We start from the raw sequence: 51,462 nt of genomic DNA, 5'->3' as shown, positions 1-51,462 counted from the left end.
CCTTGGGAGGAGGTGCTTTGTAAACCTTAGGAGCTTGCATTCCATCTTGAGGAGGTTTTCCTCCTTCTTGTTTTGAGATTTCTTCGGGGATTGATCCATTGTTAACTTGACTTATTTTAGGAGGCAAGACATCAACCAAGGGTAAAAGACCGGTGGAGAGTTAACACCAGAGTAGGGTGGCTCGCCAAGTTTGTGAGTGGGTTAACCGAACCCTTATCGATCTTCTTTTGATTTCTATATGATTTATTGGTTTTGTTTACTGTTGATTTGGCATGATATTGTTGGAATTCTTGTTTTGTTTTATTGGAGTATCATACCATGTTTAATGGGGAGATCTCCATGAATTTATGTTTGATTTCATTTGATATTCAAGGTTTAGTTTATATATTTATTTTGACACCTTATTATTCTGTTTGCCAAGATTTATTATGTGTTGTATTATAAACTCCTTACTTGATGTTAATTTGGTTTATGACAATTGAAGACATTTAGGAGCTAGGCTTATTGTGATCTTTGTGGGAGAATTAAATGGATCTCATGTATTAGATAGGGTGATTGTAATGTGCGGAGATTTTGTTAATACATATTAGATGTTTGATGAAATGCTCGAGTATTTAATCTAAACAATAACCAAAGGATTGTGAGAAATGATGTTAAAATAAGAATGATGTTAATGGAGTGGAGGTGTGTTAGGGTGGATGTGAATGCAAAGTGTTGTCATCGGATGTTTGAGGTTTGGCACATTGTATATGTTGACAAACTTGGAAGGTATGGGAGTTGTATAAAATGGTGTTCTTTGAAAGGAGATTTGGAAGGAAATGCATGGATGTATTTGTGATTTTGTGAATGAGCTAAAAAGAGTAGAGGAAGAAAATGTGTATATGCTATAGCAATGGAGATGTTATGTTTTAGAGTAATTGATGGGTCTTTGAGAGTTATAGATGTAAAAAAATTTATGGTTGAATTTAGTAAATTGAGTAAAGGAAGTTAGTTAAGTTATAAGTATTGAGGAAATTAAAGATGTTGGGATGTACATCTCCATGGATTCGATGATTCTAAAGGAGTTTTACAAAATTTTATGCTCATAATACTTCAAGAAGGGTTTTGAGGTCGCTTAGAGGTGAGGTTGGTGAAGTTTGAAATCTCCCAGTGCCATGTGGGTAGCATGCGGGTGCATGCAGCTTGCATGGAGTGTCCTGGGGACCATACGAGCCCGCATGAGGGCACCATACAACCTGTATGATACTGTAGCACTGGATAAACTCCTTCAATTCTTGTGTTGGGAATTGAATTTTGGATTGATTTAACTTGGTAGAATACCCATGTTAGTCTCTGTACTTATTTAATTTTGACCTTTTAGTCCTCCTACTTCAATTTAAACTCTTTCAATCCCTCTACTCTTTGAATGAGTGAAATCAAGTCCTCTAATACTGTTCTAATCATAAAAATAATTAATATACTACATAATTCATCCATAATAATCATTGTAATATACACAATTCAGGAAAATAATACAAATTATATTCTTTATTTTTTATATGATTCATAGAATATATGAGCAATAAAAATTAGTAATTGGTATATTCAAAGTGTATATGAGGGACTTGATTGCACTCATTCAAAGAGTTGAGGGATTAAAAGGGCTTAAATTGAAATAGGAGGACTAAAAGGGCAAAGTGAAAAGAGTATAGGGACTAATATGGGCATTCTACCATTTAACTTCTATAATGTTAGGGCAAGTTAATATTCATATTTGTTATGTGAATCTATGGCTTTAAGCCTAGAGAAAGCTAGATTATGGATTTTTGAAGAGTCGATGGATTATTTATACTTGAAGGTTTCCAGGAATAGTTAAGTTCAAGTTTGTTTATGTCACTCTGGCTATAATCTATTCAAGTATGACAATATTTCAGTATTAATTCGAGTAAGAAGTCGTTGAATGACCGGATGACCCCTAAAGAGAGACAGTGTGATTGGGTTATGAGATTTAAATCCTAATTTGTGTGTTTGTGGTTATGATCATAATGTTGATGTTAAATGTGGGTTATTTATTATGATTGGAGTTTGATAGAAGGACTTTGACGTTTTTGCTTGACTAGACTTATATTATTATGGTAGGATGAATCTACTCCCATTGGTCATTTTATTTTGTATAATGTACGTGTTTTGTTGTAAAAACTATTTAGACATTATTTTGTTGATCTCTATATTAAATGATTTATGGCATGTTTACTCTGTTTAACCTCTTGAACTGTTATTATATAAGAGTTGATGATTTCATGCTATTCATTTTATTTGGTTTGTTTCTAGTATTGGTCTGAAAGTTTTATTGAGCTTGTTGAAAGGATTATTTCTGATTCTTGAAATTGTTATTTTGATCTTAAATAATTTCATTGAAAGCTTGCGAGTGTGCATTTACTTGTGCTTACAAAAGCCTTGTTCTTGAAATGTGTATTTAAATGTTGAATACAAGTGGCTCTGATCTTTGAGAGAAAGAATATTGTTTCATGTTGAAACTTATATTTACATTGTGGGCATGTCTATGTGGAAATTTATGCAATCTTGTTGAAATTTTGGCATATTTTGATGATACATATATTGGCCATGTGAGCAGTATAATGGATTTATGGTTTTGATGGTGACATGGAGCCAAGCTCCGATACTTACTACAGTAAAAGAGTATCCATGGGCAGACCTAGTTGGGGTGGTGTGGAAAACTCCGTTGAATTCGCTCTTTCAGGAGACTTGTAGAGAACCTAAATGATATGCGGTACTGGGTGCCCAAAGTCACCACACAAGTACCCCAGCGGGCAACGCCAAGGTGAGCAAATATTTTATTAAAGTAAAAGAAATAACCTTTGCCGTTCCTAACTTAGTCGCGACCACGGCTAAGTTTGGAAATGATTTTGTTAGCTAGCCCAAAGTTTAAATTTTCTACACGTCTTGAACTCTATTTGCTATATATGTATACAAATTTGAGCTTTATATTATGTATTTGTTGGTATTTATGAGTTTTCCAACTGCTTTCACCCCACTCACCGAGTAACCATGTTACTCATACTCTCCTCTTCTTATTTTTTTTGTTTCAAGTGCTGGTCCTTAGGGTTACTAGGCTTAAGACTTATGGTGTTTGGCCAGTTCTAGGATGGATCCACTAGGGTTGTAGTGTTCTTGTTATTATTTTCTTGAAAAATATTTATTCTCTATATTGTTATACAGTATTAAGATTTTATAATACTGTTATATCTTTCATATTATAATTTTGTTTAGCATTGGTTTTCAGTGATTTGAGAATTGTTTTGAGAACAGGAAACATGTTAGCCTTATGATAATTCAAGGTTGAGAAGGGGCTTGTCCTCCCTTCGGTTGTTGTAGCCGTATGTCATGTGTTGGGTCTGCGGGTCGGGGCGTGACATTCTCTCTCTTAAAGTATATAGATGTTAAGAGTTATTTGTTAGGAGCCTAATCTCTTTTGTTTAGTGGGAGTTTACTATTCTTTAGAATGTTTGTGAGGATTGTTCAGATTTTGAGTGATACATGCATATTATTGATATTTTTCGTTGTTTGTGATATTAATTATCTCTGTGTTTCTACTAAGTTACAAAATGATGAAATTCATTTTGAATCCATATTGATGTTTTTTTATCATGCTTTCAGAAAATTAGAGCCTAATTATATATGGCATTTGCATCCTATCAATATATTTGGTTATATATGATTAATTTGGATATGCATATTATTAAGAAAGGATTTATGTTTCAATTATGTTAGCCTAAGTGATAGAATGTTGAATTATTTCATGGACTATGCAAGTGACATGTTAGATTCTTCATGAGATGAATATTTTTATAGTTAACTGTAATAGGGCTTTGGCGTCACACCCTTGGCATGGGAGTGACAAGGTCAGGAGAAGCCGGGAGTGGTTATTCCATTCCCTTAGACCGTTTTTCAGCATCTCTGTACGGTCGGATATTTTTACTCGGACATGATCTAGTTTCATGACCGAGAGCGGCGTAGCGACCCGCTCAACTGGCAAGACTTAGGAGATATCGTTCATCATCCGTATGAGCAGACGCGTACGGGCGGAGACTGTCTCTCGATTAGTAGGGACGTCTATCGAGATATCCGGGGCGGATGCGCAGCGATTATCTGGCGTTGTGGACAGATGAGAAACAAGAGTGGGAAGCACATAGTGTTGACGGACTCCGGTTATTCGGCCTATAGCCATTGGATGGGGAACACACTTCGTCTCCTTTCCTTCGGCCATGGAATTCATGGGAATTCGGCCTTCTCTTTCTCCTTGGCCAAGATGCCATTCTTATGGCTATATAAGGAGCCCCATTTCTCCTTTGATGAGCATCTCTCACTTCTCATTTCTCACTTCTCTTTTCTCCTCTCTTCTCTTAAGAGAGAATTCTCTTAGTGGGAATAGGGGCCGGCGGGCTCTTAGAAGAGAGGCTTGCCTAAGTTGTTGCGACTTAGCCTTCCTTGGGTTTATTTTCTTGGCAACAAGCCATTCGTGTAGGGCGAGTGCCGCACGGGTTATACTCTGATTGATAACCCCGTGTCATTAACCATGTTATGGGTCATTGGAACCACTCTTCAAACTTGCGCAAGTCAACCCATTGGGCTTGGGCCCACAAAAAATGTGGCATATTAATATATGCTTATGATGTGTTTGTGGTGTGTGTGTAAAATGTTGGAAAGAAAGGATTCAATGAACTATAACGTTTCCTTTACTGTTTTATCACAAGAGACCTTTGATGTCAAATATAAGAACTCCAAAAAAAAAAAAACTCTAAGTATAATTTAAAAAAAAAAAATCAAAGTTATCACCAAAGAAATTTTGTATTATGATCGATGGAATTGGATACTATTATCAACAGAATTTTTATTATCACCAACGGAATTTGATATTATCACCAAATTTTGCATTATCACCAACGGAATTCAATGCTATCACCAAGGAAATTTTGTATTATCACAAATATTATCACAATGGAATTTTCTATTATTATCAACGGAATTTTGTATTATCACTGACGGAATTTGATACTATCACTAATGGAAATTTTTCATTATTACCAACGAAATTCGATATCATCACCAACTAAATTTTGTATTATCACTAAAAGAATTTTGTATTATCACCAACAAAATTCAATACTAACAACAACAGAATTTTGTATTATCACCAACGTAATTTGATATATATTTCAATATGAATATAATATTAATGTATATTATTTTGAAATCATCTATATTTGGTTTTTTAATATTAATAAAAAAGTAGATAACAATAAGGTTTAAAAGATAAAAAAAGAATCCTTCAATCCTTTAATATTTATATTAGAAAAAAAATGGCCCTTCACAATTGTTGTATTTAAAATTTTTGTAACTCATTATAGAGGGGATTTGTTTTCAATTGACTTTCAAACAAATTGGCTCTAAAAATATTTGTAGTTTTTGTTTTATGAGGTGAGGTGAGGTTTAGGCCAAGTTTTTTTGTTTTCTTTTGGGTGTGTGCGCGATGTTATTCTATTGGTTTGCTGAGAAGAGGTACCTAATTTTTACCATTTGTACCAAATCATTGTTGGTAAAGTTGTAAATATTATCATAGAAATAGGAAAGCAATTACACATATAATCTTATAAAATTTTTCTTTAATATAAATTGAACAATGGGAATTTTCTTCAAATATATATATTTGTATGTAGCAGTTAATACTGAGTTGTTGCATTAGTTCACAACAAAAACACATTTTTGCCTTGTAAATTAAATCCAGGGAGATTTATATCAGTGATGATCCATATACACGGTTCTATGATAACTAATTATATACTAAAACAAATATCATAATTTATCCATGGCTCTAAATGAGTTTCGTCTCGGTTCCATATTAACTAGCATGGAAACATATTCATAGGATTTACATCAAGTATATTATTACAGGTCAGAAATAAATTATCTAACCTATACACCCTCACCTAGTGATATGAGATTTAGATAGCAAGCCTGTATTCACAATTGAGGATCTATAATTATTACTGTGTCAAACAAGAGTTAAATTCAGAATTAATACCATTTGGCTAAATACATTTTAAATATAAATTATTTTATAAAAAGCTATAAATATAATTTCTAAAAATAAAAAATAATAATAATAATAATAGTAAATTTTATAAAGGTATATAGATATATATATAAATACAAAAAAGTTACCAAGATTTGAAACTATTCAAAGCCTTTACTTTACATGCGCATGCTCTGTATAATATGTATTAATGGCGAAGTTTAATCCTTTCTCTTCTTCTTCTTTCGAACCAGATATCCATCACTCTCTTTCAATCTAGGGTTTCCACTTGAACCTTCGATCCCTTTGCTTCTCTCTTGATTCTTCGATCTCTCTCATTCTTTCTCATGCTGGATTTGAAGCCTTTCTTGGCTTGCCGGCAAACTAGGGTTCGCTTTCTTCTTTGAATCCGAGTTTTTTTTTTTTTCTTCTTTTTCTCGATGAAGGAAGTGAGCAATGGCGATGGTGATAGTGGGAGGACGACGACCCATCTCTATTTGAATGTCTATGATCTCACTACCATTAACAACTATCTTTATTGGTTCGGCCTTGGGATCTTTCATTCAGGGATTGAAGGTGAATTCCTCATTTGCATTGTTATTTTATACAATTATTGTTTGAGTTGCTTCTTGACGTGATTTGAATGTTGGAATTTTTGATGTTGGTGCTACATTGTTGTTGTCTGAGAAATTCCAGCAATCTGTTCAATTTTGTCCCTTTGAACGCTAAATTGGAGTAATTCTTGGGATTCACGGTCGTTGATTTGATAATTGTATCTGTTTTATATTAATATACCAAGATTTTATTGGAAAATTTGAGTTCTTTGTCTCATGGTTGTTGTAGGTTAAGATAGATGCATTTCAAGATCTTAGACTTCTTTGGTGTGATTGATCGCTCATTAGTGGTTTAGATAATATTTCTCAAGAGAAGAAATGTGAAAGAAAACAATTTATCGACAAAGGGATACTATTAAGCAGAAAAAATCATGCCTAAGCTAACACTCTAACAAGAACAAGATTTAAGGTCTGGAGATTATGTGTAGATGACCATTTACCTATTTTTTTCCTGGATCAAGGAAGGAAAAGATTTTGATAAAGTTTATTTGTTACAGTTCTAAATTCATAGGATAACAATTAGGAGTTTTGTGGGGAAGGATGATTCATATGCGATGTGTGACTTTCTAATGAATTGGGTTTATAAAGCGAAGATGATATTTGGTGTAAGCAATGTCCTTTAGATAATTGAATGCAGGAATGTATCTCCATTGAAATTTAGAGTGGTGTAAGATTGGCATGTCTCATTACGAGGTGAGCATTTTACTCATAGCCACAATAGAATGAATATGTCTAGAATGTTAGGTTTTTTTCACAGAAATTTTGGTTCAGTTTTGTAGTTTAACAGACATGCTAAGACCTTTTCCTTCTTTTTTCTGTTTTTTTAATGAGATCTTATGACACGTTTGGTCTTTGTTGAGGAAAAAGCTGCTTAGATCCTTTTTTTGTGTGTGTGTGCGCGCGTGCGCACGCACACGCACGTGCGCCTAGGCTTTAAGGTTTTGTTGTCTGTTATTCTGCACCTATAATTGCATTATTTAATAAATTCTACTCTAACCTTGACATGGCAGATGGTACTAATTATGCATCCTTTTTATATATTTATGTTTATCTTTATATTTGCATATATAAAATATGTTTCTTCATTTATCTTGAGCTGCATGGAAAAGAATAATGATGCTATTCAAGCATTTAGTTAATTTCCTTTTAAATACCTGCTACCATCTTAATGTGACAAATATAACTCTTGAGTCTCAAATGTCTGGAAAACTTGGCCTCGACCTCACCTTCAACTGTCATTTCCATGTTAAAATAATGCGATTTTCAACTGAACTTCTTTTAATGTTTGCTTGGTGGTGTGTCATAATGAAATAAGAACAAAATTGTCTTACCCGAGCACTCCATCTATCAAAATTGAGTATAATTTTGGAAACTTGCTAATGTTTTGTTAATGAAACAGCATTTGGCATGGAGTATGCCTTTGGAGCGCATGATTATCCAACCAGTGGTGTGTTTGAGGTGGAACCGAAAAGCTGCCCTGGCTTTATTTACAGACGCACTGTGTGGTTGGGCAGCACCAACATGTCCCGGTCTGAGTTCCGTTTGTTCGTAGAGGACCTTGCTGTAAATTACCATGGGGATACTTATCACTTAATTTCCAAGAACTGCAACCATTTTACTGATGATGTTTGCAGGCGCTTGCTTGGGAAACCTATCCCCGGATGGGTAAATCGCCTTGCCAGACTAGGTATCTACTTTTTTCAACTCAAATCTCTAGCCCTTACAAGTGTTACTACATCTCAGTTTAATTGATACTTTTCAAAATTTCAGGTTCTTTCTGCAACTGCCTGTTTCCTGAAACCATTCCTGTCACATCACTTGATCACTTCTCAAACCATCCAGAAAACTCAGGTAAGTATTAAGTTCTTGTTCATAATGCAATGATTCTCGGAAATTAACTAATATTTGATCAATCACTACCATAAAAAGCAAATGGTTTAGAACATAACACTACAATTGAATCCATTGGAAAATGTTGCTATTTTTCAGATGATGGGTCACAATCAGTTGTTTCATTAGCAATGGAGGATAGTGACGAGGAAGGGTCAGAACATCACTTGCTCAAGCTGCCAAGTATCGATCAGGGATACTCGGAAGACAAACCTTTGAGGCTTGCTAGAGATATGCTGTGACTACTTCCCTTCATGATGAGGTGACAATTAGCAACAAGGTACTATGCTGTATAATTCACTAGCTTACTGAAGTCTATTGGGTGAAGAAGTCCTTGTTTTCGCCCTTTTCGAAAGTGTCGTTTTTGTACCTCCTTTGCAATGGAGAGTTGGTATTCGACTCTTGTTCTTCGTCAGAGGTAGAGGTCGAGGGTTCAAGTCTCCTCCCTCTCAAAGTTGCTTGTCCATGTTTCTTTAAAAAAAAATTTGACGATTTCTTTACCCAATCACCTCAGATTCACCAATTCTTTATTATTATTACTACTTGTTATTAGTCAATCTTAAATTTTTCTGTCCATCCATGAACTTATATGAGATTATGTGTATGATTTTGAAGTTTATGTGTGTCTTCATTGATGAATTTTACAATGAAATTTGGTTGTTTAATTATTAATACCTTAAAAATCAATGTCAAGGAAGTGATAGTAAAGTTTCTCCACTTCTAAGCCTACATGTTTCTCTTGATTTTTTTCTTCATTCATCCTTGCTACATGATGGTTACTAATAAGTTGGTATGAAATATGAATAATGGTACCATGGTCTCATCCAATCTTCACCTAAACTTAACATAATATATTTATTTCCATTTGATATGTTATTAATTAATTATGTTACATAATTTTATATATTTACATGAAAGAAGTCCATATGGAATATGTGATAAAATTGTGAAATAATGATAAGGACTGAATGATAAAGATAATATAAATTGATTAAAATCAAACTATAAATAGATAAATGTTAATATTGTGTATATTTTAATCAATAAACCATTGGACTAAAAGAACATTTTCTAGAATATTTATTATAATACTTAATGCGTCTAACTATAAAATTCTATAAACAACAACATGCCCATACTGACACGCCAGGGGTAAAAGTGGTAAAACAATCTAAAATCATATCCGATCTCGAGATCTAACGAACGGTCAGGATCACGAATGATTGATAAGCTTTCAATTTCCAACTTCCACCAACCGACAAAATTTGAAAACTTTCAGAGTTTTGGTGAGATCACGACCCGGTATGCTTACCCTCGCATCTATTTCGAACGCTTACATCGTGAACTGATAAGAGCTTAATCATGTGAATCTCATCACTGGCGGTGACGGGATCCAAGTCATCGCCTCCTATATAACTCTCTATGTTTCATTGAAGAGCTTTTCCCTCATTCGAAAGCGAGAGGGAGAGAAACCCTAATCGCTGGAGGGGATGGCTCCTCAGCCTCCGCTGCTGATCATGGTTGCCCTCTTTGCCGTCGCTGTTCCAATCTCGTATTCCATTCCCTTCATCGTCTTGCACGGTACGTTGTTGCTTTGCTCCTTCTCTCGTTTTCTTGGAGTTCTTGGGAGTAATCGGATGTATGGATGAATCTCGATGCTCTTCTTTGAAACAGGGATTGGAGACCAGTGTAAGAATCGAGGGGTGAAGCAGTTCACTGAGCTTTTGAGCGAGTGGTCGGGATCGCCGGGGTATTGCATGTATGGGTTCTTTGTTTTGTTTTTTTAATTTTGTGAATATTAAGGTTTGAATGATGGTTCTTGATTTTGTTTCTTAGATATTTCATGTGGTTTCAATCTTTATTCTCATATCAACATCTCTTTTATGTTGTATCTTGAACTCTTTCTTGTTGATGTGGCAAATCATGTAGGGAACCGATAGGAGAGAGATCGTTTCAATCCTTTTTAAACATTAAGAACAGGAATCTTCTTCTTTAGTCATTATTCACGTATCAGCATCTCTGGTATGCTGTATATTGAGCTCTTTCTTGTTGATGTGGCAAATCATGTAGAGAATCAACAGGAGAGAGACCCTTCCAATCCTTATTTTAGTATCAAAAACAGGAATCATGAATTGAGATAAGCTTTCTTGGTTTTCTATAGAAAGTAATTGTCTATAATATTTATGGAATTCTAAATCGTCTATATTATCTATGCACTACATGCTAAGTCTTTTCTTCATTTGTGGAAACCATAGGAGTAGAAGTAGTAGCATTGATTCTCATACCACCCAAAGCAATTTAATTCTGACTGAATTTCCAAGTTCAACCAGGACTTTTTTTAATATTAAAAACAGTGATCATGAGTTAAGTGTGTTTCCTTATGCTATCATTACAGCTTTGCTAATTGACTTGGTCGTCATCCGATTGCCAAATAGATTTTCTATGCCTTATAAATGTGTGACCAGTTCTCATTGCCAAATAGTTTGATGGACATCAGAATAGTTGCCTCGCATCTGGTCTTACAGATATATATGCGTTGCTTTTCATCAGTGTATGTTCTAACTAATAGTTTTCAATACAACGTTACTCTTGTAGTGCCCATCATTTAGCAACATTTAAGTACTCACTCTGGAGGTTGCATGATCCATTAGACATTTATTATGGCATGTTTGTTAGCAAAAATTTCTTTGGACAAGCTAAAAGGAATCATGATATGTGCTTTGCAATAGAAATGTCGGTGTCATTACGAAATATCATAGTACTTCACCTGATTGCTTTGATGTTCTATGCCACATATTTAATTTTCTCATGTTTGCTAATTATTTATATTTTCTTTCGGTAGAGAAGTTGGTGATGGTACGTGGGACTCATGGATTATGCCCCTTGATGAACAGGTTAAATTTCCCTATTACGGGCTGACCTCTCGATCTTTTTATATTTTATTAAATACATATCTAACATGTCTTCTTTTTATTTTACTTTCAGACAAATATTGTTTGTCAGAAGGTGCTATAGCAGGCTGGGTAACATCCATTAATTCTTTCATAATTCATTCTCCGTTTGAGATGCCACTGTTGGAGTTCATTTTTGGCCTAACAGGTAAAGGAAATGGAAGAACTTAAGGAGGGGTATAATATCGTTGGACTTTCTCAGGTAGCATTTAGTTTTTTAGTGTATACCCATGGGCTTGTGTTTCTTGAGTTAATTTCTCTAATGTATGTATTGAATCCTTAAGTTAATCTTAGATTCTGGACTTATTTAGGCTTTTCCTAAAAGAGACTGAGGACTAACAGAGTAAAATTTGATTATTTGAAGTTCCTGTTCAAGTCTTGAACTAAGATGCATAGATGGGGGCAATGCTTAAATATCATTTCTTTAGTATCTGGATTTCTTTGATTGCGTGAAATACCATGTAATGAAATTTGATGTGGTAAAAGGGAATTGTAGTGTGGGAAAACAAGGAATATCTACGTTCTATGGTTGGAGGAAAATGACTATAGTTTAGAAGGTACTGATCAACCAAAATTTAAAAAGAAAAAACTTTATTAGAACAAAATTTTAGTAATTGGTAATTGTTCTTGAATCAAGTAGTTTATTCTTATTATTTTGATCTGAGTTTGAGTAAGAACTATTTGAATTCTGTAACCTCCAATTATTGACATCGGTAACCATCCCAAAGCAATTTGATCAATTCAACTCTTGATGATTATAAGTGGGAACTTCATATTCTTCAATCATTTAAACAGTTTGTTGGGCAATTTCAAATAATTCTGAAAAGACTCCGCTTGAATATATTTTTTATTCAAGTTATTGGCAATGTTTGTGTCTTTGTATGCCATGAGGGTAGTTTTTAAGATGCAAATTTTTTCCAGGTTTTATTTTATGAAAACGTCTTCCTTTAAAGTTAAGTGATGCATATGTTAAATTCACATTGCTCATAAGCAGTTAATTCTTCAGTAAATTCTGTTGAGCTCTATGATGGTTGTCTCTGTACTTATTTATTCCATGTGCCTGGGAACAATTAATTAATCAAGGTGTCAGAGTTCTTATTAAGCCTAACAAACAAATTCTTAAAGTTACTCTAAAAATTTATATCTTGTGAATTGTAATGGCAATCAGTAAATCTTTCAGATTCTTAGATGCTTTGACATGGTTATGTACTCTCCTTCTGACATGTGTGTTCCACTTAAATTCAATGTTTTTCAGCACTTTTCCTGTAATTTGGTCTAGACTAATCCCTTCAGTTAACTCTTGTTTCCAGGGAAACTTGATAGGTCGAGGGGTTATTGAGTTTTGTGATGATGCGCCTCCGGTATGCAATTTTACCTTGGCTCTTGATTAATTATTTATATATTCATCTACTAGTCTGTGTCGTATTACTAATAAATATTATCTTATGACTACTAATTTGTGTAGTTTTTGTAATATCACATCCCTTATGAAAGAAATTTTTAATTTCATCAGTCTAATTGTTTTGAAAACTAAAAATTAATTATCTTTGGTTTCATTTCTCACTGTCCTCACAATAATTCCATTGTTTGAGCAATTGTGTGTGGTCTTCTTGTTCACTTATTCAGGTTTGGGTAAATATTATCCCAGGTGATTAAAGTGGTGCTTATGCATGTAAATAATAGTTTTGTCTATTATAATGATCACAACCTGATGTTAGCTTGGATGTTGATGGAGAAATGCAATGGTGGCATGCTTAAATAGACATATGGGTATAGTGATACTATTCATAAATAAGAAACAATGCTATGCAAATGACTTATGAAAAGGATGAAATTACATCATATGTTCCTGCAAATACTGGTGATATCTGGGGAGATCTACATCTGTGCGCTTGTATAAACAAAGTCATTATGAACCTTGGTGACCATAACTATGTGCAGCTGAAAAAGTACATCAATGCATGTATTTGTGTTTCTATGTTTTCAATAAGCAAATTGTCTTGAATAAGTCGAAGTTAAGCTAGTTTGGTGACGTTGGGATCTCAAGTTTAAAAGATGCTACGAGGATCTTTAGTTTAGTCTTTTGTATGCCTTTCATGAGAATATACTAATTGTAGACAAACTTAGATGACTTGTTCCCTTATTTAGAAGAGTGTCGAAGTAAGAAGTTCTTGCATTTGTGTTATGCTATGAATCCTTGTCTAAGTGGTCTGACTAGCGTTGGATCTACTCTTGATACTTGAGACCACTCTTCTGTCAAGCTACTTAGGATTCTGATAATGGTACATATTTGGCTCAGCTTGAGAATTACTGTTCAGTGTTTCAAGCTACATACATAAACCTGTTTTCAGATCCAATGATGTGTGTGTATCTATTTCACTTTGCATGTACATATATCCACAATTAGTTTAATTATTCTATCTCATTTCATTTTTTTTAATGCGATTTTTCAAACAGGTCAGAAATTTCATCTCACTAGGTGGCCCTCATGCTGGCACTGCATCTGTGCCACTCTGTGGGGTAAGTTGATCATTATATTTTCCACTATACTTTGTTTGACATAAACTACAATTGTGATTTGTATAAAGGTATCAATTAAGATTCGATGTTGCAGAAAAGGTTAACCTATGTTGTTGTCACTGTTTTAACTTAGGTGATAGATTAGTTTGAATTTAAAGATAAGCATATTATTAGAATCTTGCTAAAAAACTTGATTAATATCAAAAGGAGTGGAACATTTGAACTCTTTCTTTCTATCACATAAGACTAGAGTGTTGAAGTGCATGACAACTTCTGTTGACTTTTTGACATGCAACTTTCTTTTTGTATTCTTTTCCTCTGTATAGTATTATTTTTAATGCATTATTCTCCCTAGCAGCTATTAGTTACGGCATTTCTTTATAAACTAACCAATGTTCTCCATAATAACTCTGTTTATTTGAACTGGTGATAAAGTTGGATATCCTTATTTAACTTAAGAAATTGCGTAGTCATTGAGAGGAAATCACTTTGGGAACTGTTGGTTTTTGAATGTTGGAAATTATTGTGAATGATAATATTTCCTTTACTGCCAAGCTTAGTATGATTGAATAGGTTTTGCCCTTAATTGTCACTTTGTTATCCATGAACTGCTGCTAACAACCTTGTTCTGTATTGCCCTCGAACCAGTCAGGGTTTATATGCATTCTTGTGGACGCTATCATCAAGACAGAGATCTACTCTGATTATATGCAGGTTAGCCATTACTTCCCCATTATTTCTTTCTAATCAGTGTGATTTTTTTTTTGTCAGCATTTCGAGAAATATCCAGATACCATCTTCATTAATAACCTCTGGTGATTTGGTTTGCAGGACCATCTAGCTCCAAGTGGCTATCTTAAGATTCCAACTGTAAGTAGGCTTCTTCTGCTGCACTTCACTGCATTATTTTATAATATTGACCAAATCTAACCTTGGATCATAATCAGCTCTCTATATATACTTCCTGCATTCCTCTCATATTTTTGAAGGTGCAAGTCTGAATATCATGGATTATGAAAATAATCATTTTTTAAACTGACTTAGTTCCCCTGTGATAGGTTATGTGGTGTTACTTGTTCTCAAACAAGAAGTGAACATGATTTTGTTGCATTTATTATTTATTTCATCGCAGGACATGCCAGACTACTTGGAAAAGTGCAGGTTTCTCCCAAGGCTTAACAATGAACGCCCCGGTGAGAGAAATTCAACATACAAAGAAAGGTTCAGTAGCTTGCAGACATTGGTTCTTATAATGGTCAGCCACAAGAAAACACAGATTTCTTTTTTATATTATTAAGACCTAGTATCTATCTAATACCGACTTATGGTATTTGATAATCTTTCTTGGCGTTCTACTGAATCATACTCAAGTCTGAGCATGACGCGGTGTTGATCCCTAAGGAAACATCGTGGTTTGGATATTATCCGGATGGTGCTTTCAGTCCAATTTTGCCGCCTCAGCAGGTGATATTCTGTCTCCTCTTTTTCAATCATGATAGTGTACTAATTAAATAAAAGTTTTTTTCCATAAACAAGAATTAAATAACCTGAAATCTGATTCCCTCCCTCCAAGGCAAAACTTATTTTTAGAAATTTAGGGAAACGATGATTTCGAGACTCCGTTCTGAAAGAGTTAATAATACCAAAAATAATATTTATTTTAGGCTTTTTTTTTTTTCTCTTCTGAAAGGTAAACATTACATTGATTGTAATGTTTTGCTTGCATGAACAACATATATATATATATATATTTTTGTTGCGTTGTATAGACTGCCCTATACCAAGAAGATTGGATTGGGTTAAAGAAGCTGGACGATGAAGGGCGTGTGAAGTTCATCAGTATTGAAGGGGGCCATCTAGGAATTTCCAAAAAGGATATGAAGAAGTACATGGTGCCTTACTTGGTTGATGATGAACCAGCAGGACCACCTCAATCAGCAGCAAACAAAGGCCGGGCTTCAGTGAAAAGAAGGCTGTTTTCATTTGCATCTTCTGATGTAGAAGATGATGATCATTTCAAGCCCCTCTTATCCTCCGGTTGAAATTATTATTACCTTTCTTGTTGATTATCAATCAATCACCCCAGAGGTGTGCTCAAGTTGCAATTGATATTTGATTGGTAAGTAAGACGCCACATTTTATTATTGTTGTGTAACAAAATAATATTTGTTATTATTATTGTAAAGAAAATTAATCTTACATAACATTATTATTTTAATGAATTAAATGAACAACATTATGAATGCAGACAAGTATTTGAATAGCTTGCTGGAAGGCTGAATGAGACTGAATCATAGAATGCATACACATCCAACCTAATTTGGTATCATTGAATCAAAATTTGGACGGCGGTCGGTGTCTAGGTAACAACAATTGCCATTTAATTAAGAAGATAGGCTAAGCAGGGACTAATTTAACCAATAATAGACAAATTAAAGGGTTCCATCACTATTCACTAGTAGAGGTGAATGGTACACAAAAAGACTGATTAATGGATACAAGTTTATTATTAAGCTGAGATGAGTAAGGGATATGACTTGTGAGAGAGAGAAAATCAGAGGAAAATTGCCTTAAAACTAAAAACTAAAAAATTGTAACAACCTCGATGCTGAACGAGGAAAATTGCTTAGTAATAATAATAATAATAATAATAATAATAATAATAATATTATATATTATTATTATTATCAATGGATTAACTCCATCTATTCGCTATTGGCAGCTTGACAACCTACAATTAATCAGTCATGGATGGAAAAATTGGTTTGACGAACTAATTTTTGGATCTTGATGGAATTTATAGCTTGCTTTTTGATGTTTAGGCGTTTGTGGCCAATTGAACGTAGAAGGTCCATCATATAAAGCCCAAGTAAAGATTACTTAAAATTGAAGGCTAATATCATGCAACTTATATATAACAAAAAAATAAAAGTGTACCCTATTTTTAAGCATAGCATTACTATGAAGAAATTATGGTACTGTTTCAATGGTGCGATTTGATCTCATGTATTTGTAACTGTGATTTAAAAAAAAATGTTAAAAATAAATAAATAAAAATTAGTTTTTTTTTTTTCAAAATCAACCTATAATTGACCTCTAATCATATCTTTTGAAGAAGGACTCCAACTTAACAACATTTTTTGTGTTTTTGATAAAATGTGATATGTATTTGTCAGGAATGCGCAAAAAGACGGAGAGCAAATTCAATAAACACCTGTGCCTTCACTTTGCATAGATTTTGGAATTCGATCTTGGATCTTCTCCAAAACAAACATCTTATACAAGGGAGCTTTGTACCAACTGGCCAAGATGCCGATGGTACTTAACAACACTTACTTTCATGTAACAAATTAACAAACAAACTTCCCACTGGTAACGGTATATATATATATATATATTGGAAAAGCAGGCAATTTTGCAACACTTCAAAAAACCACCAATGATTCCAAAGCTCTTTTAGCAAAGGGCTAGCTCATGTTAAGGCATATATAAATATTATATCAAAACATCTCCTTACAAATTCAGACAACAAGCTCAGAATCAAAATGCTTTACATATCACTTAACAATTTCATTGGGGACCTAAGTTACACAACTTAAAAGCAGTATAGCAACTGCTTTTGATAATGAAAAATCACTTGCATCTGACTCATAAGATGTAGGGAAAAAAAAAAAGAGTTATCAAAAATAATAATCAAAACGGAGAATACCTGTGCTGAGAACCAACTGAACAGGGAATTCATGCTATTGAATTTGCCAGTGAATGGATTAAATGTGAAGGTCATCCAAAGGACAGTGTTTGAGCATTCAGCAGCTTCAATTTCTGTGGTTAATGAATCAATTTTTAGAAACAATTTTTTTAATGTCTTGTGATTAGTACATAGAATGTGTCCTTTATTGAAAAAAACTAGTCTATATGTCTTAATAGAGCAAGGGATATTTCTATAATTAGTTCTTGATGCAAAAGGAAAAAGTGGGCTATATTTCATACGTTATTAAAAAATTCACTCAATAATCATTCAAAACCGAAATGGATTTTTGATAGCATGAATCACCCGGTAGAGAACAACATAAAGTAACAATATTTGCCATCTGAAAAAAATATATATATAATTGGTTCCTAAATTTACTGTAGTAACAATCAATTGAATTGCATACTCTTTTTGGAAAAATTTCAATCTCATGCATTAACAGAGAAAGGTTATTTTGATAGCGCCGTATATCACCATGTAGACAACAATGTAAAGTAACAACGAATGTCATGTGAATAGTGATGGATTTGTTTTGATCGGAAGGATGCAATAAGTAATAAGAATTCTTTGTTGACAAAGAAATGGTAGTACTCCATAATAACTAATGGTTTGTAAACTTACTGATATGAACTGAGGAGGATCATCTAAACTAGATGAGCCAAGGATGATTTCCCTTCTCAACTTTGTCGTTAGCTTGTGAACCACACGAAGCTGATTAAAAACATTTCACAGATAGCATATGTAAATATTGGAGAACAGGAAACATGTAAACACGAGGGAAAATGGCAAAAACCTCAGATCGAGTAGCTCCACCAATGATAAAAACAAAAACACGCTGCCCCATCTTTTTAAAATCACTAGATGCATGCTTCAGTACTGAATCACTGCAAAAACTCATCAGTTAGGACTTATCTTAGATGCTTCAATGTCTAAATTAAAGGAGTTCTAAATGTATTTAAGAAGGTTTAAAGAATTAGTTGCAAGAGTTTTTCATAAAAAGGTAGCAAATGAAGAATGTCTTTGAGATACTCTATGATACACAAAAATGACTTGTAAGAAATATCAAGAATCCAAGGCCACTTCAAAGAGTTACTGAACATTACTTTTAAAGATTCAAGTACCTGGAAAGCCCATCATCAGAATTACGAGGTTTAGCCCAGGTGGCAGTCCTCCTAGATCTCACAGAGTGGGCAGCCTGAGATGAAGACGGTGGGGCTGGTGGACCACTGGCAGCTGAGGTTCCATGACATATTGTTGGCCTTGGCTCATTCATGCATGGAAACTCTTTCTCTGGTAGTTCACCTTTGTTAAGTTTCTCAATCAACTCCTGGGATATATTATACAAACTATAATTCAATGATAACTCTAAAAAACAGAGCATACACACACTTCTACTACAAAGGAAATGGCTGGAAGAGTATCAAATTAGGTGACCTTGTGTTTTTGTTATGATTAAGGTGCTGTACCAAACAAGATAGATACCATTCTGCAGTATATGTCCAGGAATATATATATATATATATATATAAATTGATGTCTGTTGATATAGGAATATACTTTCCTATACAATTATAGTGCCAACCTTTCGTGCTGCAACACATGTACTAAAGCTGCATTGGTTAAAAATTTTGTGAACTTGCACGTCATTATAAATCAAATAACCAACAAACAAGGCAAAAATAAATGGAAGTACTTGGGGCATCAGTTCTATTAATAAGGCTAGGATCATTGGTAAACATTCGCATGAAAGAAATGAGGGGGAAAAATTCAAATTCTCCATCCAGACATATGTACAACAAGGTTTGCAAGTATTTCATCAAATAGAAGCTTCCTTCAACTGTGTGAATGCACTCCTTCAATCCATAACCAAAGTTGAGTCCACATTCTCCATATCTCAATTACTGTAAGTTTAGTGGAAGCCATAATTAAGTATTGTGTTTTACATGCCAATTTTATGCAGCTGTGGTTATTGAAATCCAGGTAAAATATTATCTTGTATGAAGAAGCAAAAGAATTTCACCTAAAAGTAAAAAAAGAAGCAAAAGAATTATCAAGAAATATAATTATAATATGGATTAATAAAGAGCCAAAACCATAGCTCTAAAACCATTTCCCAGCATTTCTCATCAAGGACTAGATATTTATGTATGTAAGTTTTTCATCAATGTCAAGTGATGCTTAAAAATGTGAGCAGTGGATGGAAAGTAGCACTAAAATATTGTGTACTATCAGAAAGCATATTATAACTTATATATTTCAGTAACCATTTATTTTAAAACATCTCATGCTAGCTTTCTTAGGTTGAAGAAACAAGAAACATGAATCACATAAAAATAGATACATTCAACAGATTGTATCTCATTCATAGAGAAACACACCACATATACATTCAAATTTGCCCTCACTAGGTATTGTTTTCCTTTTTCTAAGACATACGTAGAGTACATATAATGTTGGATGCCCTCTGAAAAATTTGCATTCTCATCCAAAATGTCTCTTATACAGCATATCTTAAGCCAAAGACCAAGTACATTCAAATCACCTCCCCATATTGGAAGCCAATTACTTATACTATTCCATATACGGCATATCTTATGAGTTTATAATTGCAAAAGATACTTGTAAATGACTTAGATAGTATTACAATTTGCAGCTAATACAATCAACTAAATTATATTGGTCAGCTCAACACACAAGATTCCTGATAGTTGGTGCTACCTTGTCCACTCATGCAAGGGAACTTTTTTATAGGTTCATTGACTTGAGTCCATGAACGATAGGTAAGGTTAACAATCCATCCTATTGCACCAAGTCTTAACCTCGTTAATTTAATACTAAATCATTCAACGGACCGTGTGAAATAGTTGACACAGTTATTCTACTTGTGTCCAACTAAATGACTTGCAGTGCCAAAACTTAATTATCTAACAAATTCATATGAAAAGGGAAAATTAAGGCCAGAGAACATTTTTTTAATTATTTACAACTATAAACCCAGACATATTCTCTACCACATTATGGAGGATTAAGATCAAAGTCGAAGCACATGTGCTAAAATTATAGAACAAATTCCAATTTTGGATTTTGAGCAAATATCAAATTTGAGAAAATTCGAGGCTCAGGAACAATGGATACCTCTATCATTGGGTAAAATCGTGATAGCTGCCATGTTTCTTCTTCATCATTTCGTTCTTTCCTCGCAGCATGCTTCTTCTAAGAAACAGTAAACACACCAGAAATTTCATAAAAAAAACATAGAGAAAAAACATAATGAATAATAACCATCTTTTAAAAAGATTTAGTTTTACCTTCTGAGCATCAAATTTGAGAGAGAAAACTCCTGATGTCTTCTTACCATCTGACCCTCCCATGTGTCTCACGTTATTAACAGCATTCATATCATCACGTGATAATCTTGCCAACTGAAACAGACAAAGTTTTACATGCATCTGTTTGAGTAAAAGAGAAAAGCGTACTTGACTTGAAAGAAAAGGAATACTATACTACACAAACCCAAATCACCAAAATAATAATAATGATGTTTTACATTCATATCTAGAACACTGAAATATGGTAAGATTGCTCTTCGGCAGGGCAGGGTGGCATGTATACTCACTCAAGCAGCAAGCCCCCACGAAGACAGTGCCGATGAACCACATAAATGCAAAAACACATGCCAACACCGGCAAACATCTCCAACACTCAATGGGAAGAGAGAAGTTAAAAATAAAAAATAAAAGAAAGAAAGATATTGAGGAATGCAATGGGGACTGAAAACTTTCTGAAAGACACATAATGGACCAGAGAGATTTCTGTTAGAAATAGGCCGGTACAAGGTCATTACTATAGATGGGCCAAATCTAGTTCTTTTATTTACAGCTGAGGCTAAGCTAGTTAATCTTCTGTTCTTGAGAATAGTCCTACATTAGAAATGGCACAAAAAGTTCACATGCATATATAGGTTTTCTGGTGGTGATCCCTACAATGCTGGTGGTTTAAATTTTTCTATTTTATTTTTGGCTTTTATTATCTACAAACAATACTGGTTTTCTGATTCATCAGTGTTATTCCGTTGCTTCCCTGCTTTCACTAAAAAGCCATGGCAGCCATCATCTGCTCCTCCCCTAAATTTCAAATCCATCCCTTGGGTTAGCTGTACCCTAATGACAGGAAGGACACATTAGAACCTTGCATCGGAGGGGCGAATTCAATCTTAGGGCAGTGGGTACAATGCCTAATCCTAGGCATGGATGTTTTCTTGCATTTTACAGTTTCAATTGATTTGATTGCATGCTATAATCAACATCCATATTTCCTACAACTTCAAATATTATGAAAAACATTTCCACTAGAGTTAATCTAATAATGCCAAAAAAAAAAAGGGACGACAAAAAATAAAAGTTGATCAATGATGTTTGTAGATATTTCAATCGACAATGAGACCAAACCAAGAGTTATACTATTATAATCAGATAACAATGTAAGCTTCATATCTCAATTTAAATAACTCTGATGCTTTGTACCAAATCTTTTAATTTATGAGATAGAAGAATGCAAGATTGTGCACTTCAGTTAACATGTTAAAATGAACTAATTGTGTAGTTAATACTAGTCATATTGGCATGGGATAGAGTATTCAAGGTTTTGTATTTTCCTGTCAATGGAAAAATATTTTAACATTAATAACACAATGGTGCAATATGAATGGTAGTAGGCAATATAGAAATAAAAATACCACACTAAAGAAGATGAATTATTCAGAAATGCAGGTAGAGATATGGACTCGATAATTACCTGCATCAACTTGTCCCCTTTGTCACCTTCAAACTTTTCAGGATAGACAGAAGCATAAATCATTAATAGCCTTAGTTTGCTTTCAGGAGTTAAATTCTGCACAAAGTGATTTTTGCATCAACCATAAGTAGTCAATAAGTATAAAGTAAGATCATGAGCATTTAGGTAACCTGCTTTGTCCTCAAAAAACTAATCACTTCTTTTGCCCCAGTGTCACCAAAGACTAAATCTTGCTCTAGCTGACCAAGTTCTCGAAGATCCAGCTCTCTAATCATTTTGTTGATTTTGCCTGCAATCTTCAAAACCATTAAAGTTTAAGTTAGTATTTTTTTTTTTCTTCATGTCATTATTGTTATAATTAATTAATTAAATAAACCATGATTAAAAGCTTCAATTTAGAGGTCAAGTTGATACATGAAATTTTACACTTGCGACACCTTTTTTCAATATATATATATACATAAGGCTGGGTTTTTTAAATAAAATTAATATATAGTCCCAACAATCATTTCAAATTTTATGATTTAAATTTGCAACGATGTTTCTGTTAAAGTTGACTGAAAAGTCAGATAGTTAATGCTTGCATGGTGTTAGGCTGGCGCACAGTTTGAGGAGATGAGAAAGCATGGCATGAAGCTCAATGTGCAGGCATTGGTTAAGGATAACAAAAGGAATGGAAGTTGTTAGAATCATCTTGGTAGGCAGGCACCCAACCATTGGGAGTCAACTTACTATCTTTACCTTTGTTTATTACTTGCTTTTAGAATTAACCGAACTAGGTTTACTTTATGCATTTAAAGCTTTTGTCCTTGACGTTGTATTTTGCTTTTAAGTAGTGCTTTCAATTTGAATGAAGTTAAGACTTTTGAACTCTATTACACTGTTCTTCATCTTCTTTTTGAGCTCTTCTTCTCCACCTCCAAACTCAGTGAATGTTCTCACTGGACATCCTCTGGTTGAACTGGTATCAGAGCTAAGTTAGACACAGCTAAAAACATGATGACAAATGGCAACGCTGTGAATTTGTCATAGCTGGTTGTGCTCATGTTTACTAGAGATAGCTACTCCAAAATGGAGTTTGAGGATGAAGACCCTCTTCCGCTCTCATGAGTTGTGGGAGCTAGGTGAGGCAGGCTTGCCGGAGGTTGAAGACGAGGCTCGGGAAGAAAAGAAGCAGTGAAAAAAGATACCAAAACCTTGTGCTTAATCCAACAAGCGATGGACGAACCCATATTGGACCCGATTGCTGAGGCAACTACGGCTCATGAGGCTTGGGAGATGATCAAGACGGAGTTCTAAGAGTCATCATGCGTTGTGTCTGTAAAGAGACAGGTGTTACGACATAGTTTTGAAACACTACAAATGTAAGACAATGAGTCTATGAAGGAGTATCTATCTAAGGTTGTAACCATAGTAAACCAAATCAAAACCATTGGTTAGAAGTTGTTTGGACATGAGGTTGTGGGAAAAGTTATTTGCAGTCTTTCATCTAAGTGGGATTTTGTGGTTGTGGTCATTGAGGAGTCCAAGGATATCGCTAGGATAACACTCGATGAGCTAAGTGGATCACTCCAAGCTCACGAGATAAGAATCAACAAAACCTTGGAAAAGCCAATTGAGAAAACTTTCTACATGTAGGGTGAAGCTTCCAGCTCTAGGGATACGGATAGACAAGGCAACAAAGGAGGCTTTAGGGGCTCTGGAAGGGGGCGCGGTCGAGGGAGAGGCTGTGGTGCAAGTCCAGAACATAGAAGCCTAGGAAACCAAGAGAACAGAGGCAACAAAAGCTCAGTGCAGTGCTATCACTGCAAGAGGTATGGACATGTCAAAGCTAATTGTTGGTTTAAGGATAAGCCAGCAGAGAAGAGTTATACTTTCGTTGTTGAAGAGAAGAAGGTGTCCAACCTCTTCATGGTCTATTCTAAGGATAATTCTAGGGATGACACAATGTGGTTGGTGAATCATTGTGTCTACAAGTTAAACAAGGAACTGTATGGGTTGAAGTAGTCGCCCAGAGCATGGTTTAGCAAGATCAACACTTATCTGATTAAATTGGGCTTTAAAAGAAGTCCAAAATCCAAATGCTCACACCTTTTAAAGAAAACCACAGAAGAAGGGGAGGTTTTACTAGTTTATCTCTGTTAAGATTTTATATTTTGATACTAGTGGGCCCTATATGGGCTCTATATGGGCTTGGGGTATTACACCAAAAAGTCTCAAGAATTAGTGGCTCAACCCCTATACCTATATATAAACCCATTACACTTCTATCACACAACCAATGCGGTACTATATTTCCAACACCCTCCCTCAAGTTCAACTCGGTCGAACTTGCACAAACTTGTACACCAGCGGTCTGTTTACATGGACTTGTACACTATTTGTGTCTCTGAGGTCCTACACACATGGAGGTCATACACACATGGACTTGTACCACATCGGTGGCTCCACTATATTGCTCTGATACCATGTTAGATTTTATATTTTGGTACTAGTGGGCCCTATATGGGCTCTATATGGGCTTAGGGGTCTTACACCAATAAGTCTCAAGACTTAGTGGCTAAACCCCTATATCTATATATAAACTCATTACACTTCTATCACACAACCGATGTGGTACTATATTTCCAACAATCTCTATGTCGATGACATAGTTTATCTTGGTTCCTCCGTGGCACTGTTTGAGGAGTTTATAGCTTGCATGAAAGAGGTCTTTGAGATGTCCGATCTGGAGCAGTTAAACTATTTTCTAGGATTGGAAGTAGAACAGTCATCTGAAAGGCTGTTTGTTGGTCAGCAGAGATATTTGGAAGACATGTCAGTTTAGTTTAACATGCTAAATTGCCAAGTTGTCACAACACCTATGAATCAAAATAAGCCCACTGCTGATGATCAAGCAGCAGAAGCAGATGGGCAAAAGTATAGGATGCTGGTTGGGAAGTTAATCTATTTATCACACTCGAGACCTGATATAGTATTTGCTGTTGGTGTTCTCTTAAGGTTTATGAGTAAACCTTCTATAAATCATTATGGGGCCGGGAAGAGGCTACTAAGGTAGCTAGTTGGAACTAAGAGCCATGGTTTATGGTATACTCGAAGTGATGATTTCAAGCTCTCAAGTTACACTCATAGCAACTGGGAAGGTTGTGTAGAGGATAGAAGAAGCACTTCGGGAATGGTTTTCAATCTGGGTTCTGGTGTAATCTCATGGCAGTTAAAGAAGCAAGACATCATCGCCTTATCAACAACAGAGGCCGAATATGTTGCGGCCACTACAACAGCATATTAGGCTGTATGACTACACTAAATGTTAGACGACTGCAAGCTTGAACAGAAGGCTCCAATGGTGATCCAGTGTGATAATATGTCGGCCGTCATTGTGGGTTCTCATGATTGCACGAAACATATAGAAATCCGATTTCACTTCATCAAGAACTCGATAGCTTAAGGAGTGATAGTGTTGGAATACTGTAATACAAACAGCCAGGTGGCTAACATCCTCACCAAGCCATTAGGAAGTCAGCAATTTCACTATTTGAAGATGATGTTAGGAGTGACCGATTTTCAGTCAAGGGAAGGTGTTTCAATATTACGCCTATGTGAAACCTGTTCACTTGGAAAGCAATCCAGAGAGGTGTTTCCCAAAGGTCAAGCTATATGAGCAGCTGTCCCATTGGAACTCATCCATGGTAACCTAGTTGGTCCCATGCAAACACCCTTCCTTGGAGGTAGTGTTTATTTTTTTCTATTAACCAATGACTGCTCACAATATAGTTAGGTCTACTTCATCCAAAGCAAGTTAAAAGCATTGAAGTGCTTCCAGTCTTTCAAACTTCTACTTGAGAAGCAACTTTCTTTGCAGGTGAAGAACCTCTGTACTGATCAAGGCGGGAAATTTGTCTCAAGAGAATTCAACATCTTCTGCAAATCCACTGGAGTGAGACTATAATGTCCACCAGCTTGATCCTTTGACCAAGCTTGACTGGAACATCCCGATTTTTTTTTCTCTGAGGACGTGGGGCCCGTGAATCTCTGTCATCCTACCAATAACCTTCTGTCAGGTTGCCCGTGAATCTTGGTCTTGTCGGGTTAGTGGAAGAGTTCTTGAGAGCAACTCCTTCTGGGATTCTACTTCTTCTTCAAGCTCCCTCCTTCTCCTTGTTGGAGGCTCTAAGCTTTGGTGTGCTAGTGGTTTTGCTTCAACTTCTTGGCGGGTCTGCAGTCTCTCCGCTTTAAGGTTAGATGGTTGTAACTTTGTTTGAGGAACTAGGGAGGGCTGGTTTGATTCTAGGAGGCATGGGGTTCAGCTTCTTGTTTTTATGAATGTTTGGATCTTGCAAATTAAATCTGTATGTTAACGTTTATGTTAATGTTTGTAGACATGAACCTGTAAGCTTGCCTCTAAATCTTATTGGTTAGATATATGTGTATATATATACAGATATTTTTAGATACACATATTTATATTTAGTGAGCATGCATAGCAGCGTGTAAACATGTTTTGTTTTTAATTTAGTTCACCTTATATTCATGTGTATATATTTCAATATGCATATGTCTATACTTATACATGTATGTAGATATGGTCTTCTTGCTGAACATGTTTTATTTGTTAAATTATCTAATTGCACTTGTATACACACACACACACACTTAATTGTACAAGAGTTTTCCGGCGACTTGGATGTGTTATAATTTTGATCATTTTAGCTTGATCATGTAATCATGTTTTTAGTCTGGACCTTACTTGTATTTACATGTATGTAAGCATGCTTTCTAAAATTTTATTTGCTTACATATATAATTATTGGGAAACCGGCCATGGTGTGAATCATCATTTAAATATATATATAATCATAGGTTCTGTAAGCTTGAGTGGCATCCAGAAGCATGCTTCTCATGTTTTTATGTTTACCTTATACTTATGTGAATATATATAAATATATATATATATATATAGTTATATTTAATGATATTTTGAAATTTTAATTGCTATCTTTGAACCTTGCATATCAATTTATCATTTATATAAATAGGTATATGACTGTGCATGAATTATCATGTTTTGATTGTTAATTCCTCCTCTGGGGTTTAGTTGTAGATTAGGCCCGGCCCAAAAAAAATTTATTTCTGAGTGTAGTTTATTTTGTTAAGTTAGATTATTGTAGCGAGCCTTAGTTCGCGGGACTTGGTAAACCCGACTTTGTAGCTCGGAGCCAGGTAGACTCTCGCACCCGTATATTTCCGTATTTCTGGCGGTTGTTATTTATTTAATTATTGAATTATTTATAAAGTTGATTTATTTACTTATTTATTTATTTATTCACTTGTTATTTATTTTATTTATTTATTTGCATTATTTATTCGGTATTTCCTCTGCCCGTATTTCATATTTCTGCGGTTTTAGTACATCCCCATTCCTGGCTCGCCCAGCTAGGAGGAGTAAGTCCTAGCCATGTGCACATGTTTTCTGTAGTAGCGCTACCCCTCGACTGCGGTCGAAGATTCGGCTACGGCTGTTGATATTCTGTTCTGTTCTATTCCGACTTCACAGTCGATGATCCAGCCTCGTGCTGTTGATTTCAGTTATTAGCCAGGGAGATGTACATGACTGTTTTCTACGTGTTTTCGTATTTCTGATTATTTCTGTATTCTGTGCATTTCCTACATTTCTGTGTGAATTATGATTAATTATTCTGCAATATTTGCTTTATCTATTGTTTCTACGATCCTACTGGGCCCTTGTGGCTCATGCACTCTGTGAATTCTATTCTCGCAAGAGAAGATCAAGTCTAGGATCGGAGTGTGTCTGGGAGTCGTATTTCCTGCTTTTGACAATATCTTTGTAGTGTACTTTTATGTGTGAGTAAGACTTGTATTCTGACTGTATTTGTGATTCGCAAACTGTTTGGTTGGCTCAATATTCTGTAAGGCTGCAAAGTCCGTACTTGTATTATTTCGGTTTCTGTTATCTTATTTGTGGTTCTGTGTTACTGTTCATATTCTTCTTGTTAGGGTTGACTCTGATCAGGTCAAATCTGAGGCCTTGCATCCAGTGGGGCCCAATCCCATTGGATGCGGCCGATCTGTCTGCGGGCCCAGCTGTGGGGCTGGGACGTGACAGAAACATCAACTCAATGCACCTCAAACACCCCAACAAAATGGGGTGGCCGAACAGAAAAATCGAATCGTAACCGAGATGGCGAGAACCATGCTTATGGAAATGAAGCTACCAATCAATCTCTGGGCAGAAGCGGTGGTGATGGCTATGCACGTTCGGACCGTCGCCAACTAGTGCGCTAAATCAAATGACTCCATATGAAGCTCTCTTCGGCTCTAAACCAACTATTGACTATTTCAGAGTCTTCGGGTGTTGAAGTCATGCGTTTGTGGATCCTCAGTCAACGCGAAAATTTGATGCCAAGTCACATCCTACCTTTTTTATTGGCTACAGTGAATCATCAAAGGCGTAAAAGATTCTAGATCTGGAAACCAATAAAGTCCAGATCAGCAGAGATGTCTGATTCTTTGAAGATAAATGGTGGGATTGGAAAAAGTGTGCTGAATAAGTGGACATTGCAAAACCGTTGATCTCTTAAGATGAACAGATAGGAAATATTCACCAATCCCATGATCCATCTCTCGTTGATGAACAATCGGATTTAAACAATAAAGGAAACGGGCCAACAAGGTATAGAAATATATATGATGTATTTAACACATGCTCGTTCGCTCTAACAGCCTCAGATCTGATGATGTTAAATAGCCGAGTTGACCAACTTGCGTGAAGGTAATCAAGCGATTGGATTGAAGTGGATCTTCAAATCTAAATTCAGACTTGATGGTTCTCTGCTAATGAAGAAAGCACATATAGTTGCAAAGGGGTACTCTTGAGTGGAAGGCACTAATTTCAAAGAGGTGTTTTTTTTGGAAACCTGAATGGAGATAATCCGGGTTTTCTTCGCCATTTCAGTTCAAAGAGGATGATGTATACATCAACTCGACATCAAAACTGTTAGAATTATGTTATAGTTTATATTTGGTTAATGGGCCATATTGGGCCCACACCACAAAACCCTAATATTTCTCTACATATATCCTTGTACTCCTTTACTAATGAGATATACAAACTATTTCTCCTATCTTCACATGGTACCAGAGCTCTGGGTTAAACCCTAGCCGCCACCCAAAACCCTAGCCGCCACCACCGCCACTCCAAATCCTAGCCTTCCACCCACCGCAGCCACCTCTACCGCCAGCAGCCGTTCATCACTTGCCGTTCTCGTTGGTCTATAAGCGCCTGGTGATGTTCCTCAGCCCTCACCAGTGATGTCTTTGTCTTGTTGCTGAAGGATTTGTCTTGTCGTCGTCATGTCTTCGTCTCATGATTCTTTAGTTAAGAATCTCCATTGTACCTCGCAAAAGTTGGATGGGAGGAACTATGTTTTTTGGGCAAAGAGTTTTGAGCGGTTCCTTATGGCTCATAAGAAATCATCGTACCTCACGGCAGATCCGCCGGACTCGAAGGATGCCAAGTATGCTGATGGCTTGCTGAGGATGCTACAATGCGCTCATGGTTGACCGGTAGTATGGAGTCGGATATTGCCCGAAGTGTGGTGATGGTGACTACTACAAAGGCAATTTGGGAGATGTACAGATTGACATATGGAAATGAAAATAATATCTCTCGTGTTTTTGAGTTGTATGAGCAACTGTTTACAGCCCGTCAAGGAGATCGTACCGCCCCTCAATTCTTCACTCACATCCGTAACCTGTTGGATGAGTTAGATATTTACCAGCCATTAGTTCTTGATCTAGCCACCCTTCGTCGTTACCGGAATGAAGTTGCAGTCATCACATATCTTTCCGGGCTCCCTCTTGAGATGCAAAACAAAGTGAAGGGCTCTATTCTGAGTTCTGAGCGAATGCCTGATCTTGCTGTTGTTTATGTTCTCGTGCTTCGCCTGTCTTCTACATCCACATCTCCATCGTCTGTTGTGTCCTCTGATCAGTCCACTTTGCTAGCTTCTCGTGGGCGTGGTGGTAAAGGCTCCTCTCGTGGTGGCCGAGGAGCTGGCCGTGGTGATTCTCGGAATAGGTTTATGTGTACCTTCTGTCGATGGCCAGGCCACACTGAGGATCGCTGTTGGGATAAGCATGGTCGCCCGGCAGTGGCCAATGCTAGTACCGAGGTGGTCGATCCGTCACCCACTTCTAGTGCTGAACAGTTTGTCACTATCTCTCAAGATGACTTTGCATGGTTCCACCAGCTACAGGGCACAGCATCTCACACCACAGTCTCTTCTTCTGTTTACTCAGGTAATGCCTTTCTTCCTTCCAGGGACAGTTCCTGGATTATTGACTCTGGGACCTCTTCTCACATAACAGGTACAAAATCTTTCTCCGTCTATTTTTCGTTCTGTGGCAATTGCCGATGGACGATTGTGCTTAGTGTCCGGAGAGGGAGTTGTGCAGGCTTCCTCTCAACTTAGACTAAATGATGTTCTTTACGTACCTGAATTTCCTGTCAACTTGCTATCCGTTTCTGCGATCGCCAAACATTTGAATTGTAGTGTAACATTTTTCACTTTTCACTGTATTTTTCAGGATCTGCAGACAGGGAAGAGGATTGATTTGGGGCGTAATCGTGGTGACGACGTGTATACGTTGGTGCGTGATGATATTCCTCGTGGTTTAGCAGCATCTGTTTCTGACTCCAAGTCATCACTCATATGGCGCTGTAGATTGGGTCACCCTTCTCTTAGTCGCCTTCGGCAAACTTTGCCTTGGATTCGGGTCGAGTCGTTTCAATGTGAGTCGTGTCAGTTGGGTAAACATCATCGTGCTACCTTTAAGCGTTCTACTCTAGTTTCTAGTCGGTCGTTATTTGATTTAGTTCATTGTGATGTTTGGGGACCTTCTAAGGTCGCGTCTATTTCTGGTCATCGTTACTATGTTGTGTTTGTTGATGATTTTTCCCGAGTGTCTTGGGTATATTTGTTAAAAGACCGTCGGTCTATTGTTGATGTCCTTCAAAAATTCATTTTGGAAATAAAAAATCAATTTTCCACTGTTCTCAAATGTCTTCGCACCGATAATACTTTAGAATGTCTCTTCTGCTGTAAATTCTGTGTGCATCCTTTGGGATTATTCATCAAACCACATGTCCACACACCTCTCAACAAAATGGAGTTGCTGAAAGAAAGCATCGTCACATCTTGGATGTTGCACGCACTCTCTTAGTAGAGCGTAATGTTCCTCTATATTTGTGGTCTGATGCTATCTTAACTGCAGTCTATCTTATTAATTGTATGCCTTCTGCACCCTTAGGGGGAGAGGTTCCTCTACGTCGTCTACTACCTAATACCGAGTTGTTTCACTTATCCCCTCGTGTTTTCGGTTGTGTTGGTTTTATTCAGGATTTAACTCCTGGTTTAGACAAGTTGCGCCCGCGTGCGCTTAAATGTGTCTTTGTTGGTTATTCCCGCACCCAACGTGAATACCGGTTGTTTCATCCGACTAGTCGGAAGTATTATGTGTATATGGATGTCACGTTTTTTGAGTCTCAATCATTTTTTTCTAACTCAGTTTCTCACGATATGTTAACTACGTCATCTGATATTGTTCTCCCCATCCCTATTTCGGTCCCTCCGCCTGTGCCTATGCCTAGTGTGACACCTCCTCCATTGGATATAGATGATGGTCGTTTTGGACAGGTTTATCATCGACGCCAACGTGTACCACCGCAAGCTCCGCCCTCTCCGGTCCTCTCCCTGGACCATGCAGGTCCGTCTCTTGATCTTCCCATTGCCTTTCGCAAAGGTATTCGTTCTTGTACTAAACATCCCATCTCCCTTTTTGTTTCTTATGATAATCTTCACCCGTCCTTCCGCACATTTGCTCTTTCTTTGTCTGCTGAGTCAATTCCCAGGAACTACCAAGATGCACGTTTGCTTCCACAATGGCAAACGACAATGGATGAGGAAATGGAAATCTTGAGATCTCGTTATACATGGGAGCTTGTGCCTCGCCCTGCTGATGCCAGCGTCGTCAGTTGATCGCTACAAAACCCTGTTGGTGGCCCGTGGTTTTACTCAAACTTATGGTGTTGATTATGCTGAGACTTTTTCACCAGTTGCTCGTCTGAATTCCATTCGCATTCTACTGTCGGTAGCTATGAATCGATCATGGGCACTCTGTCAACTTGATGTGAAGAATGTCTTTCTCTATGGAGACTTAGTTGAGACAGTGTTTATGGAGCAACCTCCGGGGTATGTTGCTCAGGGGGAGAATCTAGTCTGCCACTCAAGAAAGTGATCTATGGTCTGAAACAAAGTCCTCGTGCATGGTTTGACAAATTTAGTGTAATTGCAGTTGCATATGGTTTTTGCAGGTGTAATGTGGATCATTCTGTGTTCTATAAGAACACTTCATCTGGTTGTGTTATACTTGCGGTATATGTCGATGACATCTTGTTGACGGGTAGCGATCGCCAGGGCATTTAGAGAACTAAGGAGCATTTAATGAAGCATTCGTTACACGAGACATGGGACGACCTAGATACTTCCTTGGTATTGAGTTTGCATATGCCAAAGGAATGATGACGCTCTCACAGCGAAAGTATGTGTTGGACTTACTTAAGGAGACTGGTTTATTGGGTTGTAAACCAGAGAGTACACCTATTGAGCAGACATCACCCTTTTGGAAAACATCTTCCCCATTTCTCAAAGATCCTGGTCAATACGAACGTCTGATTGGCAAGCTCATTTATCTAACTGTTACTCGTCCTAATATATGTTACGCAGTTGGACTCCTGAGTCAGTTTATGCATGAGCCATGAGAAGTTCACTGGCAGGGTGCTCTGAGGGTTCTTGCATATGTTAAAGGAGCTCCAAACAAAGGTCTTCTCTACAAGAATCATGGTCACCTAAACGTTGCAGCACATTTTGACTCGGGTTATGCTGGTGATAGAGGGGACAGAAAGTCTACGTCGGGCTCACATGCGTATGTCGGTGGAAACTTAGTTCTTTGGGCGAAGCAAGAAAGCGTAATGTGGTTTTCGAGATTGAGTGCGAGCGAGTGCGGATCAATGACACGGGAGCGACTTATGAGATGGTTTTGGGTGCGATCTTTTCTATCTCGAGTTGGGATTTCCCTATCACAACACCTGTCACGAGATGGTGTGTGATAACCAGGCCGCCATCTTCATTGCAAATAATCCATCATTCCATGAGAGCGTACCAAGCATGTGGAGGTTGATTGTCACTATGTTCGTGATATGGTACTGAATGGAGTCATCTCTACGCCATATACCCAGTCGTCTGAGCAACTGACGGATATCTTCACCGAGGGTTTAAATGTTAAAGTCTTTAGTAATCTATGCAACAAGCTGGGCATGCTCGATATATATGCTCCAGCTTGAGGGAGAGTGTTAGAATTATGTTATAGTTTGTGTTTGGTTAATGGGCCATATTGGGCCCATACCACAAAACCCTAACATTTCTCTATATATATCCTTGTACTCCTTTACTAATGAGATATACAAACTATTTCTCCTGTCTTCACAAAAATAATTTTTCTCAACAGTGAGTTGAAGGAAGAAGTATACATTGTACAACCTGAAGGTTTCATCATCGAAGGAGAGGAAGATAAAGTCTACAAACTACGAAAGGCCCTGTATGGACTTCGCCAGGCTCCCATAGCTTGGTATAGTCACATTGATCATCATTTTCATCAGCCGGGGTTAATGCGAAGTCAAAACGAGCTAACAGTATATCAGAAGCAATCAGGAAGTTTAAACATTTTGCTACTCTATCTGTACGTTGATATCATTTACATGAGTTTTTCTGAAGAGATGCTAGCAGAATTTAAGGAGAATATGATAAGAACCTTTAAAATGTCTGATTTAAGCCCATTGAGGTATTTAGGTTTACAAGTAAAGCAAATAGTGGATCTTTGTATGCATCCCAACAAAAATACGCAGATCTCTTGAAGAAGGCTAGAATGTGGGGCTGCAAACCAATCAGCACTCCCATGAATTCAAACTAGACACTCCATTGAGGAGACAACTCAGGAAGAGTAGATCCCTCTCGGTATAGGAAGATAGTGGGAGGCCTACTATATCTAACTCATACTAGACCAGATCTAATGCATGCAATTGGGGTAGTCTCACGGTTCATGCAAGCATCGACAACTCATCATCTGGGTATGATCAAGTGGATTTTACACTATATATCAGGTACTGTGAGCTTTGGACTCCATTACACACACAATTAATGCAAGCTTGTAGGATTTACGGACAATGACTCGAGAGGCTTGCCAGATGACAGGAAGAGTACATCCAGCTGGGTCTTCTTTCTTGGCTCAGCTATGATCGTGTTCCTTATCAAGCACTGGGGAAAAATACATCTCAGTCACTTCAGCAGTTTGCGAAGTTGTTTAGCTAAGGCAGCTTCTTGAAGATTTGGGTGAAAAGCAAACTGTATTAACAACCATTCACTGCAACAACATGTTAGCTATTTCGATCACTCGACATCCCACTTTACATGGGCAAACTAAGCACATCGACACACATTATCACTTCATCTGCGACCTAGTAAAAGAAGGCACACTAAAAGTAACTTATTGCAACACCCATGACCAAGTAGCGGATGTCTTCACAAAAAGATTGCCTAATCACAAGTTCATGCATTTTCGTGAGGCCTAGGAGTGAGAGTTCTGAGTAAGGGAAGGATGTTGAGGATATTACTCAAAAGCTATGGAGAGTTGACTACAAACCGAGTTTGGGCTACTGTGTACGTAGCATGCATGGGAGAAAGCTGTGATTGGACAAAACAACTGAAGAATGGTAACTGAAGAATGGTTGTTGATTGGATATCTGCTTTTTACTGAATTTGCTTCATGATTTGTGTGTTGTGGCAGTTTCCTAGCTGGCAACCTTTTTAGTCTTTATATTTGAGTGTCTCTATTGTTTTGAACTTAAGCTAATAGTAAGAGCTTCATTATCTTTTCCAGTTAAACCTAATGCAACTGTGAGGCTTCTTCATTGAGTGTTGTGTCCACTGTGAACTTTGAACTCTTATCAATTATGGGAAGTATGTCAATGCATATTTTCTTTGAGAGTACTTTACATCTTTATTTAAAACCATAAACTTTTAGACCAAAAAAAGCAAAAGGCTTTACGCATATGTAATGAACAAATTTGAAAAACATCTAACCTCAACATGAAGGGATAACTTATCCATTTGTTCGCTGTACTGTGGTAAAGCTTGAACCATCTTTTGTAAATCCTTCGTGGAGAGTTCACCACCACCTCTTTATACAAAGATGAATATAAAATTATTAGAAGCAATGGCAAATAGCAACATAATCCAACAACCATAATTCATGTTTCACATTGATTTGCCAAGATGAATAAACTATGTAGGACAAAAACACAGAATATAAAAATATGTTTAAAATGAAAGTCCTTTGATCTTCCAAAAAAAAACCTGATAAATGAAGCCATGAAATAATTTCTGAAACATTTTTTTGTTTCAAATATTTCTTATTTTTTAAATAAAGCAGAATTTCTTTTGAATCATAGCCTTGGTAGTTAAGAGGTTCCAACAATATTTTATAAATAAAAATAAATATAAATATAAATTATAGTATATTAAATAATAAGTTCATTTTTAAATCAAAGGCATAAAAAATACTAGATAAAACAAGTTTCATCTCATATTTAAAAAATAAACCGTCACCAAAATGGCACAATTTTTCTTAAGAATTAGTTAGAAAAAAAAACTATATGGACCCACTTAAACCGTGTGAACAGAGACCGGGTCAATAGTTTCATGGTTCAACTGCTCAAATCACACAATTCACTAACAGGTCCTAGCTTATATGATATTTAGGGGAGAACCGAACTTGCATAGCCTCTAGTTCTAGTTCAGCCAGGTTGATCCAATTTTAACTACACAAATCGCAGACCAAATCACCCAAATTCAGCCTAATTGGGCTTTACTAAATCCAAACCTTCATTCTTGACTCAATTTTTTTTGGCTGAATTTCAAAACCAAGGTTTCCATGATGTTAGAGCATGCTTATCCACGGCATGACTTGCCAACAAGTCCAACTAATTAACAACCTTCATCTAATTGATGGCGTATACAAACTATAGCATGAATAATTAAGCAAATATTCATAATTGGATTTGAACGCTGCTCAAAGTTTACCTTGAAGCTTGGTGAATTTGTGCTGCTTTATTATTTGACATGAAGTGGGTCATTTTATCATGTAGTCTTTCACTAGCCTGATATATCGATTGGCTGTTAGGAAAATTTGAAATTGTTAATTGAGAAGAAACTAAGCTAGATCAAGAAACCCACATCAGCAATATGTGCATGTCGTAGCTCAAGCCAAACAGGATCATGATCTTCCAAAAGGACTTCCTTCTTCTCTGCTTCTGATCCTGTTTTGCTTGGAATCTGCAGAAGGACAGTTCAAGAGACAAACAATTTGCCTCATAGTAATTCCATGAAACTCTCATTTTTTGGACAATGATTATAAGATCATGAAAATGATATTGATTTTTTAATGCCTTAGAATTATAGATTATGCCTTAAAGACCTTGTCTCGTTGAGGGAAAAAAGATAAAGGACAGCATGCTCACCTCCTGCACATATTTGTTTCCATCCATGTTTAGCAAATCGTGGCACATTGCATCATAGGTCCATTCATGAATGACAGGAGCAATCTGCAGCAGCGAAATTGTGTGTGCCTCTTCAAAATTAATTAGCTTTTTTTAACACAGTCATGAGAGAATATTGACAAAAATGAACTACACATTTACCTGGTCTATTGAACGGTCTACAATGAGCAAGTCACATGTCTCTTTCTGGGGAAAATTAGGAACTGTGCTTTTGTATTTAGAGAGGCAATTCCAAACTTCAGCAGCAAGCTTTGTTGGCAGTAAATCATGAGGTGTTGTCATGGAAGAAGAATCCAAAGCTGACTTGGAAGCACGATATCTCACATAAGGAAATTCCTGAGGTAAATTATATGAAATTTATAATTTAACTTCGAAACAAACCAAATACAATTTTTTTTCCAAGCTCAGTTTTTCATAAAGGGTTCACACTTAAAAAATAAATGGATAGACTCCTGAAGCATTAGAGTATGTCAGAACTTGAAAGTTGGATGTGCTTGGTGAGATATCACTGTGAAACATGATCAATTCAAAATCCCTAATACCACATTTTTTTTCAATTTATCAGGTAGATGTTTATGGTAGAATTTTGTATAAATGGGCCTCAGGGCTGTTAGATGGATCAGATAACGTGACTTCTAGTGCCACACACTGCTATTAGGTAGCCCAAATTCACAACAACTGTTTCTCCATAGAATTGCATATCTTTCTTCAGTACATATACCTTAACATAAACTATACATCACATCAAACATGATAATCTTTGAGATGAATTACATACATAATTCCAGAAATCAGATTCACACGAGTTTGACATTCTTACCCTTAATGAAGCAAACACAGTGGCAATGCGGGAAGCCATTGTACTTAAACAAGTATTATACTGGCTTGATTTTTCTGCATTTACTGCAAACAACTCCTCCAGGGCCATGTCTTGATCAGTGATAAATCCCTGCGCGTTTTGCACCATAAGACGGAATTGAATTATTATTCATAGTCTGTTAGATGAAACTTTGAAATAAAAAGACCACTGGAGCATTCATACAAATAGCAGACAATTAATTGTGTGCATAAAAGAGAATGAAATGTTGGTACCTGACTATCAATGGCAAAGTATTCCATATTCATCTGTAAATGTTAGTCACAAATGACAAAGTCAGTAACAAGCATACAAGAAATCCAATTTACATAAAAAGTTGAAATGAATCTATCCACCTGCTAAAAGAATAATCTAGTCCTACTAGATTGGTAGTATAAGAGAAATCTGATAAAGGAGAATAACCTCACTCAGTGCACCAATACGAGGTATTACACTCATGTCATTCTTGATGTGAGCCACAAATTCTTTAGGTACGGTTGAACAAAAGAATACAAATGCCCTAGAAGAAAATCAAATTGCCCAGTGAGATTTAAGAAATGCAATGTACACCAGAAAATGAGGAACATAACACCCAACAGCTTATGTATGTACCTTTTGTACAAAGGGCATCTTCCTGACATGTCAGATAAGAACATCACTACACTGCATACCACCGAAAAGGCTAATAAGACAAAAGGCGAGGTTATAGAAAGAAACAAGATAATTATTGAAAATGATTCAAGAAAGCATTCAAACTTAATTACATAACACCATGAAGAATATGCAGATCACTTTAGAAATAGGCCAAATGTTAATTTGTCCTATCAAGTATCTGTAGATACAACATTTCTGGTACGAGAAACTAACAAGATTACAACACCTCTATGGGTAATCATGTTTATGTGGATAATGTAAAGAATTTTTTTTTCTTTTTGCATAATAGGTGAATTCTTTAAATCATTCAAAAATCTCAAAACTTTAGTATATTGACACATCCCAAGTATTTGCATAATAGATGGTGAATATCACGGCAATAAGGCAGCACCTCTACAACCAACAATGCACTGAACTATGATCATAACAAGTCAAGGCATGAGCTAAAATTGAACCTATAAGTTTTTGTACTAATATCCTACAACTACATGATCAAAATTGATTTTGAGAACACTAAGGAACTTAAATCTTGATGAAATCCACGTGCTGAGTATAAATACAACTTAATCATAAAGTTTGAACATACCAAATTGAATGCTTGCTTACACAAGCTCTTAGAGAGAACCACAAAGGACATGAGTTAAGTTGAAGCCAACATGCACTGCTTAACTATATTAAGGTTAATTACAAGTTTAGAGTTAGAGCTTCAGCTGAACTTGAACTACAATTGCTAAATTTTAGATATGTGCACTTTTCTATAATTTTATATGATTTTTATACACAGAGGGTGCTATTGAACATCCCTCCATATATCAAAGCCAAGCTTGCAAAGATTGTACTTCAACAACCGTTCCTTTCGGCTCATTTAATAAATGTGCATAATACAACAGCTATGAATAGGATGAAAGGGGAGGCATCTAGATCCTCTAAACGGTTTTCGTGAGGTTCATTGTCAAACAGTTTGTAAGAGGAAATAAATTAAATCAAGAGAAAACCTTTACTTTTCTTTTGATGGTTGGATAAAATATATGGCATCCATTGAAGGTAATGGTTGTCTTCTCTTGAAAAGGTCCTCCACCACTGAAAATAAAAAACACAAGCTGTTAAAGAAGCACAAAATGTACATGATATCTTATCATAGAAGAAGATAAGGGGAAAATAAAATGCAATCCTCCCAAGAAGAAAAAGAGAATGTGCAAGTGCCTCTAGATTTTACCATGTAAACAGCAACAAACAAGTGAAGAAATTGTCACTCTAGGATTTACAAATACAAATCTTGAGCTTGCAATTTGTGCAATGACACCCATACTATATTTTATAGTTATTGTAAAAAAAGTATGATGAAAGCAGTGACAAGAATGAGAGAATTAGTTCCTCATCAATTGCAACAAAACAAGCAAAAGCAGAAAGAACAATGTTGTATCAACTTTTCATGAGGCTTCTCATCCGACTGCCTCAATGAGGGCATGTTGCTAATCAAACCCATCTGAATCAATGGTTGATAGGGCATGGCTACCAAAACAGGTGTATGGGTGGTCTACTTAGTGTTGGCAAAGTATCACTACCAGAGAAAAGTCTGAGATTAAGAAGTATCTGAAAACTTACAGGAAATTCCTTGATCAGTGATATCTGCCATCTTGCAAGCATAAGACATGATTTTTAAAGTCACTTTGTCCATGATGAGTACCTTAAGCAATCAAGCCATAAGAAAAAAACTATGAGAACCAAAAATCATGCATATGAGTTCCATATAACAAAGAAAATGAAGACTTGCAGCAGCAAAAAAATTGATAATGAATCCATTAGATGCCAAGCCCGCACTAGCTCAATGAACAAACTTCAGAGCCAGCATAAAAACGAAGCATAACAGAAACTTGACAGTTTAACCTATATTAACGGAAAAATCTGCAAAATCAAGACATGCCATGGTTTTGAATCTTATAAAATTTGGGTTCTGACATTTTAATTTTTATAAATACGTGGATAAGCTACAAACCCTCAACCTTTGGGCTGGGAATGATTCAAACAACCGACTCTTTAGCTTGAGAGAGAAATAAAATACCGGAGTGGTCACTTAACCAAAATAAAATACCAGCTCTCCTACTGTACATGAACTTTTGGGATACTAGATATTAAGAGATTGGAAAACTATGGTCTTTGGAGCAGTGAGAAAACTAGGATAAATAAGGGAAGGGTGTACGGTTGAGTACATCACCCTAAAAAATGTCAAATCGAATAAGCAAAATCTTACATTAATTTACACATTTAGTTAACGTATCTTGAAAGTCCTTAAGAAGCTCCATAATATGGGGATCCATTTCTCCTCATCTAGTTCAAGGAGCATTGAAGCAACTTCCATGCCAAGCCTATAAAACGCAATCATTGGGTGGAGATGCAACTACTCTTCCCATTCATCAAGGGCGTTTAATAAAACAATATCTCTTAAGGTGGACACCAAGAGAAAGATGAGGCTTTATTTTTATTGTGCAGTGTATTATCTCTAATAACTCTCCTTCAATCTATTTGGTATTGAGACCCATCTCACCAGGCACCTTCTGTGCGTAAGCAAAATTACCACATTTTTCTCTATATATTGTAAATTTTCATGAGGATATCATAACAACAAATCAAAAAGTGAAAAACAAAGTCAAGGCTCATGAGGAGTGCACCCCTGACATAATGTCTCCACCAAGGCTAGCAATCCCTCTCCTTTGAAATAAAAATTGAATATTCATGAAATATAAGTCACACTGGCGTGACTTGAGGGTTGATCCCGTTCAGTCCATGAAAACAGCTATAGAAATAACATAATCCTCAATATAAAATAGTTTTCCAATCAAATCTAAAGGGGCGTGGCCCAATTAACCAAGCCCGCCGGGTCCAGACCGGCCCCGCATACAGTGTCAGGCCAGTTTAGCCCGGCGGGTCACTGGTCACCTTATGGTGACCTGGACCCGGCCCGATACTCCCTCACAAACCGGCGGGCCGAGCCGGGAAAACAGACATTAACCTTACCCACTACTCTATGCTTTACTTGTGGTTTGTTTTAAAAACATATATATAAAAGCAAGACAAATAATAAATTTTTTTAATTCATTATTTTAAAAATAAAAAATAAATTTTAATAATTTAAAAAGAAATTTGAGACAAATCAAAAAAATTCAAAATAACTTTAAAAACAGGATGGAGGCAATTGTACTCAATTCATTTTTCTATTGAATTAAGTTGTCAAGATATTTCTTGAGTATAAAGAAAATTAAAACTAAAGTAGATCTCTTTCTTTAATCCACAGTCGCCACTCACTAACTATTTATCACTATTAAGGTTTGCCTTTGCCTTAACTATCAAAACTCTGTTGATATGATTGTACCGAATATGTTGTTAGTGCAAAACAAGAAATCACTAACTACAAGGTTTACTATCATTACTTTTTGTTATCAAATTTAAGGACATTTCTAATCATCCATTATAATTTTTAATTTAATGTTTAATGGTGACAATTGAAAACTTATTATTTACAATATGTTTTCACTCACTTTTAATGTTTGCGACAATTAGGACATAAAAATATTTTTTTAGAACTAAAAGAAATATGGCATGAGTTTTTTTTTATTGCATTGTCATCATTTATACCCATATTGATGTTTTCAGGGAATTGAAGTCAATAATTGTCTATCTATAGATATATATATATTCCCAATGACATGAAAAAAAAATGCGTAGCCCAAGTGGTTAGGCTAGTTTTTGATGAAGGGAAGGTCATGGGATCCAAACCCATGGCAAGCAGGATTTTTATTTTTTTATTTTTTTAACTCGCTGAGTTGGACCAGGCAACTCGGCAGGGTTAATCAACCCAGTTGACCCACTATAGTACGGGCTGGCTCCGGCCAAATTTCAGCCCGTACCCCCTCTAATTACAACTATAAATAATTTTCAATAATTTATAACCAAGTACTAAAACTGCACACTACAAGATTGATAAACAACATAGTGCATTTCAGGAAAAATATAAATTAAGTGAAGCATGAGTGATTGGCATTTTTCAATTTTAGAAGGCGCACATCCTTCCCAAACGCCTGAGCCTACAAGTGAACAAGACACAATAAAAAAATAATAATAATGTTATATGAAAACTACCTTCCACGAAGTTTTAGAGTCCTTCATCTTGGTTGATTGAAGCATTTCATGAAGTAAACCTACAGAAATCATAAAACAAACTTGGAAAAATGATTGACTTATGAATCAAATGTCATACACATTATGAGCCAAGTGCACAGCATGAAAAACTGTACATATGAGTCATTAGTCATAAAAATTAACACCAAATCTGCAATAATCCTACTAAAGATACTGTGATCTAAACTTTGGATTAATACCAAAGGAAATTTCTTTTCTCCAATAATATAAAGGATTACTCCTTTTTTTTCAATATGAACATAAAAAAATCAACAAAATAGCCATGAAAATCTGAAAGTCTTGTAGAAATTCTTGGCTTATTAGTTATGATACACCAAACAACTCGCAATGCACCGAGGCTAGGTGTCCTCTGCACAAAGCATAACTTAGCATACTCCTAATAATCCATGAAGGCCACGACAAGACAAAATATCCAAAGGGTCATAATGAAAACAAATAAAATAAAAATTAAGGATCTTTTTTCTCAAAAAAAAACAAGGGGTTAAGGATCTGGCAAAGAAAGCATCCAATGTGGCATTGTAGGTTGAAATAAAATAAACTTTCGTCTTTTGTTAGCTTATTCATGTCACTTTTCCTTTCTAACCAAACACAAGAAAACAAATTTCAATCTTATTAACATTCTTTCCCCATTTCACCAAATTCAACAAAATGGGGAAAAAAATAGAGATATCTTTCATTTTCTTTAACAATCTCATTTCCTCAATTCAATCGAAAGAAAACAAATCAGAGATTTTCATTCTAGAATCTCTCTCCTAGAAGAACAAGATTCCAATCGCATTCACACGAACATTATCATCAAATCAAACAAGAAACCAAACATCATTAAATCAAAACAAGAGAAAAAAAAGAAACTCAATAAGATCAAAAAAATAAGAACAAAGAAAAATCAGAAGGTGCGTACGATCCCGGCTGATCTGACGGAAGTTCTTGTGTTCTACACCACCATGAGAGGAATCAGAATCCGCCATGGCTACTGAACTTCAAGATCGATGCACCTTCATAAAATAGAGTACAAGGATAAGCAAGACCTTATTAATGTGAAATTAAACAGATGAAATAGCATAATATATGGTATTATCATAAATGAAATAATATCTATAATTCAAATTAACTTATATACCTCTCTTGCTCTTGTGCAAGTGTGGAAAGAGAATACTATTTTCATTAAAGTCAGTGAGTCTAGTGTTCTCATATTTGTATTATTCTTCCTTAAGATTAAGGATATGCATATGTACATACATATATACATAGCAAACACTATATATATATATATATATCTCTAAAAGAGTGTATTTGTGGGTAAGACAAAAAGAGAAGATAATTCAAAAGAACTTCGAAATAAGATTAAATAATATGACTTTGTGAATCACTTTATGTTTAAATAGGTTTGTAGTTTTGTGTTTTTCAATTTGGTTGCGTGCATTTTGGAAACCTCAAGCTATAAGAACATAGTTTGTAAGACAAATTAAACAGGCCTTATATCTATTAAATATTTTAGGGTAGTTATACTATCAAGATATTATTCTTAATTCTGTAAAAATATGGAAGATGTGATAAATTAATTTAGAAAAGAAGGGATAAAATGCAAGATCTTGAACGAGTTTTTTTTATGTGGTTTAAGAGGACAAGAAGTTAATGCACACTATATATATATATATATATAGATTAATTAATAAGCCATAATCTCACAAATTCACTTTAAACAATGGTCAAAGGCATTATTAGGTTTGTTTCAGTGGCACCATCTAATTATAGATAATAAATTGACTCTAAAGCTATATATCACTCCTTGTGAATCTCATGCAAAAGAAAGATAGAAAAAGAAATATCTAATATAAATGAAATATCCATGGCATCATGGATTGTAGAAACTTTAGAATCGCTACAACAACAAATGATTGTTCATCTTTCATATGGACTTGGTTGATGATTCAATGCCTAACAGGATATATCATGACAAAGCGTATATATCTTATATATGAGGGCACGGTTTATAAAACATATATTTCCATTAAAGACTGTACTGAAAAACTATTCTACATAAACAAAATCTACAACATCATGAATTCTGAAGTTGCAATCTGATATATATTTCCCAAATTCACTCCTTTTTTTCACTTTTATTCACTATCTAACAAGAAAACAGTTCCTTATCCTATATCAATCGATAATTTTATTTAAAAATGAGAAAATGAACAGAAGTCACCAAAGCGCATAAAGGAAGGGCATGAACAATCATTACGTAAGATAACACACAACTCGAACAAAATTAGCATATCAAGTTCAATGAATTCAAAAGGAAGCAACAAACTAGTGAAAAAAAAATAACAATAAAAAGAATTAGGGAAAGGAATGAACTCTGGTTCAATATACAGCTGTTGAAAATGAATGTTAAAACTAAGAGCTGATATAGGGTTACTTGGGAAAGGAAATGCTGGGTTTCAATCACAGACATCATCTTTAGAAACATTAACAAAATGTGAGAACATAACTGCTTTTTAATGGCAGTCACATGTTATCAAAGAAGCGCATGCTTTGATATTGGGTCAATGAAGCACACTTTGGTATTGGTCTGGATGATGGTTCAGCAATTGTAATAAAGGTCATATAAGAGTTGGACATTTAGTGTGAAACCTAAGCAGAAGATATTGGATAATAAAATTAATGTTCTTTTACCTAGAATTGATGCTTTTATAAAACTCCAACTCTAATATGTAGGTTGCTCATGCTGTTCTAGTTTACCTGATACCTATGGAAAGTGCTGAGCCTCCATATTGCTCACTCTTCAATGCACAACACTAGAATTGCTAAAAAAACAAGAATAAGTGTGATGTAGCTGACATAGCAAGAACAAGACACAAGACACAAGAGATTCTCCCAAATGCAACAAATCTAGAATACTTAAATAGAGAGTCAGAATGTGTATGATGTTAATTTATTAGCAAGTTAAAGGATAAAAATGACAAACTTGAATATAACCAATATTGTTAGCACCTAAAACAAATACAGAGCTAAGATTGATTGAACACCTAAAAAAAAGAGAAATTTTACAATAAAAAGAATCAATCATTGTTAAAGAATCTCAGACCAAGAAAAATAAATTAGGGATTGAGAAAACAAGGGAAATCGGTTTCACCTGTTATGCTCCTGCACGAATTTGGAATTCTTAGCATCCACCTCTACAAATCAAGAAACAAAAACAAGAGATTAGAATAAAGGATGCAAAAGAATCAAAGAGATGGATATGGTGATGGTGATGGATTACCACTGTGGCCCGGCGGTGAGCTTCACGATGAGAGCTCCGGTGAAAACACCTTTGTTTCTACAATTTCTGCAGATTGTGGGTGTTGTCCTCCGTCTTCTCAAGTTCCGGCGTCCGATGCTGAAGATCCGGCGGTCGACGCTGAAGCTCCGGCGGCCGATGTTGATGGATCTACCAACGAGAACGACGCTGAAAATCCGGCAAACGATCGTTGGAAAAATACAATCAAGAGGAATCGATGAAGATGAAAACAATTGAAGTTAAAAATTAATAACATAAAGGGTAATTTTGGAACACACAAACATTAATAGAAACGGTTCGTTTTTTTTTATCTTTTCGTTAGGTTTTTTACTTATCATAACATTAAAAATTTTATACAATATTAAATAATTGATTTTTTAATTTATTTTTAAATTTAATATATTTATATAATTTTTAATAAATTACAATTAATTAAGTATTAAATCATATACTCTACTTATTATAGTTTTAATTAGATATAATTTTGAAAAATAATTGATTTTTTTATAAAGTATAAGTAACAAATTAATTACCTTCAACTAATTTTGGTATTAATTAGGTAATTGTGACAAGTAAAAAAGAAACGAAGGGAATATATGTATATATATATAACATAACATATTAAAGTAATTCCTATTTTTGAATAATAAAATATTTTAAACATTGTTTTAATTTTATGATAATAGTTAAATATTTGAATTAAATATTTCGCTTTCCAATTATTTTTTATTAAAATTAATAATAATGTGTAGAAAATAGAATGTTAATACTTTTTAATTATATTTTTTAAGTATAGTTATTTCCTTTATCATAATTAAAAATTAAAATTAAAATTTCCATTTTAATTATTATTAAGTTTAATAAAAATACATATAAAAATACATATAAAAATTAATACTATTTAATAAAAAATTAAGTATTGTGTTATTTTTCCTTAAAATAATAATGGTAGAGTGAAATATTTAAGTTTAATTGTTATTTATAAGTAAATTTATTTATTTATTTAATATTTGAATCAATTGTTATTTTAAATATTAGTTAGTATTATTTCACCCTTATAAAAAACAATTACTATTCCTATAAATATTGGTTAGTATTATTTCACCCTTATAAAAAACAATTACTATTCCTATAGATTAATGTGTTATATCATATATTTAATGGATATAATTTATTCCAATTATTATAATTTAATATTTCAAAATCAAGTATTTTGGTTATAAATTTTTTCAATTATTATAATTTAATATTTAGTTTCAATTATTATCCATTTTAACTACACCTATATTAATTACAAAAATTACATAATTTACTTTAAAAACTATTTATTTTAATTAATGGTTCCGGTGGGGGTGTGATGTGCTAAGTTCACTCAAAAAATTCACTCAAAGAGAAAACATATACACAATCAAATATCAAGAGAAAAGAGACAAGCAAATTGATAACCCAGTTCGGCACAACCTTACCTACATCTGGGGGGTCAGGACCGGAGAAACAATCCACTAAAAAAGATATAAGAACAATGAGTACAACACTCTCTCACTCTCTCAATACAAAGAATATCCTCTCAAAATTGCCCGACGTCCACACACTCAACTCTCACCGAAGAGTTTTTCACTTGTTGGCTTATCCTAAATCTTCAAGCAGGATCTCTTATATAGACGCACCGACGTCCAATAAAGTTACCTCTTTTAGAATTTTCCACGGCTTTCTAACTTTGACACCTTCCAAAGTTAGATGTTGCAACACCCAGTTGCAACATGACCCACCTCATCGAACATGATCGAATTCTAGCCGGGATACACCGAACTGCAACCTTCAACCTCTAGGTTCCTTCATCGCCTCAGTGAGCTTGACTTGACCCGAGCTCCTCTTACTGCAATGTCATGTAATACCCTCGAACCCGTGGATAACTCATAGAAAATATACTCGTGGTAGTACTATAGTGGTAGTAAGATTTTTCTACAGATTAATCTTGTTGAGAAACCCCAGTGAAAAGAATAAGGACCTAAGTGTAAAAGTTTTTTAAAAGATTTTTGGGTTAAAGAATAAATGAAAAGGATGGACATGAAATGTTTATGGAAACTGAGGGACCGAAAGGTAGGATGGAAGGGATCTTTTTAAAATGTTGTTTTTATAATCCAGGGACCATCTGGATAATTTGAAAGGACCTTTTGAGAATACTATTTCATAATTCAAGGATCATTTGGGAGTTTTTCAGGGACTGTTATGTAAGAAATTATGTTTTGAGGGACTAAAAATTGAATTTCGGCTGAAAACTTAAGTTGGAGAAAACTACTAGATTTTGATGGTTCATCTTCTTCTCCTTCATCCGCTCATGAAGAAACCCAGAGATGAAGAAATGGGAAGAAATTGGAGGTTTTAAGGAGAGGGACTGGAGATCGTTGGAGTGAGTCTCTAGGGAGGGATGGCTTGAGCTTGGTAAGAGGCTTCCTTGTATTGTTTTTAGCATGTATATGTATGCATGTATATATATGTATTTATGGTTGGATTTGATGAAAATGTTGATGAATTTGAAGAAATATTAATGAGAATGATGAGGGGTGTTGTTTTGAGATGAAATTTGTGTCAAAAAAACCTTGTATCCATGATAAATCAAAGATGAGATTGCCGGAATTACTGTAGCAATTACTGTAGCAACGAGATTAGGGTTTGGTTTGATTAATTAAGTTGATGATTATGATGATTAAAGGTGTTAATGATGATGGTTGGATTGAAATTGGTTGGGTTTAGTCAAAATTGATTTAGTTGAGTTGAATTGAATTGATTGAGTTGAGTTTGATTTGGTTTAACCAAAGTTCATTTAATTGAATTGGAATTGGGTTTGGATGAGAATTGAAGTGGTTGGGTTTAATTGAATTGATCTCATGCCGGGTTTGATCAAATCAAGTTGAGTGTAATTGGACTTGAATGGTTTTGGTTGAATTAAATTGGTTGAAGTTGATTTGGGTTTGGTTTGGATGTTGGGCTACGGGTTTTGGGCCGAACCAAGTTGGTTCAACGAATTTGTATAAGAATTAAGTTGGTTCAAGGCTGGTTGGTTTAATTAAACCTGGTTCGAGTGAATTTGAGTTTGGTTCGAGTGAATTTGATCTTGATTCAGTGGAATTGAGATTTTGGTTCGAGTTGGTTCGTAATAGTCTAGCCCAAATTGAGTTGGCTTAATTGTAATTGGAGACTGATTTGGTTATACTAGGTCGAGGGTTTGAGCCGATTGGAGTGAGTGGGCTAAATTAGAAGTCGGGTTATTGATTTCTTGTATTTTCTATTGGGATAAATTATATTTTTAGTTGTCGTATTTATTTATTTTTATTATGTTATCATGCTAGGTGTTGATTAGGCTTGGGAGGAGTTCGGGTCTAGCGAGGAACTCGAGGACACGGAGTGAGTTGGTGAGTAGATCTATTATTTTAAATAATTGATTAATTATTATTATTTTTGAAATAATTGTTTAATGGCTAGTATTTTGGAAATAAATGTTTAAGTATTTCATTTTTATCATGTTTGATTCCATATATAGTTGAAATATACGTATATTTGTTTGCCGTTGATGTTCATGATAACTAGTATTGATACATTCGTTTTGTATAATTATACGTGATTTGTGAATAGTAAAAAAATACATGTATATGTGATTTAATTATTCGGTTCATATATTTATTTTTTTGATGGGTATATATGCTTTGATTTGGAGTGATTTGCGAAAACCATGTGAGCATATTAAAGATGTTTTATCGGCGTTGTTAATAGAATTGGTTTTCATTCACAGTATAGGAATGGTATAAATGAATCTCGGGCTTCTTGGTATTATGCATTATTACTCGTTTGGCGTTGGCTTTGTGGAAAATAATGTTTATTTCCGTGATGTGAATACTTGTCACGGAAAAGGATCGTGTGTTATGATTTACTCTGAGATGGTATTATTCTTTGTATTTACTTGATGGTTTTGATGGTGGCGAGCTAAGGGCCGACTCTCTGCGATAGTGGGTCCCCACGAGCCCGACCTTTAGAGGTGGCGTGGTGGACACAGGGTATTGATACTCGAGGGGCCGGTTCGGTGGGAGTGTAGAGCCACTGCTGGATATTCATCGGATGGCAGGGGTCGTCAGGGAGTGAGCAGATGGGTCGGCGATTAGGGACATGAGTTCCTTGGCGGCTCACGAACCTAGCCCGCTGCCGGCGAGGGTTTAGAGAGTTTTCTAGACCATGTTATGCTGGGTGAGTGTTGGGTATTGTTGTATTTTGAATTTGAAATTTATGTTATTTTTGAATTGTGATGAGGCGATCTCTCACAAAAATTGTGTTCTGAGAAAATCAAATTGATGTTGATTTATGTTGAATTTATGTTTCAAGAGTTCTTTAAAGATGTATTTTGCTAGAATTACGGTATTTTTTGGAAAAATTGGAAAATTATTTGAAGGGATTGGTATTTATATATTTTTATATATCATGTATTTAAGTATTTGAAATTATTAAGCCACTCTAGAGCCCATGTGAATGTCTTTGTAGACTGCGGGAGGCGGGGACCCTTGATTGCACGATTGAGTATAGCGCTAGTCGGGGTTGAGTCGAGGATTGCGGTGGGTCCCCTTCCTTTCTTTCTATTTATTGGTGTCGTGATCTTGTAGCGGTTGTACGCATAATTTGAGTTATTATTCGTGGTATTTATGTATTTGAACACTGTAGTTGGTGTAAAGTTGTAAATTGTGATTTGTAGGTCGATTTTGTTTAAAAAGCAGGGTGTCGGTTTCGAGTTAAAAGGGAATTTTTAAGCGATGGGTGCCACATTTACCTCGAGTAGAAGGGTGGGTGTGACATCTTTTTGAGTATCAGGGTAGTGGGTTGAGATATCCGGTTTGGTAGAGATCGCGGGTTGTGATGCGAGCCTAAGCTTAGAAGTCGTATCTAGACTTAGAGGTTTAGTAGTGATTAGACGAGAAAGTTAAGGGCCCGATAGAAGTATTTAGAGTCTCGATCGGGTTAAAACCTAAGTTGCGTATTGGGATTGAGGGAGTGATAGTAGGTTTTTGACATTTTGAGACAAAGAGTGAAGCGAGTGTCTGTGATCGAGGGATCATGGGTGAGATATTTGTCGGGATTGTTTTTATCAAAAATGAGTTGACTTGAAGATGCCAAAAGAAGTGTGTTTGGCATGTTGTTTGTGAA

General features: G+C 35.5%; 3 protein-coding genes across 10 annotated transcripts; 2 read left to right on the top strand and 1 right to left on the bottom strand.

The window, feature by feature from the left end:
* Positions 1-6,267: 6,267 nt before the first annotated feature.
* Positions 6,268-9,204, top strand: LOC120279032 (deSI-like protein At4g17486). The gene is made up of 4 exons (XM_039285869.1): positions 6,268-6,649; positions 8,087-8,374; positions 8,458-8,538; positions 8,677-9,204. Exons 1-4 carry the CDS (start codon positions 6,514-6,516, stop codon positions 8,817-8,819), a joined length of 648 nt encoding a protein of 215 aa, XP_039141803.1. The 5' UTR covers positions 6,268-6,513; the 3' UTR covers positions 8,820-9,204.
* An 808-nt stretch (positions 9,205-10,012) lies between these two features.
* LOC120279031 (palmitoyl-protein thioesterase 1-like) lies at positions 10,013-16,300 on the top strand. Of its 2 annotated transcripts, XM_039285867.1 has the most exons (12): positions 10,013-10,158; positions 10,252-10,336; positions 11,420-11,471; positions 11,563-11,583; positions 11,677-11,730; positions 12,839-12,889; positions 13,986-14,048; positions 14,697-14,762; positions 14,880-14,918; positions 15,181-15,303; positions 15,420-15,512; positions 15,818-16,300. In XM_039285867.1, the coding sequence occupies exons 1-12, from the start codon at positions 10,068-10,070 to the stop codon at positions 16,088-16,090; spliced, it is 1,011 nt and encodes a 336-aa protein (XP_039141801.1). In that variant the 5' UTR covers positions 10,013-10,067; the 3' UTR covers positions 16,091-16,300. The 2 variants fall into 2 exon arrangements, with proteins under 2 accessions (XP_039141801.1, XP_039141802.1); XM_039285868.1 differs by lacking the exon at positions 10,013-10,158 and having other exon boundaries at positions 11,425-11,471.
* A 1,172-nt stretch (positions 16,301-17,472) lies between these two features.
* On the bottom strand, positions 17,473-46,503 carry LOC120279308 (SNARE-interacting protein KEULE-like). Of its 7 annotated transcripts, XM_039286216.1 has the most exons (23): positions 46,258-46,503; positions 46,129-46,171; positions 43,894-43,987; positions 42,933-42,991; positions 40,401-40,482; positions 39,797-39,875; positions 38,754-38,804; positions 38,565-38,661; positions 38,378-38,410; positions 38,106-38,234; positions 37,427-37,621; positions 37,247-37,330; positions 36,963-37,061; positions 36,810-36,886; positions 35,811-35,907; positions 22,764-22,889; positions 22,594-22,689; positions 21,108-21,221; positions 20,935-21,012; positions 18,921-19,126; positions 18,593-18,683; positions 18,421-18,510; positions 17,473-17,870 (listed from the first exon to the last, which is right to left on the bottom strand). In XM_039286216.1, exons 3-23 carry the CDS (start codon positions 43,958-43,960, stop codon positions 17,829-17,831), a joined length of 1,992 nt encoding a protein of 663 aa, XP_039142150.1. In that variant the 5' UTR covers positions 43,961-43,987; positions 46,129-46,171; positions 46,258-46,503; the 3' UTR covers positions 17,473-17,828. The 7 variants fall into 7 exon arrangements, with proteins under 7 accessions (XP_039142150.1, XP_039142154.1, XP_039142152.1 ...); XM_039286220.1 differs by lacking the exons at positions 42,933-42,991; positions 43,894-43,987; positions 46,129-46,171; positions 46,258-46,503 and adding an exon at positions 41,047-41,131; XM_039286218.1 differs by lacking the exons at positions 42,933-42,991; positions 43,894-43,987; positions 46,129-46,171; positions 46,258-46,503 and adding an exon at positions 40,858-40,944.
* Positions 46,504-51,462: the final 4,959 nt, after the last annotated feature.

This window comes from Dioscorea cayenensis, chromosome 16 (assembly GCF_009730915.1).
Source record: "Dioscorea cayenensis subsp. rotundata cultivar TDr96_F1 chromosome 16, TDr96_F1_v2_PseudoChromosome.rev07_lg8_w22 25.fasta, whole genome shotgun sequence".
Classification (NCBI taxonomy): Eukaryota; Viridiplantae; Streptophyta; class Magnoliopsida; order Dioscoreales; family Dioscoreaceae; genus Dioscorea; species Dioscorea cayenensis.
The sequence above is the reverse complement of the archived record's forward strand: the minus strand, read 5'-3'. Positions and strand labels throughout refer to the sequence as shown.

Excerpts from the sequence above, each read along its gene's own strand:
- LOC120279032 (XM_039285869.1), top strand. The coding sequence starts at position 6,514 with ATGAAGGAAGTGAGCAATGGCGATGGTGATAGTGGGAGGACGACGACC. Across the intron at positions 6,650-8,086 it reads CTTTCATTCAGGGATTGAAG|CATTTGGCATGGAGTATGCC; the intron begins GTGAATTCCTCA and ends TTAATGAAACAG. Across the intron at positions 8,539-8,676 it reads AAACCATCCAGAAAACTCAG|ATGATGGGTCACAATCAGTT; the intron begins GTAAGTATTAAG and ends GCTATTTTTCAG.
- LOC120279031 (XM_039285867.1), top strand. The coding sequence starts at position 10,068 with ATGGCTCCTCAGCCTCCGCTGCTGATCATGGTTGCCCTCTTTGCCGTC. Across the intron at positions 11,584-11,676 it reads CAAATATTGTTTGTCAGAAG|GTAAAGGAAATGGAAGAACT; the intron begins GTGCTATAGCAG and ends TTGGCCTAACAG. Across the intron at positions 15,304-15,419 it reads AGACATTGGTTCTTATAATG|TCTGAGCATGACGCGGTGTT; the intron begins GTCAGCCACAAG and ends ATCATACTCAAG.
- LOC120279308 (XM_039286216.1), bottom strand. The coding sequence starts at position 43,960 with ATGGCGGATTCTGATTCCTCTCATGGTGGTGTAGAACACAAGAACTTC. Across the intron at positions 37,622-38,105 it reads CTGTGTTTGCTTCATTAAGG|GAATTTCCTTATGTGAGATA; the intron begins GTAAGAATGTCA and ends AATTTACCTCAG. Across the intron at positions 17,871-18,420 it reads ATCCTCCTCAGTTCATATCA|AAATTGAAGCTGCTGAATGC; the intron begins GTAAGTTTACAA and ends CATTAACCACAG.